We start from the raw sequence: 71,801 nt of genomic DNA, 5'->3' as shown, positions 1-71,801 counted from the left end.
CCAGTCACGTCTCCTGTCTATAAATTAAAATCAAGTCATGAGAGTGGCCAACCGTGACCATGAACTATCCCACAGAGACGTTTCAGGGCTCTCCACCTGACCCAGCAGCAGAGCTAGCCTGGGACAAAAGGAGGGTGAATTTGGGCATGTGTTCATCACACCTTTCCCTTCTCTCTGGAGTATTTGGCACCCATAAGCACAGCTTTGGAGAGTGATGAAGCAGCCAGGGGGAGAAGATAGCCTGAGGAGCCATCTTGCTCTTCTTATGGTGCCTCGTGCATGGTGGGCACTCAATAAACATTTGTTGAACTGAGTTTCATATAGTTCTAAGGGGAAGTATTCATTGCAGTGTGGATGAGGATGTGTGTGGGACCGTGCATTGAAAACACCCACAACAGCACATTCAAAATGAGGAGGGGAATCAAATGTCAGCCAGATGTTGAGGGAAGACACATTCATGCCTAGACTCCCGGAGAAAGGGATGAGCACAGTTCATTCTGATGTCAAGATTCCTCCACAGTACTGCCAAGGCCAATGAAAGCATAGGTTGTCTGAAACATAAGCACTAATCACTTTCATGGGGATTGTTGGACTTTTGGTTTTGTTTGGGTGGGTTTTGTATAGGCCTTTTTTTTTTTTTTAACCCAGTAGTCTCATCATCAGAGAAAACAGCCCTCCACCGACTTACCTTTACCTCATCCCTGGGGTTTCTGAGTTTTAGCAAAGGACAATTTAGGTAACATAAACGCAATTGCGGAGTATTAATAGTCATACCAACTCTTATGAGCAATAAGTGAAGGAGATTAAGACGTACAGTCTTCCAATTATAAAATAAACAAGTCATGGAGATGAAAACTGCAGTACAGGGAATATAGTCAATAATATTGTGGTAATGTGCTATGGTGACTGTGGGGACTACACTAGCGTGGTGAGCATGTAGTAACGTATAGAATTGTGGAATCACTATGTCATACACCAGAAACTAATATAACACTGTATGTCAACTCTACTTCAGTAATACATTTTTAAAAATTGCAATGTGTCGGTGAAAATGCAGGTACCCCTCAGTGTGTAAACATATTTGTGGGTTTCACATGAGACATGAATGCAGAAATCTACTTGATCATTTTCTTAAATAACAGCTTTATTGAGATGGAATTCACAAACCATAAAGTTCATTCCTTTGAAGTGTATCATTCAGTGGTGTTTTAGAATATTCACAGAGTTATTCGGCTAGCAGCACTATCTAATTCTGGAACATTCCATCACTCCAGAGGGAAATCCTGTACCCGTAGCAGTCACCCTTCCCTTTCTCCTCCTCCCCTCCCCACCCCGCCCCTGGCAACCACTAATCTGCTTTCCATTTCTATGGACTTGACTATTCTGGACATTTCATATGAATGGAATCAGACAGTACATGGCCCCTCTGATTTCTATGTCATACCCCAGTAATGAACCCTTTATATTAGCCTCTGAGCACTTTTGTCTACATCATCTCAGCAACAAGCACAGGCTAAGATGCTACTCGGGTCATGACAGGGGAGTTAGGAATGTACCCAGAGTAATGAAGACCTGAAAAGTTGTTATCCTGAGGGTCATCTCTCCCCCAGTCCAGGGAGACATGGGATGGTGGAATCCTGGTATTGACCCCAGAGCAGGTGCTTACTGGGCAGTATGGTGTAGCCGAGACCTTCCAAATCTAACCCCACAGCCCCTCAGGGTGCAGCCCTGAGTCTGTCCCTCACCTGGCTCACTCTATTAGGCAAATTGAGCTGCCCAGAACCTCTGTTACGGGGCAGTACAAAGGAACACAACCCCAAGATACAGGTCGATGGCCAAAGCATCCCGTCCATCCTCATTGGCATAACAATCCAGACAGTCCCTAATCTCAAGTCAAGATCTAAAGCCACATTCTGCTTCTCCCTCTCTCCTTTTAGGTAGATTTTTTGGTCGTTGTTGAAAACATGGGAGGCTCAGAAAACCAGGGAACTGGCCCCTTGCGATCTGCCCTATCTCAGTATTCCCTAGGGGTAAGAATGCAACCTTTTCAGTGGCGTTTGTTCCATTTATAGGAAGCAGAATCAAGCTCCCTACTTGAGTAGGCTGTTTGGCTTCCCTTAGGTGTCTTGCTGTCCCAAGGACACAGCTGACATGCGCCACTATTTCCCCTCTGAGCTGAGCCCCACTTGCTCGTTCTCTTATAGGCAGCGTCATAGCCCCAGTTCCCCTGGCTAGAAGCCCAATGGTCACCTGAAGCTCATCCCTTTCCTCTGCACCCACCAAGGCACCCGTTCTCAGAACCTGGTCCCTCGATGCTGTCCTTGCTGTTCTCTGTGTCTCTAGTCTTGTCTCTTTCCACATCAGCCTCCACACCTCTGCTCCTGTATGAATCCTGTCAAACATTACATTCAGCATGTCATGATCATGCCCACAAACTGTCAAAGATCCCCCTTCCTGCCCCCCCCATTTCCTACCCTAGCGGTCAACTGGGAAGCTCAACCCCATGGATTCAGTATCAGCCTCCACGAGTGGGTAATGCCCCCGTCTGGTCTCTCTCTCCGCCTCCTCCCTGCTCACACTTCTTAGAGCTCATGAACTTGCCACTACTACTAGCTTCCACCATACACGCACCTACACATCCCCCCACCCCTCCACCCCAATACACTCACTCCCCAACACTCCCCACCCCACTCACACACACTCACACAATCTCACAATAGCCCCACTCACACACACACCACCACTCACACACACACTCTCACAGCACCCCCTCACACACCCCCCCACACACTCCCTCCCCACTCACTCACACAGATACACTCACTCACATACACACACACACCTACACACACTCACCCCCCACCATAAGCCCAAGTTTTATGTAGTTTCCCCTACGAGAAAGTATGACCAACCACTTCCGGGTATCCATTGTACGCCGGGTGCCGCCTCTTCACCATCTTGCTTATTCCCAGCACAGGCCTCTGGTAGCAGATGCTTATCTTCCTATTACAGAGGAAGCGACCGGCCTTGGAGGGGTGGAGGAAACTGATGGGGCACCACAGCTGGCATTGGAGCCTAGATCTACGGACTCCGGTGACATTTAATCACCAGCTCACTGAAGACTGACAGTACTGAGGCCACACGTCCCCCAGCATTCGAGGCCTTCCATAAGCCAGCCCCTGAATCCCCAGGGCAACCGCATCTGCTCTAGCCATTTATTTCGGATGGGTAGTCTCGGGTCCCCAGCTAACAAAGAAGTTCCCTCAGGGCAGTGACAAAGGCTCTACTCATCTTGGGGTCCCTCACCGGGCCCAGAGCAGGGTGCAAAGTATTAGCTCTTGTGGAATACTATCCAATTGCTTAAAATGCAGTCCAGGCAATGTTAAGTCTCATAGAGCAACTCTTCGAGAAGACTCGTTCCATGATTTCTGATTACAAGCGAAGATCAAGCACTTCTGTGGAAACACTGAAAGAAAAAAAAAAGCCCCAATTAAAACTTGGAGAGGAAGTAATAAAGAATGAAACCAAGTGTCAGTGGAAGGGCAGAGAAGAAACTGCTTCTTAGTGCCTGTCTCCAGTGAGAGAGCCTGAGGGGGACCAGAGGTGGGAAGGAGGCTTTTCCCTAACTGCCTTTTTGTACACGGGGAGTTTTGAGCCATGGAAATACCCGGGCAATTTCAAAAGTAAATGAAGAGGAAACATTTTTTAAAACAAAACCCTGCTCAGCTGAGTGAGATGGAGGACGGTATGGTTTTCAGCTCTTGTCCTGAGATGGCTTCATTGACTGCTCTGCGAAATGGAGCCCATTGAGCCTCATCTGGCTCCAGGGTCTGAGGCCAGTACCCTAAGGTGCAAGGTGTGCATCCCTAACTTTGCAGGGCACCACAGTATCCAACTGCTCATCCTTCGGAGCCATCGGAGCACGGAAGTCAGCATGTGGTAGAAATACACATACATGGGCAGGAATCAGATTCATAGCCGGTGAATCTGCAGGAAGATGGATTCCTCTCTTACCTCCAGGGGTCATTACTAGCCCCGGGAGCTAGAGCTGCCTGGGTACAACTGTTAAAATTTGTCTGGGCTGGAGCAGGAGAAGCCTCATGTCTGGGACAGTAGTTACGGGTGATGTGGACACAGTAAAGGGAAGAGATCAATGCAGACGAGGCTCTCTGTGTCACTTAGCTACTGTCCTGGGAATGTTCCAGAGAAAATACTCATCAGGCTGGCAGAGGAGGTAGAGCAGGAGAGCCAAGTCAAATTTTGTATTCCCCTGGCCTGATGAAGCAATCAAAGGATGTTCTCGGTTGAGAAAGACTGAGATAGATCAGTTAACGACTATAAAGTAAGTGACATCATAAAATGATGCAACATGCATTTTGATCTCAGGGCCCACTCTGTGGCACCCACGGGGTAAATAGAAGCTACTTGAACAGGGATTCATCAAACCCTCTTTTTCTCCCCTTGCCCCCCAAGCCCTATATACTTGTACATTTTCTAAGTTCCCACAGTGTTGCAACCAAGTTCAAGTCTGCAACACCCTTTCACCTTCGTACTTACTCCTTATATCTGATTTTGCACAAATCTGAAGTCAGAAAAGAGAGCCTGGTCATCACAGTCTGTCTCTGGACATCGTGATACCCAGAAGATGAGTGATGTTCGTGTCCTGGAAACAGCCCAACTGCCTAGGGACTGGAAGCATGAAGCAATGAGATCCAGTGTGGGCTGAAGGACATGAGACTAAGGGACAGTCATCTTTGGGGATCAAGGTCTAGGTGAGTAGCTAGTGCTATGGCTTTACTGTCTCTGCCTGTTGTCTTTTTAAAAAAAATTGTGGCACCTGGGTGGCTAAGCTTCCAAGTCTTGATTTTGGCTCAGGTCATGATCTTGGGGTCATGGGATCCAGCCCCACATCCGGCTCTATGCTGGGTGTGAAGTCTGCTTGAGATTCTCTCTCTCCCTTTCCCCCCTCGCCCTTGCTCTCTCTCTCCCTCTCTAAATAAATAAAATCTTTCAAAAATTGTGCTTAAATACATTTACCATAAAATGTATCACCTTAACTATTTTAAAGTTCAGTGGTGTTAAATACATTGACATCGTTGCGCGATCATCCCCACCATCCACCCACAGAACCCTTTTCATCTCTTAAAACTGAAACTCCATACCCATTCAACAATTACTTCCCGTTCTCCCCTCCCCGCAGGCCCTGGCCACCACCATTCTACTTTCTGACTTTATGAATGTGATTACTCTAAGTACCTCATATAAATGGAATCATGAAGTCTTTGTCTTTTTTATGACTGGCTTATTTCACTTAGCATGATGTCCTTCGTCCATGTCGTAGCATAGCGCAGAATTTCTTTTTCAGTCTGAATAACATTCCATTGTGTGGACACACTGCATTTTTCTTATTCACTCACCCATCAATGGTCACTTGGGGTGCTTTCACATTTTAGTTATTATGAGAAATGCTCCTATGAACATGGGTGTACAAATATCTCTTCAAGACCCTGCTTTTGATTCGTTTGGGTCTATACTAGAAGTAGAATTGCTGGATCTTATGGTAGTTCTATTTTTAATTTTGGGGGGGCACTGCCATACTGTTGGCCACCGCGGCCACACCATTTCATGTTCCCACCAACCATGCACAAGGGTTGCAGTTTCTCCACATCCTTGCCAAAATTTGTTTTCTGGCTTTTGTTTTGTTTTTTGGTAGTAGTTATCCTAATGGATGTGAGGTGGTACCTCATTGTGGTTTTGATTTTCATTTTTCTCATGATGCGTGATGTTGAGCATCTTTTCATGTACTTTTTGGTCATTTGTATGTCTTCTTTGGAGAAATGGCTAGTCAAGTCCTTTGCCCCCTTTTTAAAGTAGGCTCCTTAACCCATGGGGGGGCTCAAACTCACAACCCCGAGATCCAGAGTTGCGCATTCCACCAACTGAGCCAGGCAGGTGCCCCTTGCCATTTTTGAATGGCTTTGCTGCTTTTGAGTTTTAGGAGTTCTCTATATATTCTGGATATTAATCTCTTACCAGATACATGATTTGCAAATATTTTCTCCCATTTTGGGGGCTTCCTTTTTACTCTGCTGATCATGTCTTTTGATGTACAATATTTTAAAATTTTCATGAAATCCAATTTACTCATTTTTTGTTGTTGTTACTACTGTGTTTGGTGTCATATCCAAGAAGTCATTGCCAAATCCAATGTCATAAAGCTTTTGTCCTGTGTTTTCTTCTAAGAGTTTTATTTTAGGTCTTACATTTAGGTCCTTGATCTGTTTTGAATTAATTTTTGTATATGCTATTAGGTAAGGGTCCAACCTCATTCTTTTGCATGTGGGTAACCAGTTTCCCAGCACCATTTGTTGAAAAAGTCAATTCTTTCCCCTATTGAATGGTTTTGGCACCCTTACCAAAAATAATTTGACCTCGTATGTAAGGGTTTATTTCTGAACTTTCTCTTCTATTCCATTGGTTTACATATCTGTCTTTAGGCCAGTGCCATGCTGTTTTAATGACCATAGCTTTGTAATAAGTTTTGAAATCAAGAACTGTGTCTTCCAGTTTTTGTTTTTCTTTTCCAAGATTGTTTTGGCTATTCGGGGTCCCTTAAGATTCTGCTTATTGTCTTTTGCCATTGGATATAACAATAAGAAATCTTGGCCACTCAAGAAGATGGAAGGGATGCTTTGGGGGGACAAAGGAGGCTTTCTGCCATCTGAAGGGGAAGAAGGACATATAGGTTGCCACTTTCTTTAAAACAGAATTTCTTAGGATAGGGCACAAGGAATACTCCTCAGGGAGTTGCAAACACCCCAAAACTGAGGGCATAACTGTGACCCCATCCTAAGGGCATTTTTTAAAAACTGGGATAAAGTCCAAAACTTTATCAAATTCTCAAAAGACTCTGGGACCCCTTGATAGTTAAGAACCACTACCTTTGACTGCTTTCTCTTCTGGTGTCCCCCTCCTCTTCCTGTACTTGGCCCCTTTGGGAGTCCAAATCTGTGCTCCAGTCGTTCTTTGGGAGTATGGGAGAGGAGGACTGGGGAAATCTGGCTAAAACTTGGGGTTCTCCACGTACCTCCCAATTCCTTACACCTTCATCCACACCTCACTGTTCCTGGAGAAAACTGCAACAGGGAGTGTGGGACTGGGGGCTGTGGGGCTCATGCTTGGACAAGAGGTAAGGGCAGTGTGCTCCTTGGGGCTGGAGCAAAGAAAATGCTAGGACAAAATTGTAGCCCTTACCAGTGCAGTCCCAATCAAAATTCTCTTGCAGGCCAGCCAATCTCAACATCCCGCTCTGAGGGCGGAAAATAATTAATCAGCTAAATGTATCTGATCTCTAGTGCTTTGTCCCAGGGAACATGGAACTTTAGGTCAGTGAAAACCCTCATATTCTGCACCTGAGTGGGAAAGACTTGGGTCAGGGAGTCCTTTTGTCTGGTGCCTTTTATTTATTTTATTTTATTTTTAAAAAATTTTTTAAAAGATTTATTTATTTATTTGCGAGAGAGAGAGAGCAAGTGCACGTGCAAGGGCGGGGAGGAGCAGAGGGAGAAAATCTTCAAGCAGGCTCCCCACTGAACGTGGAGCCCCACACGGGGATCTATGTCATGACCCATGAGATCATGACCTGAGTCAAAACCATGAGTGGGATGCTTAACCAACTGAACCACCCAGGCATCCCACCTGTTGCCCTTTAAATCAGGTTTTCACCATTCCCTTTTTAGTCCCCAGAGCAGTGGGTTTCATGTGAGGGCTGCACTTATTTTCCCCAAATCTGGTTAAAAATGTGGGTGTCTGAGACAAAATCAGCAAGGGTGGAGAAGAACTCAATAACATTACCCACCAACTAGATCTAACTGACAATTTCTAGAACACTCCATCCACTCCAGCCAAATACACATTTTTTTCAAGTGTACAAAGAACATTCACCAAAAGGGGCCATATCCTGGGTTATAAAACAAACCTCAATAAATTTAAAAGCATTGAAATCATACAGAATATGTTCTCTGACTACAATGGAATCAAACTAGAAATCAATAACAGAAGGATATGAGGGAAATCTCTAAATACTTGGAAACTCAACAACAGATTTCTAAACAATCCACGAGTCAAAGAGGAAGATTCAAGGGAAGTGAGAAAATATGTTGAACTGAATGAAAATGAAGGTACAACATATCAAAATTTGTGGGGTGCAGCTGAAGCAGTGCTGAGTGGGAAACTGAGAGCATTAAATGCTTATGTAAGAAAAGAAGGAAGGTCTCAAATCAATAATCTCATCTTTCACCTCAAGAAACTACAAAAAGAAGAGCAAAATAAACCTAAAGCAAGCAGAAACCAGGAAATACTAAAGACCAGAAATCAATGCAATTGAAAACAGAAAAAGAAAAGAAAAAGAAAAAAGGCAATGAAATCCAAAATCTTGGGGCTCCTGGGTGGCGCAGTCGTTAAGCGTCTGCCTTCGGCTCAGGGCGTGATCCCGGCATTCTGGGATCGAGCCCCACATCAGGCTTCTGCGCTAGGAGCCTGCTTCTTCCTCTCCCACTCCCCCTGCTTGTGTTCCCTCTCTCGCTGGCTGTCTCCCTCTGTCACATAAATAAATAAATAAAATCTTTAAAAAAAATGAAATCCAAAATCAGTTTCTTTGAAAAGATCAATGAAAATGATAGACCTCTAGGAAGATTGACAAAGAAAAAGAAAGAAGACACAAATTACTAATATCTGGAATGAAATCAGGGATATCAATACAGACACTGCAGACATCAAAGGAAAAATTAGGGAACACGTCCAGCAACTCTGCACAGAAATTTGACAATTCAGATGAAATGTTCCTTGAAATTCCTTGAAAATCACAGACTATTAAAACTCAGCCAAGAAGAACTGGATAACCTGAATAGTTCTATAATTATAAAGAGATTGAATGAGTAATTCAAAACACTCTCCGAGGAAAAGAACAGGTCCAGATGGCTTCATTGGTGAATTCTAGCGAACATTCAAAAGAATAACACCAGTTCTACATAATTTCTTTCAGAAAATAGAAGAGGAAGGAGTGCTTCTCAACTTATTGTATGAGGCCAACATCAGCCTGACACCAAAACCAGACAAAGATGGTCCAAACATCAGTAAGTACAGACCAATATCCCTCATGAATATAGATTCAGAAATCCTCGACAATGTATTGGCAAATAGAATTCAGCAACATATAAAAAGAATAATATGCCACAACCAAGTGGGGTTATCCTATAATTTAATGTCAGGCAGTTTCTATCTTTGAACATCAGGGGCGTCTGGGTGGCTCAGTCATTAAGCATCTGACTCTTGGTTTCAGCTCAGGTCATAATCTCAGGGTCATGAGATTGAGCCCTGTGTAGGGCTCCGTACTGAGCATGGAGCCTGCTTGAGTTTCTCTCTCTCCCTCTGCCCCTTCCCCAACTCACACACACTCTCTCTCTCTAAAAAAAAAAAAAAAAAAAAAAAGAAAGAAAGAAAGAAAAAGAAAGACAATCAATGTAATCCACCATATTAAAAGTCTAAAGAAGAAAATAGAGATGGCTGGGCCCCAAGTGAATCAGCATCTTTGGGAACAGAAGCAGGAAATCATCCTTCCCTGCCCTCCAGTGTTTCTGGGGATGTTTCAAGATCTACAACCCTTCAGGATAAAGAATGCCTTTCTTAGCTTGGCATGCAGGGCCCTTCATTAGTAGGTCCTTGCTTACCACTCTGTTCTCATCTTTTCTCTCTTCACTGTTAAAGCTGGGGAAATGGTCAACAACTTGGAGTTACCACTATCTTCCAAATGCAGACCATGCTACCCCATCCCTCTGTTCCGGTCTCCTCTCTGGCCTTAGCCTAGCCCAGCCTAGCCTAGCCTAGCCTTTGCCTTGCAAATTCCCATTCTTTTTTCATAACTTATCTCACATGTCACCTTCTCTGGGACCCCTTCTCTGACCTCCCAGGCTGGGGCAGGTGCCCTTCTTGGGGATCCCACGGTCTCCTTGGGCTTTCCTCTCTCAGACCCTTGGTCAAACTGCTTTGGGATTGTCTGTTACTTGTCCACCTTAACTATCTCTCTCTCTTTTTAAAGAAGTTTTTATTAATTTATTTGAGAGAGAGCACACATGAGAGAGCACCAGCAGGGGGAGTGGAAGAGGTAGAGGTAGAGGGAGAAGCAGACCCCCCGCTGAGCAGGGAGCCCAATGTGGGGCTTGATCCCAGAACCCCAGGATCATGACCTGAGCCGAAGGTAGATGCTTCACCTACAGAGCCACCCAGTGCCCGTTAGCCATCTCTTTAACCCAGGGTAGGGCCAGCACAGAGTAGGTGCCCAGCACTTAGCACTTAGCGGGGAGGCAAGAGGTCCCTCAGACAACTGTCGGGCAAAGGGAACTAAGCAATGGGAACCTCTGGAAATTCCTCCAAGGCCAAGGGCCTAATGACAGATAGACACCTGGAAACCCTCCTCCATTTCAGGGGGCTGGCTGATTACGAGTTTGTTCTGAGCCTCATCCCAGTTGTGCCTTAGTTTTGTGTGGTCCTTTCGCCTGGGTGGAGGCAGCAATAAGCCTCGGGCAAGGCTCCAGATGACCGTCCACTATCTGTTTTAAGTGAATGGGGAGGTGAGGCTAAAGAGGTAAGTGCAAGCCGGGTAGCAAAACTGTGATCTTAGAACAGTGATTCTCAACCAGAGGATTTCGCAGCTCGGGGCCATTCGCCAAAGTCTGGGATCATTTCGATCTTTACATGGGGCTTGTGGGGAGGTGTGCTACTGGCCGCTGGTGGGAAGGGGGCAAGGATATGGGGAACCATCCTGTAATGCACAGGACAGTCTCCCTCCACCCCCAGACAACTATCCAGCCCCCATGTCAATAATTCTAGGTTGAGAAACCCCGGATTAGAGAGGCATGAGACATGGGGCTCAGAACTGCCCAGAATGTGAAAGAGATATCAAATTACTTGTCTGCCAAAATGGCCTGAATAACCAAATGGACTCATGTGCCTTTGCCCCAGGAAGGAACTGGACAACCCTGAGGGTATGCAATGGGTAGTTGGTCTCAGAGTTTCTGAATAATTAGTAGGTAAAGGCCCCCTAGGAGAGTCCCATTCACAGACTCTTTACAAAGAAGGTCTTTTCAAGTAAAACAGTAACTCCAACTAAGGCAGAACAGGATAAAACTAAGTGGAGGTTCCCTTGACTTTTTAAAAATACTTTTAATTTAAAAATTTTTTAAGTAATCTTTCCACCCAACATGGGGCTCAATTTCATGAACCCAAGATCAAGAGTCACCTGCTCTGTCGAATGAGCCAGGTACCCCTGCCCTTGACTTTTGTTAATGAATAGATAAGGTAAAGTAATTAGCACATAATTAACATGCAAATGATGCTGCTTCTGAAGCCATTTTTATTCCGATGATTAATTTTCATAGCTTACTCCTTTTTTTATAGTTAGGGCAAGGGTAAAGTTCTGCGACCTATACTCCTAATGTGAATTATGGCTCTTTCAATTAATGAGATTTTGTTTGGTTTTTCAGATGTCCAACCAAGATCCCATTTTAATGTTAAGTGAAGAGTTTAAAACTAAGGCCAGATCATGTAGGCAAAAATTATATGTCTATGAGATATATTTACATCTACATTGGCGCATATACATATGTATATATATATAATTTAAATATATATATTTAAATATTTTATTTATTAGGGAGAGAGAGCACAAGTGGGGTGAGGGGCAGAGGGAGAAACAGAGTTCCTGCTGAGCAGGGAGCCGGATGCGGGGCTCCATCCCAGGACCCTGGGATCATGGCCCGAGTCGAAGGCAGACGCTTAACAGACTGAGCCACCCAGGCGCACCTCCACTGATATATTTTTAATTAGTGAGTGCATGTGCACTGACACACACACACACACACACACACACACACACACACACCCCACACATACTCTCAATGCTCTCCAGCAGTGGGGGATAATGCACACTACGGGAACCTTGGCCATCTCAAGAAGAGGGTGCTAGAAAGCACTCATAGGAGTCGGGCTTGGGTTCTGTGACTTCGGGAGGGTCTAAGGAAGCCACGGCTTGCTCTAGATCGAATCCTACTAGGAAGCAGGGCCATGCTGTAACTGGCTATTTCAAAAAAATCTCATCTTGAAGAAGGGCAGACAAGAGCTAGAACAGGTAAAGGAGCAGCGGCCCCCGTATCTGCCAGGAGAGGGGGATGTTTGGTCATTTCTGTGGTTTGGACACCAGTCATGTTTTGTCTGCGTTCAGACATGATTAAGGAGTGGTCTCGCTTTGGCCGTGGTCCATCACACGGTGGCCTTGTTTGATGTTGCTGTTTGTGGAATTGTTTCTGTTGGACAGGACACCGAGGCCTTGCTGTGAGTGCAGGGCCAGCGGCCCGCCATGCCAGGGCCTAACTGACACGGCCAGGCCAGCTCCTGGATGGCAGGAGATGCTCTTCTCTTTCTCAGTATATTACAGCGTATTCTAGTCTATATATTACATTAATCATATATCACACACACACATATATACGTATACTTATCCACAGTCCCTTACCGGACTCAACTACGACTAACTTAGTGTTCTTCCCAGCAGTCATTTCGTCAGGGCCCTGCTTTTCATTTATTGGTTTTCTTTGCATAAAGACCTTAAGCCTCCTATCTGGTTACTTCAGAGAACACTGAGCTTGCCCTCTGGAACATTCACAAAGTCAGGGCCTTCAGGAGCACACCACCAGCATCCTTCTTAGCTCTGCCCGCATCCCATGGGCTTCTTTCTCCCTCCCAACTTGCCCACTTGGCTTTAGCTCACGTGCATCAAGAGTTGCTTCCTACTTGAGATTCACTGTGAGAACACCACAGCATGTGGTCCTTCTGGGGTGAGGGGCAGGGGGCGGGGGGGGGGTGGATTGCGTTTTGGCCGCTGAGGGGACCCAGCTGGTCCCTACCCCACACAGGAGAAAGGAAGCCCTACCCTAAAGGAAGGATGGCAGTTCCCGTTTAGCAAATGAGGGGAGGGGTAGGCACCCTGAAATGGTACCATTCAGATTTTAGGCCACTTAGGTTTCTGGTTGAACGTTGGGGGATACCCAGGTTGATGGAGCAGGACATGTCAAACCAAACTTGTGACCAAATTGGGGTCCCCATCATCCCCTGACTCATTAGTGGGTCTCCATCTTACAGACTGTCACCAGGGAAATGGAGGCCAACAGCTACGGGTCAGTGTGTGCTGATTGGCTCCCGAGGGTGGAGGCAGCGTCTGGAGAACAGTCCTTTGGACAATTCCTCTAGAAGCCTTCCCTGACCTCTCCATTGGAGGAGGTCTGCCCCATTACAGTCTCTTTCAAGGCAGTCCTTTAGGGCCAGACAAGACCTGGGTTCCTAACCTGGTTGTACCAAGCCTCTTGGCCTCACTGAAGCTGTTTCTACGCCTTTAAAGAGAGGTTAAAAATAGCACCCTTTTCGTGAGATTTGTTGTGAAAGTGAGAGAAAATGTATGGATGGCTGCTGGCACATAGTAGGTACTTAAAACTTGGTAGCTCCCCTTGTCGTCACCATCGTCATCATCAGCAACAGCCTGCTTGCTCCGCTCTGCTCAACTGAGCTGTCAGCACCGAATAAGAGGGGCGAGGAGTGTGCCCTGAACCAGATGAGTTGTCCACAAAGGCCCTGAAAGGAGGACTTCTCTCCCTTCTTACCCATATGCTCTGTTCCCTTCCTCCCTCAGCCGAGAGCTGCCCTAGTCTCCTCTCATCAAAATCCACTCTGAGCCACAATTAAGGTTGTAACAGGGAGTCTGGTCTAAAGCTGAAAGAATGAAACTCTAAGGGGGAAGTAAGTACCAACCAGTGGATGGGAAAGATCTGGATGGGAAAGACTCATGTTAGTGCCCCCCGGATCCCAGCCTACTCTACACACACACACAAAAGTGAGTTTTGGTCAGGAAGAGTTCTTCAAGAAGAAACTTGGCAATGGGACTTCCAAGATTCCCTGCTAAGATTTCCCTGACCTTCGCTCCTCAGACTTTCCTTAAAGAGTTAACAACCCGTAAATAAATTCATAAATGCAGGCTAGTCTTTCAAAGACCTTTAGGGGGATCCCTTCTGTAATCTCAACTTCTAATTCACCTAATTTGTATTTTTGATTTAAAAAAAAAAAAAGCCCTTGTGGATTCCTTTATCTGCTCTGTCCTGCTTCTGTCCCCTCTATTCAACACAGCGTAAGTCTCCCCGCCCACCCCGACTCAGAATGTCACCATAGCCACAGGCCTTGTTGTTTCCCCCACAGGCCTGAGCTAGAGTTCCTTGAAAACCGTGGGGGGGGGGCAACATCTGGTTTTAATAGTAGCTACGTTTCATCAAATGTTTTCTACACGCCACACACTGTGTTTTGTCTCTTTTTTCCCGCCTAGTTTAAAAACATTTTTGAAAAAGTCTGGACAGGAAGTTGAGAAGATAGCATAGAAAGCGCTCACGTATTCTTTGCCTAGTTTGCCCCAGTGGCTAGATCTTACGTTACTGTAATACAGTATCAAACCGGGAGATCGGCCCCGGGACGCTGTGTGTTTGTAGTTCTATGTCATTTTACCGCGTGTGTAACCACCACCACCGCGACCAAGATGCAGACTTTCTGTGGTCACACTCGCCCGCCATCCCTCACCCCTGGAAACTACGAAATCTGTTCTCCATTCTCTGTCGTTCTGTCACTTCCACAATGTTATATAAATGGAATCGTACAGTAGGTAGGCTTTAGAGGTTGGCTTTCCCCCCACAGCATGATGCCCTTGATGGCCACCCAAGTCATTGCGTGTATTCATAATTTGATTTGTTTTCTCATTTATGAGTGGTCCTTTGGTATCTTGTTTGAGAACTCTCTCAAGCCCTTGGTTCTGGAGATTTTCTCTTATGTGTTCTCACTTGCCACTCTGGACAATGGGAACAAACCCTCCCTTCCCCGAAGCTCCGCAGCCAATCCACCAAAATGTCCTATTGATCCCACTTCCTAAATGTGTCCAGACTCTTCCACTGGCCTCCATCTGCCCCCCTCCACACAGATCAAGGTTTCTGTCTTCATCTCCCATGTGAATGACTGTCTCCCCATTTGCACGCTTGCCTGCCCCCCCAAAGCCAGTGCCAACCTGATTCTGTCCCCGGCGGAAGCCCTTCGGTGGCTCCTCAAAGTTCTTAGGCTGCAACCTGTATGCCTCCCGGGGCCATGAGGTCCCGCCTGTCTGGTCCCTCCTTGCTTATCTCCCAGAACTCACACAAATTCTTTAAAGAGAGAGTGGGAGACAGCAGGAGTGGTCTGGAGGGGCAGAGGGAGAGGGAGAAGCAGACTCCCCGCTGAGCAGGGAGCCTGAGGCGGGGCTTGATCCCAGGACCCTGAGATCATGACTTGAGCCGAAGGCAGACCCTTCACCGAATGAGCCACCCAGGCGCCCCCCAGAACTCATATGGAGCCTCTCTCTCCTGACTTCGCTCAGCCTCCAGCCCTGGCCTGCTTTGTGTTCATTGAAAGGACCCCGCCACGTGGCCTCCGGGCTCCCCCTTGCCATGTCCTCTGTAAGACAGCTCTTCCTCCTCTCCTGCCTCTCGGCCCGGCCAAATCCTGTTCATCCTTGGAGTTGCACCTCCTCAGGAAAGTCTTCCCTGAGCCCTGCCTTGAACGAGGGACTTCCTCTTGGTCTCTTTCACAGTATTTAGCAGAACTGTAATTGATGCATTATTCATGAAATGAATTCATCCCTGTCGCATCCATTGGTCGGACTGGAAGCTCCCCGAGAGCCCGGGGCTGTCTGGTTGACCCTTGGATCGCCAGCCTCCAGAGGAGTGTACGATCTCCATGGCCATGGCCATGGCCGTGGCCATGGCCGTGGCTGAGCAACGGCTCCTTGTTGAGTCCGTGAATGCGGGGAAGTAGAACCGACCGGCCCTGAGTTGCTGTGACTTTAAAAGACAGGGAGGGCCTTTCAGAGCTCTTTGGGGGAGGAGATTACTGAGGGACACTCGGCTCCACGCCCCTGGCCGGCTGTTCAAGGGACCCCACCGCAGCCTCGCCTGCCTCTTTCCTCCCTCTTCAAACCTTCCTCTACGGGTGAGAGGCCCTGCGAAGGGAGAAGGTTTTTATGAGGTGCTAGGGACCCATTTTTGAGTCTTATATGTCTGCAAACTGTTGGCAGTTTCTACAGGACACTGCGATTTCAGGTTTGGCAGCCCTGACTGGAAAGCATCTGCAGATCTTGAAGAAGGAGGGTGTGGCCTCATGATAATGAGAGGCCTCTTTCAACTACCCTATCTGAAGGGGTCTCCCACCCCCTCGGACCCCCTCAGGCTGTAAGCTCCAGAAGGCACAGAGCCTGCCCTGCCCACCACTGTCCCTCCAGTGCCCAACGCAGAACGGGTACTTCATGAATATTATGAAGTGAGGGAATGGTTAATGAGTGAATGAATGAATGAACAAATGAATGGTTAGGCAGGCTGCCAGAAACATCCCTCGAGTTGCCCGGAAGCCAAGACTGGCTGGCCTGAGCATGCATACCTCCTGTCTCGAGCCTTCCCTGGGAGCTCTGGCCCCTGGTCCCAGACGGAGAGCAACCTGAGGGCAGGAGCAGGGCCACCCCCCTCCCCGGGGACCCTGCTTGCTCCCACATCCTCCCTGCAGCCCCACCCCTGCGACTCCCCAATTCAAACCTTCCCAGCCGCCTCTCTGCTTTCCAAGTTGGCAACCTGCGAATGGGTGAATGAATCCAAGCCCATGGCTTCCGGTGCTCCCCTCCCGGGGCAGCTTGTCCGTTTTCCCATTTCAGTCTTCTCAGAGACCTGGTGGTGGTGGCCATGGGGAGAAGGGACCCTTGGGGAAAGCATCCAGATTGCGGGTGTGTGTGTGTGTGTGTGTGTGTGCACGGGACGGCTATCCCTCCCTCAGCCTGCCTTCCAGAAAGGCCCTGGCTTGTTCTCTTCAGTCTCTGAGTGAGTTTCTAAGGACACTCTGGGATTTCAGGGCCAGGTAAGAAGAAAAGTGCCCTCCCTACCCCACCCTCAGCGGTCACCACTGAGGAGAAGCAGTGAGAGGTGCCTAGGAAGGCCCTGGGGAGCTCCCTGTGAGTGGCACCCGGAGAGTCCCAAACCCCAAACTGGTTTCTCTGTCTTTAAATAGGTCACTGAAAGCTCAGAGCCTCAAGGGAGGGAAGCCATCTCCCAGGACAGCACCCCGCCAGGCCTGCTGTGACAGCAGCTCCCTCAGAAAGCAAGTTGGGTGGAAAGACATGGCGACGCCTGGCCGAAATTCCCTCAGGAGAGGCTCCAGGTTGGGGCAGGGAAGAGCTGCATTTTCTTTGTCTTAGTTTTTCTATTTGGACACCATCCCTGCTGTGGAAAATCTCTGGCTCGGGAGTCTGGCCCCAGCTGTGCCCCTGACTCATCATCGTGTGAACCTTGGGCAGGCCTCAGCCCTGTCTCCCTTCAGGGTTTGCGCGTGAAGAGCAGGGTTGCTCCCTGCTCTGCCTGCCTCAAAAGCGTGGGGAGGAGTAAAGGTGGTAAGGAATAGCAAAGTTCTTGATCCAAGGGAGAAGCTTCTCTTCTCTCCAGTCCTCTCTGCACCCCCCCCCCCCAAACTGGCAGCTGGGCTGCCTCTCTGTCCCATGATGTCTCTGAGTGAAAGTATTCCCGGGGCAGGGAGCTGTTGACATGGGACGCTACCAAGCGCTCTTCAAAGTCTCAGCTGAAGACACAGCCAAGGCCTGTGTCCCACTGGGGGGCTGAACCTTCCTTCTCCCCCATTGGAGCTAACCCCTGGCTTTAAACACTCTGCCATTAGCAGCATGAGCAAGCAATTTCCAAGCACCTCCTGGGGCAGGGACTTGGGCTAAGCCCTGGGAATACAGGAAAACATAAGACTTCCTCTAGATGTAGTCCTTTCCTCTAACTGGAAGGAATAAGGACAGGGAAGGAGGAAGACCAGGAAAAAGACCTTCTTTTGTGTACTGCTTTACAATTTACCACGTGTTCTCATTTTTTCATTTACTCTATAAAATTTGTTTACAGGGTATGAGATGGAATCTCAGAGAGGCCAAGCAATTTGTCTGAGGTCACAAAGCCTGTGAAGACCAGGCCTCAAGGGAACCTGATTTTAAATTCAAGGCAATTTCTTCTACAAAACGTGGCCCTTCTATGATCACAGAAAACCCCCGTTGAAGTAGGTAAGAAGTGGGGATAACATCAGTGTCTTTACTATCCACCAGCACCCCTGCATGGATTACTGTAGTGGGGCCCAAGAGAAGGGGATAAACAGATAAACAGAAAGGTCTTTTCTTTTTCTTTTTAATAAGTTTTGGAGATTTTAAAAAAGATTTTATTTATTGATTTGAGAGAGACAGGGAGAGCACAAGCAGGGGGAGGAGCGGAGGGAGAGGGAGAAGCGGCAGGCTGAGCAGGGAGCAGGACAGAGGCTCCATCCCAGGACCCAGAGATCATGACCCGAGCTGAAGTCAGATGCCCAACCGACTGAGACACCCAGGTGCCCCAGGTCTTTTCTTTTGCAATTAAACTTTTTATCTTGCCCTAGGTTCTTATGCAATTGTAAGAAACAGTACACAGAGAGAGCAAGTACCCTTTATCCAGGTTTTCCCAATGGTGGCCTCTTGCAAAACTATAGCCCGCAATCACAACCAGGTGTGGACATAGCGTGATCAAGGTACAGAACATTTCCATTGCCACATGGATCAGTCCTGTTGCCTTTTTACAGCCATAGCCACCTCCTTCCACCTCACCCCTCCTCCTCAACTCTGGCGACCATTAATCTGTTCTCCATTCTTCTAATTTAAGAAGGTTATCTGAATAAAATCAGAGTATGTAACCTTTGCTTTTTTTGATTCAACAGAGTTCTCCGGAAGTTCATCCAGGCTGTTGAATGTGTCAAGACTTGATTTCTTTTTGTTGCTGAGTGGTTTTCTACGGTAAGGATGTATCACACTGTTTGCTTAACCTGCGGGAGGACATCTGGGCCCATTCTGGCTTTTGGTTATTATGAATAAAGCTGCTGTGAACGTTTGTGGACAGGTGTTTGTGTGGACGTAAGTTTTCATTTCTCTGGGATGTGTGCCCAAGAATATAATTGCTGGATCATATGGTAGTTGCATGGTTACTTTTTTTGTTAGAGAGAGAGAGAGTATGCATGCATGTGTGGGGGGGGGGGAGATGGAGGGGCAGAGGGAGAGGGAGAGAGAGAATTCCATTCAGGCTCCAGGCCCAGCAAGGAGCCCCCAAGGAGCCCGACGTAGGGTTCCCTCCCATGACCCTGAGATCATCACCTGAGCTGAAATCAAGCATCAGACACTTAACCGACTGTGCCACCCAGGTGCCCACACGTTTACTTTTTTTTTTTTTAAAGATTTTATTTATTTATTTGACAGAGAGAGAGAGACAGCCAGCGAGAGAGGGAGCACAAGTAGGGGGAGTGGGAGAGGAAGAAGCAGGCTCATAGTGGAGGAGCCTGATGTGGGGCTCGATCCCAGAACGCTGGGATCACGCCCTGAGCCGAAGGCAGACGCTTAACCGCTGTGCCACCCAGGCGCCCCCCACACATTTACTTTTTTAAGAAGCTGCCAAACTTCTTTCCAGAGCGGCCATGCCACTTTACAACCCTACCAGCAACATAGGAATGGCCTGGTTTCTCTAAATCCTCACCAGCATTTGGTGTTGTTGCTGTTTTTTTAAAAAGTAAACTCTACCCCCAACCTGGGGCTCGAACTTATGACCCCAAGAACAAGAGTTGCATGCTCTATGGACTGAGCCAGCCAGGTGCCCCATTTTGTTGTTTACTTTACCCTGATAGATATCATGTTGTGCTTTTAATGTTCATTTCCCTAATGACCAATGATATCGAACATGTTTTTAAGTACTTATGGACCGTCTTTATATTCTCTTGGCTGAAATGTCTGTTCGTGTTATTTGGCTGTTTCCTAATTGGATTTCTTGTTTTCCTGCAGCTGGGGTTGAGAGTTCTTTATATATTCTAGCTACTTGTCCTGTGTTGGATATGTGGTTTGTAAATATGTTCTTCCACTCAGTAGCTTGTCTCTTGATCCTCTTTACGGGGCCTTTCAGAGAGGGAAGGGAGGAGTGGAGAAAAGGACATCGACTCCATCTTCCCGGAAGTAGAAGTCTCCACAGGAAGGTGTTGTTTGGCAAAGGAGGCAGGAGGGAGAGGAAGAGATCTGGGATTCAGATTCACAACCCCACCTGCGTATGGCGGGCCTGTGTCTGGGCCAGCTGCCATCATGAGTCCAGCTTAAGTGATCCCAACGGTCCCAGATGCCTGAGGTAAGAGGTGCTGAGAGGGATGCGTAAAGGGGCAGGTGGGAGGCCCCCACACATGGCCTTGACCCTACATCCCCAACTGTCCCCAACCGGATCATGCTGAGGCTTCCCACGGCTTGGGGAGGCCCCCACAGCAGCCCCAGCCCTGGCTCCCGAGGGAATCCGCCACACTCCCGGCAGCCTGTAGGTGGCAGCTGGCATCAAGGAATTCACATGCCCGCCTTCCTCATAGCCCCGTGGCTGAGGCCCTGGCTGGTTGGTTCCAAGTGTGAGCTTAGCCCCTTCAACCAGTCCTTTCTCTAAGCCCCCAGAGCCCCCGTGGTGAGACAGAGCCCCTACCTCAAAATGTAGAGATTATACTGGACGTGGCTGCTCGGAAAGTGGGGGTATCTCACAAAGCATTCTTCAGTAACTAGGGGGCAGGAGAAAGCCGCTTTTTAATTCGGCGTTTATGAAATTTTTGTTTGAGTAAAACTCAGGTTCACTGAAAATGAGTTCTCAGAGCACCAGGAGCTGTGGTGGCCAGCCACCCCTCGTTCGTTTCATTCACCAGATATCAGTGTGTACCTGGCACGGTTCTAGGCACCATGGCTATGAAATGGACAGACGCTGTCTTTCTCCCAAGGAACTTTCCAGTGGAATTACTTTGGGGAATCTTTCCCTTCTTAGTGAACAATGATTAGCACAAGCCTGCTAAATTGAGGCGACGTTGCAGGCCTTGGGGTCAGGCTTCTGAGTGACAGTGTAGTCTGGGGTTTCTCAACTGGGCCTACAGCTCAGAATCACCTGGGGTGGGCTGGGAGCTTTGGTTGAAAATGAAGCTTCTTGGCCCTTTTCTAAGATCCACTGACAATGACTCTTGAGGCCTTCTGTCTGTCTGTCCTTCTGCCCCTGAGTGAATCAAGCCCTGTCTCATTCGCTTAGGGTCTCTGCTCTTGCCCTTCCTTCTGCTATAATGCCTTTCCCATGGCTGCCTCCTTCTGTTCACTCAGGCCTCAGTCAAATGTCACCTTTTCAGAGAGGCCTGCTCTGGTCACACTCTTTAAAATCGCAACCCCACCCTGGTCTCTCCATGTCACATCCATATGGTGTGTACCTCATGGCACTCCTGGATATTTGCAATTAACTTCTTTATTTCTTTTTTTTTATAGATTTTTATTTATTTATTTGACAGAGATAGAGACAGCCAGCGAGAGAGGGAACACAGGCAGGGGGAGTGGGAGAGGAAGAAGCAGGCTCCCAGTGGAGGAGCCTGATGTGGGGCTCGATCCCAGAACGCCGGGATCACGCCCTGAGCCGAAGGCAGACGCCTAATGACTGAGCCACCCAGGCGCCCCTTAACTTCTTTATTTCTTGTCTATGCCATCCATGATGGGATATTAGATTGTAAGCTTCTTGGTGCGCCTGGGGGGCTCAGTTGGTGAAGCGTCTGCCTTTGGCTCAGGTCATGATCCCAGGGTCCTGGGATTGAGCCCCATGTTGGGCTCCCTGCTCAGCGGGGAGCCTGCTTCTCCATCTCCCTCTCCCTCTGCCCCTCCCTCCTGCTTGTGCTCCCTCACTCGCGCTTTCTCAAATAAATAAATAAATAAATAAGTAAATAAAGTCTTAAAAAAAAAAAGATTGTAAGCTTCCCATGGACGGGGACTCCCTGTGGGATCTCTAGTGCCTACAGTAGTGCCTGGCACATAGCAGATGTTCCCTGAATATTAGCTAACTACCCAGTCAAGTGACCGGAGGCGACCTTGAGACTTCAGCTGTTAAACAGGCACCCAGGTGACTTCAGTGCCCTCTAGAGTTTGACGACCATGGCCAAGAACCAGAGGTAGAGCGGGAGGAGACTGGGCTGAATACGGATGTGCTCCAAGCATTCCCCACTATAAAATGTTCCCCACCATCTGGGGATTTGGCTCATTTCTCTCTAAGGGGCTGGGGACAAGCCAGGACAAAATTGCTGGTTATTTGAAGTTGCTGGCCAAGACGGTTTCCATTCATTGAGTCAGGTCTAGCAATGGAAATATTTTTATATTTCAGTCTCCGAGTTGATTACAGCATACTATGCCTTTGCAATCCACTCCTGACTTACACTCGTAGCAAAAACCAGCACGATCTCCTCGTGTGCACCGCAGTTAGCAACAGAGATTTGGGGATCGGAGTGAAGCCAGTCTAGAATAGTTGCTTTGAAAGTCATCGCAGTGACTCGCGAAGCGTGAGGATCTCACGTGCCTAAGAAAAGGTGGACTTGGCTACATCTCTTGCCCAGCTCTGTGCCCTCCCTCATGACCCCCCACATTTGCAGCTGGCTCCAGATTGCCCAGAGGAACGGGCTGCCCTGCTAGCACATGGGTTCCTGGTTTTGCCCCACGGTGTGTCTGTTGCTTTGGCATCTGGCATCAGGCTGGGGTAGAGAGACAGGGATATAAGAGGAGATCCAGAGGCATTGGTCTGTGGGGCGGGCAGTAAGTTGGTGGCGGGCGGCTCCTTGGGCTCACTGCTCTGCTCCTGCAGCGGTCAGATGGCAGAGGCGTCAAGTGCCCCTCTGAAAGTACGGCCCAGAGTGTGTATGCCACCATTTCCCATTTGTGGCCTTTCACAAGCAAGCCTTGCATCCAAGACAGCCAGAGCCTGCCCCTGAAACCCTGGGTCCCGGGCAGAACAAGGCCACCAGGAGAACAATGAGGCCAGTGTCACCCAGAAGGGTTATTGCTGGAGAGATGCTAACAGGCTCTTCAGACTCTGGGCCACACACAATTTGTCATCTGTTGACCTCTGCTCACCAGGCCCCAAAAGCCTGTGGCTCTTTGCAGGGTCCCGGAGGAGTGTGGCAGTGACCAATGGCAGTAGGGTCTGTGTTTTTGTGTAGCTAGACTCACTTTGAGCTGGCTGGTTACTCCCTCCTTACGGTTTTTGTTACATCCACTCAAGAAAGGTTTGTTTTTATTTTTAAAAATCCATCCAAGAGCGCGGCTCCTGGGTGGCTCATTCGGTTGGGTGTCTGACTCTTGATTTTGGCTCAGGTCCTGATCTCAGGGTTGTGGGATCAAACCCCGCGTCAGGCTCGCTGAGCGCGAGGAGTCTGCCTCTCCCTCTCCTTCTGCACCTCCCCCAGCTCGTGCGTGCGCTCTCTCTCTTTAAAATGAATGAATAAATAAAATCTTAAAAAATGCATCTAAGAGGCACTCAAGATTCTATTTAGGGAAAAATCAAATGCTACATGGTGCTTATTTCCCAGAAGCTGTGGAGGTTTCTTACGGTCTTGTTTGTTAAAGGGTTACCCTTATTAAGTACCACGCACCGGAAATCAAACTAAGAAGCAGGGTGTGTGTTTAAGAGCAGGTTGCAGGGCTTCCCTTCCAGTGGTGAAGTCCAGCTGGACTGTAGAGGGCACCCTTAGGGGGTCGGGTTGGTTAAAAATGCCTTCATGTCCTGCTGGATAGAGAAACTGTTTAAAGACATAATCAAAGTTATTAAAAACAAAACTAAAGCAAAAGAATTGAAAAGGAGTAGGGTTCAGGAGAGGGAGGAAACAAGAGTTCAGGTCGCCATACTTGTAGTGTTGGCCAACGAATGGCCGGCCCCGGGCGAAGACTCGGGGTGGGGCGAGTGACCTTCTGGTTGTTTCCCTTCTGGCCTAGTGCACATCCAGATGGAATTTGAGGAAAATGTATTTCAGGGGGATGATCGCTCTGCTATATCCAAGGAATGGCTCTGCTGGTGTTGCAGCCATCCAAAGCAAACACCATTAATGAGAAGTACTACCATTTGCCGAGGGCTCGAGGGCTCGAGGGCTCATTCTGTGCCCAGGCCCCACTCCGAGGGCTTTACCTAGATAATCTCAGTGAAGCCTCACGTCCACCCCCTGAGGTAGAGACCACGGTCATCTCTATTTTACAAAGAAGTTCCAGAGGCAGAGGGACACATGCTGTAAAAAGGGAAGGTGTGGTTAGGCCAAGTCTGTGATTGCTGGGGAGGGGGGGGTTGGTCACTTCCCGAGCAGGAGCTACAGTATTCTGGGGGTGCATGGGAGAAGGCCTCTTTAGGCTTACCCACGAAGGGGAATGAGGGGACTCTGCAGGTGATTGTCTCTAAGCACTGACGTCACTCCTTACCCTCCACCCCCATAGCGTCCTCTCTAGAACACCTGTTGGTGTTTATTCTGGTGCCCGTCTTGTTAACAAAACTCATCACCGATGGCTAGCTTTAAGAACTGTTCCTCTTAAAATCCATTCTGGAAACTTCTTTCTTATTCCAGGCTTTACACAGCAGGGAAGTAGACCTGTTAGTGGGATGTCTGCTACATTTTTTGGCCTCTCGAGAGAGGGTATTGGTTATTCTCAGTGAAGTTTCTCTTTGTAAAGTGCTCTGAGCGTGGATGGTAAGTGATAATTATCATCATTGGGCTCATTATCAGCAGAGTAATGCCTATTATTAGAGGTGATTAGGCCTCTTGCCTGTGGTCCTTCATATACAGCAACTAATCTTCTCAACCCTCCGGTGAGGCCTGCTTGGAGTGGTTCCTGCCACCTTAGCAAGACCAAGCGGTTTTGATTGTTGCTGTGACTTTAAAGAACAGCAATCAGGAAAGTAAGTGATTCTTTCTGGGCCTTGGGTGTGTCCATTGGCAGATTTACACAGGTCCAGAACAGGAAGTTAATTAAAAAACAAAAAACAAGAAAAACAGCTCCAGGGGTGCCTGGATGTCTCAGTTGGTTTGGCTCAGGTCATGATCTCAGGGTGCTGGGATCGAGCCCCACGTTGGGCTCCCTGCTCAGTGGGGAGTCTGCTTCTCCCTCTCCCTCTGCTCCTCACCTCTGATCATCTCTCTCTCAAATAAAAAAAATCTTTAAAAAACCTCCAGCTTTATTGAGATATAACTCATATAACATGTAATTCAACCTAATTGCTGATAGCTTTTTATAATGGACATTTTTAAACATATACAAAAGTAGAGAGGACAGTGGAATGAATCCCCATGTGCCCATCTCTCAGCTTCAACAATGAACAGCTCATGGCCCATCTTGTAGCTGTCCTGCCGCTCCCTGTACTCCTCACCCCCATGTAACTGGCAGTATTTTAGAACAAATTGCAGACAACATATCATTTTACCTATAACACTCTGGTGTGTATCTCTAACACAGGGGATTAGAAGAAAACACAACCACAGTGCCTAGTCTGTATCTAGATTTCTATATCAGAAGTTTCTATGATGTGGGGTTCTTGGGTTGAGGAGACAGGCCGTTCATAAAGGAGCTTAGGTGATCTGTGTATTCCCTGAAAATTGCAAAGGGGTGGGTGTGTGTGTGTGAGCATTTTGTGAGGGGGCCACCAAAGAAAGTGCAGGCCCCTGTGTGTATGTTTCTTAGGGTGGAGGTGGGGGGGAGGGAGAGGAGGGGAAGATTCAGAGTTTTCGACAAGTTCTCAGAGGGGTATATGATCCCATAAAGGCCTGGAGTCTGTGATCCAGGTGAAGGGTCCGACTGAAAGAGCCCCGGTGTTCAGTGACCAGGACCAGGCGGCAGACATGCAGGGAAGATCGCTGAGTATCATCGGGTCTGACACGGAGCCTTGAGCATTCTCGTCTGTCCCCTGTGCCAAACTCAGGAGGCAGCAGAGTGTCAACCGGGGCCGAAAGCTTCCCTGTGCCTAAGAACACTGCCCACCCTCCCCCTCCACAGAGCCGGTGTGTGGTGTTAAGTACTGGGATTCCTGGGCCCACCCTTGAGGATCCTGAGTCAATGGGGCTGAGGGTGAGGCCTAAGGGTCTGCTCCTGGGTCTGAGCTCCCGCTTTGAGAAATGCAGGCCCAGCTGCTAAAAGCCTGGGTCTCTGAGTTCCGCAGCCCTGGCTCTGAATCTTGGCTCTGCCTCCTATTAGCTGTGTGGCCTTGGGCAAGTCATCCAACCTCTCTGTGAAGTGGGCCTACTTATATATAACACCTCTGCCCTAGGGCTGTTGTAAGAATTAGGGGAGATAATATGTGTAAAGCACACACATAGCACTTTGCGTGAAGAACAATGCTCAGTGGGATGCCGGCCTTGTTAAAAAAAAAAAAAAAGACCTTGGAAGGGCTCCCTTTCTCTCCCTCAGGATTGTAAGGGTTTATTGTCTTTTTCATACAACGGAAGAGATTTTAAAAGTATCAGAAATCTTATCTGATTCATGGGTCCTCTGGGCTCTTCTGACTCCTGCTGACAGGAATGACGCACAGGAAACTGATGGGCTCAGGTCGTATTGTCAAGCTCCGTGGGCCAGGGTGAAACTGGAATGTTTCTTCCCCTAAGTGCCTTCTGGGCACTGGTGGTCTTATTATCTCAGTTGTTGGGAACACGGTGCCTCTGTCGGTAGACTTTCGAGAGCAAAGCCAGCCCGACTTGGCAAGTATGTTTCCTTAGCCGCTGTGAAGACTCCATGAGAGAATGTGGACGAATCTCCCTTGTGAGGACAATGACTTGAAGCTCACGTGCAGCTAACTCTCGGGGGAGCGGGGAGCAGTGACACTAGCTAGCATCCCTCACACGCCCCAGGGCTCCCTGTAACCCACTGACCTTTTCTAGCAAAACTGTCGTGGTCTTTGGGGACCCAGGGCTGGGAGGCACCCGGGCTAGGTCTGGATTTCTTTATATGAGGGACAGGCCCTGCTAGACTTCAAACTCCCCAAGGACAAGGCCCTGTCTAGCTAGGCCCCACCAGAAAACTGTAGCTTCCATCCAGGTCCCCATGGCTTTAACCCACCATGATCTGCCCATGAACCCTGAGGCCTATGGTTACAACTTCCCTACCCCAGCCCTTTTCAAGGTAATAGGACGTTCTCACTTTGCTGCCACCCCTGCTTTTCAGTCCTACCTCCATCCTAGTGTCTACCTGGTATCTGACTTTTCAGGTCTTACCTCTAGTTGCTTGCCCTGCACTAGGCCTTGGAAGTTAACAACCAAACATGGCCTCCCACACCCACCCCCACCCCTCAGACCCTCTGGTCTCCCAGGAGACAGCTTATACATTTGGGGGGACTTCAGGTAATTGTCTCACCTCAGGGCCTCCTGACAGGACAAGCTGTAGTTGCAAATGAGTAGTCACGGGCTTCAGAGAGCACTTGCTGTTCAGGTCACTGCCAATGAATGACCAGCGAAATGAGTGAGTGAGCAACTCTTCCTTCTTCTAGCCAGTGCGCCTCCCTGTCCAACTGTGCTCAAAGATCCAGAAACAGGGCAGTGGCCTTTTGGCCATGGAAGGAACGTTGAGGCTGGGCTGGGGCTGGTCTTATGTCTGTTCTCTGATGGTTGACAAGCATGGAGGTCCCTTTTCTGGCTGCAGGGTCATTGGAGCCAGTGGGGAGGTGGGCCTGAGGTATCTCGGGCCTTCTTAGCACAGGGAAACTTTGAGCGGTCTGAATCTCGGGGAAGGGGATTAGTGGGAATTTCTGGGAAACTGAGGCTCAAGCAGAAAGCATATTTTGTCATCTGTCTTGTCAGAAAAGTTACCAAAGGGTCTGAGGCCACCTTCCTGCCTTCCTGAGCTCAGCCTGTGACTGTCATGGGCCTTTGTGTGGTGAATAAGGTTCCTGACCATCTGGGATCATGCCTAGGCTGGGGATACACACCAATAGAGTATGAGATTGTGACCACAGTAGATGTCCAGGTAATCGTGCATTTGTGTGTGTGTGTGTGTGTGTGTGTGTGTGTGTGTGTGCATGCTTTGGAATGTCGATTTTTCTCCCAAAAGGAGAGTTAAGAAAAATGTTTGAAGGGCTCTAAGTCATTGAATCTTTATTTGCCTAGGAAATAGAGTCTTCCAGCCTGAAACCATTTTGCTCAGGGACGACCTTGGCCCTGGGAAAATCAGTCAGAAAGCAGCCTTTGGGGAGTACTGCTAAAGCTACCTCTTCCTGGGTGCCCTCAGATAGACTAACTTCAAGTTGGGTTTCTTCATTCATTTGAGTTTTCTCATGTGGAAGCAGTCCAGAGGCTACTGATTGAAGAGAACTGGATCGGGCACCCCTGTCCCGGATGCTAGGGGAGACACAGAAAGTAAGGAGAAAGCCTCTGCCATCCGAGAGCCTCTGGTGAGCCCGCTGAGACACAGCACAGAGGTAGCACAAGGCAACTCAGGCTCCACAACTGATACCCTACAGACCCTTATTCTGATTTCACAGGCCAAGGGGCAGGGGGTCCAGGAATCTATTTGATCACACTCCCCGGGAGACTTGCCATCCATGAATTCCCTGGGAAGTCAACTAAACTAAGCCAACAAGCTTGTCTATGGTGGGTACTGGACTTGTGTGGGCAAACAGCTTTCCAGAAGTTCAAAGGTGGAGAAACCCCTTGCTGGGCTGGGGTGAGAATGCTCTTTTTTCCCCCATGGATAAGTTCCAAACTAGGCCTCCAGGGATGGAGGGAGGATCTGGAGAAAGAGGAGGAATTCTATGGCCAAAGACTCAAGGCCATGTGATTGCTTCTCTAGTTCTCTTTGTGCTCCTTATCTGGGGTGTGGAACGGAGAAGTTGAATTGAGGATAAGGAGTCACGCGGAGTACCAGCCAAGGCCTGAGCTCAAGTCTCCTGGTATTTGTTAGATCCTGTCCCTGCCAAAGCCAAGGAACCCTCACTAGGCACTGACCTACTGTTATTGCAAATAGAGACTTAGTGGGGCCATTAATTCATTCCACAAATCTTTATCAAATGCCTACTTTGGGCTAGGTCTTGTGTCGAAAGCTAAAGATACAAAGATGAATAAGATACTGTCCCTGTCCCGAGAGGCCTCAGTTTGCACAGACAATCTCGTTGTGACAGGAGTGTTCAAGGCCTTATAGGAAGCATCGGTGTGCAAAAGAGAGGCTGTAGTCGTGGGGAGGGGACAGGTTAGACTCACCAGTTTGGGGGAGGAAGAGAAGAGCACTTTCTAGGTAGTGCTGGAATAGAAGTGTAAGATAGTACGGCACACCAATAATACGTTAGGACAGTTCGGAGGCCTCTAATCTGTCCCTTGAGGCCCCCAGGGGAAGAGGAAATGATGGGTACCATGGAGCTGGGATCATTGCTTGTGTCTTATCAAATGTTTACACTTCACCCTGAGGGCCCTGGAGAGACAGCGAGGGGCTTTGAAAACAGGAATTGACTTGGGCATATGGGAGTTGTAGAATGTTCCCTCTGGTGGTTTTGAGGATGGTGGGGATGGGCTTGGGTTGAATAATAGCAACAGCACCATTCAGAAGACTATTTCTCTGGTCTATGGAGAGTTGGTGAATTAGAGCAGCGCAATGGAGAGGGTGAGCTATGGGTGGATTCGAGAGCTCTTCAGGAGTTCAGATCCACACGGTTTGTGGATTAGTTGACAGTGGAAAGTTGAGGGAGAAGGTAGAGCTGAGGATGACTTCCCAGTTCTTGCCTTGGAACATTGGGTGGGAGGGAGAGGTTTAGGAGATTGTGGATTAAGGAGAGAAAGTGGGTTCAGTATTGGACAAGTTGTTTGAAGCTCCCATGGGACATCTGGGCAGAGATATCCAGTGGGAGGCTGGATAACAAGGGAGGTCCGGTGTAGAGGTGCTCCTGAGGAGGGGTTTCTGGATCCTGTGTGAATTCTATTCTTAGGTATTCCTTTGTACCCTTTAAAAAAATTAATTCCAGTATAATTAACATACAGTATTAGTTTCAGGTGTACAATATAGTGATTCAACAGTTCCATAGATTACTCAGTGCTCATCGTGGTAAGTGTATACTTAATCCCCTTCACCTATTTCACCCATTCCCCCACTCACCTCCCCTCTGGTAAATTTGTTTTCTCTAGTTAAGAATCTGTTGGGGCTTTTTTTGGGAGGGGTTGTTTCTTTTTTTCTTTGTTCATTTGTTTTGTTTCTTAAATTCCACATGGGTGAAATCATACGGTATTTGTCTTTCTCTGACTGACTTATTTCACTTAGCATAATACTCCCTAGCTCCAATCATATTGTTGCAAATGGCAAGATTCATTCTTTTTTTATGTCTGAGTAATAATCCATTACATATATGTACCACATCTTTTTTTTTAAGAGAGGGAAGGAGAGAGAGAGAGAGAAAGAGAGAGAGAGAGAGAGAGGAAGGAAGGGAGGAGCAGAGGGAGAGGGAGAGAGAATCTTTTTTTTAAAAAGGATTTATTTACTTATTTATTTTAGAGAAAGAGAAAGAGAGAGGAGTGCGTGCCTAAAAGTGAGGGGGAGGGGCAGAGGGAGGGAGAGAGAGAAAGAATCTCCAGCAGACTCCCCACTGAACGCAGAGCCCAATGGGGGCTCCATCTCACAAACCTGAGATCATGACCTGAGTTTAAACCAAGAGTCAGATGCTTAACTGACTGAGCCACCCAGGCACCCCTGTACCACATCTTTATCCATTCATCTATCAGTGCACACTTGGGCTGCTTCCACAATTTGGCTAATGTAAATAATCCTGGTATAAACATAGGGGTGCATATATCTTTTTGAATTAGTGTTTTTGTATTCTTTGGGTAAATACCCAGTAGTGGAATTACTGGATCATATGATAATTCTATTTTGAATTTTTTGAGGAACCTCCATACTCTCTTGCACAGTGGCTGCACCAGTTTGCATTCCCACCAACAGTGGATGAGCGTTTCTTTTTCTCCACATTGTCGCCAACACTTGTTTCCTGTGTTTTTGATTTTAGCCATGCTGACAGGTGTGAGGTGATATCTCATTGTGGTTTTGATTTGCATTTCCCTGATGGTGGGTGATGGTGAGCATCTTTTCACGTATCTGTTGGCCATCTGGATGTCTTCTTTGGAGAAATGTCTGCTCAGGTTTCTGCCTATTTTTAATCGGATTGTTTTTTTTTGTGTTGAATTGTATAAGTTCTTTACATATTTTGGATACTAACCATTTATTGGATATGTCATTTGCAAATATCTTCTCCCATTCAGTAGGCCATCTTTTAATTTTGTTGATTATTTCCATTGCTGTGCAGAAGCTTTTTATTTTGATGTAGTCCCAATAGTTTTGCTTTTGTTTCCCTTGCCTCAGGAGACATGACATATCTAGAAAGATGTTGTTATGGCTGATGTCAGAGAAATTACTGCTTGTGCTCTCTTCTAGGATTTTTATGGTTTCAGGTCCTTAATCTATTTCAAGTTTATTTTTGTATATGGTGAAAGAAAGTGGTCCAGTTTCATTCTTTTGTATGTAGCTGTCCAATTTTCCCAGCACCATTTGTTGAAGAGACTTTTACCCTTTGCCTATTCTTGTCTTCTTTGTCAAAGACTAATTGACCATATAATCATGAATTTATTTCTGGGCTCTCTATTCTGTTCCATTGATCTATGTGTCTATTTTCATCCTTTTCACTCTTAATACACTTCTAAGAACAGATTTTGGTGATATCCAAGGTTGTATACTTTCTTCTTTCCAACACCCCCATATCTGCCCTTCATAATACATCACATATCCATCGAATTCCCGTTATTTATAAAGACATTTCCTTAAATCACGTGGGTGATTAGAAGGGGATTTCAGAACATCACTTGCTGACTCCTCGTGTTCAAATGTGGATATTCCAGAAGGCAACAAGACATTTATTAAAGATTCTAGAAGTCACTTGAACATTTTTTGAGAGGGAGAGAGAGAGAGCGTGAGTGCGTGGTGGTGGGGAGGGACAAAGGGAGAGGGAAAGGGAGAATCTTAAGCAGGCTCTATGCCCAGTGTGGAGCCCAATGCGGGGCTCAATCTCACAACCCTGAGACCATGACCTGAGTGGAAATACAGAGTAGGATGCTTAACCAACTGGGCCACTCAGGTGCCCCTCAATTGTCCTTTTTTTAGGAATGGGAATGAAGTAACAGTGGACCAAGCCTATGGACATTCTGTTGTGAGGCCTGGCCTCCTGGGATGAGTTGACATCATCGCCATCATCATCATCATCATTATCATCACTAAAGAACTAACAGCTTGAAGAATTTCCTGTTAACTTGACCCTGTGCTGAAGACTTCTCATGCATGATCTCACTGAAACGTGGTCACCATCCCAAGGTAGTACTATTCCTATATTTACTTTTACAGATGAGAAAACTGTGAGGCTCAGGGAGTATGAGTGGCTTGCTCAGGAACCCCGTTAGCACTCAGTCGAGCTGGTTCTCAAACTTGCATCTATCTGACTCCAGAATCCTTATTCTTAACTCTACTTGGCCTGCTTTCTTTCATCTTCAGTATATAAACACCTGATTAGTCAGCTAGTCAACCAACAGCCGAGATTGCATACCAGTTTTAAAGGAAAACAATGCTACATGTTGAGGGTGGGGTGTGAGACGAAAGAATAGAAAGCGCAGTTCCTGTACTCAAGGATGTACTTAGCCATAGCCACCCAGGAGACGAATGAGACTATGCACTCTGGGGCTACGATTGGGTGGAACTCATAATAAGGCAAGGCTTCCTGGAGGAGATGAGTGCTAGCTCTTTCCCCATCTAGAAGGAAGGGACAGACAGATGGGGAGAGGCATGCTAGACTCCAATCGGGAGAACTCAGAAGTCATCAGAGGTTGAAGGGACCTCAGAAAACATCTGGTTATTAGATTCTGGCCCAAACTTCTCATTTCCGAGATGAAGAAACATAGCAAGAGAAAAGTGGGTCACTTCTTGGGTTAGGGCTCATGACATGCCAGCCAGTGTTCTCTCTCTGGCATAGGGGAATTGGGAGACCAGCACGAGCAAAGTCCCAGAGGTGCTAAGAGGTCTCATGCAGGGAAGAATCAGACCAGGACAGCCATAAAACCAATTGTTCAGAACGCCCTTCAGCAGAGTCTAGGAAGTTTTGTTTTGATTTCCACCAAGTCCATGGGCTTCCGTCAACTCTCTTGACATTGCACGGCTTGCTTGTCACATGCTTCCGAGGACCAGGCTGATAGTGAACGTATCATTGGCCTGCCCACGCTGAAGCCATACTGTCAGGGGAACATGTTTATGCGTTCTATTTACCCAGCATAGAATATTTCCGGTAAGGAACTAAACTTCTTTATTCCAACAACAACTTACATATTTTCAAACAAAGGAACCATAGAGTCTTCATTTATAAACTTCTAGCTGCCCTGGTATTTGGTCAGGAAATACCAGTTTTTTACATGGTGTCAAAAATTAATTGACTTCCCATCTCCTCCCACAAAAATGTTGCTTCACAGACATCGAGATGTGGGGTTGGAATCCCAGCGCGCTTGGTTTCCAGACTACCTTGTCATGGAGTCCTCATAAATTAGAAGGCAACCCTCTCTGCTAGGTTTGTATTTATCTTTGCAGATGAACAAGGATGTCAAGTGGTGGAAGAAAAAATCTCTTTCTCAGGCTCCCATTTGGAATCTGCCAGCAGTTCCCACCTGTCTTCAGTTAGGCAAGGCTTAGGGGCTGTGTGGATAGCAGGAGAGAATGTGTATTCCTTGACTCCAGAGTGGGTATTCTGGGTGCTTTTTTCCTTCCATCCATCCTTGGTCTTTAGCTCTCAGCTCTCCGTGGGCAGCTCAAAGGGACTGACGTCTTCCTGCCATGGCTACACTGATTCTGGTTGCTGCTTTCTGCTTACTGGGCTAACGGGTTGCCTCACTCTGGATGGACATGAGCAGAATGCACCCCTGATGTATGGGGAGGTGATACGTGAGGGCCACAGGATGGGGTGGGGCAAGTTGGGATGTGGAGTGAGGGAAGTGGATTTAGTTTCCACGAACCTGTCCTATCTAATCAGAATGTAGTCGTTTTAAGAGAGAGGGTTTTGAGGAGCTTTAAGACCCAGGGAAACACCCCACTGCTCTTATTTGGGATTCATAAGATCAAAAATCTATGTTTTGGAAACATGACTTTATACTACTTTAATTTTTGTAACTATTTCATTCTGTTCTTTCATTTATGCAACAAGTATTTGTTCAGCTGTCTGCTATGGCCAGGCACTGTGCTGGTCATAGTGAGTAGCAAAACCACACATGGTCCCGGCCCTCATGCAACTTACAGTCTAGTTGACAAGCCAGGTCTTCAGCACATAATCACAGGAATGAATGTTAAAACGCACTTGCAGAAAGTTCTAGAAGGGGTAGGGTATATGCTTTTGAGGTTACCTCCCAATAAACCCAACGTAAGTTGAAAGTACATTGAACACCCCTAACCTACAGAACATCAGGGCTTTGCCTAGCCTACCTTAAATGGGCTTAGAACACCTACATTAGCCTATAGGTGGGCAAAGCCTTCCAACAGAAAGCCTACTTTATGATAAAGTGTTGAGTATCTCATGTAATTTATTGGCTACTGTACTGAAAGTGAAAATAGGATGGTTGTGTGGGTACAGAATGGATGTTAGTGTATTGGTTCTTGACCCTCGCAATTGCACGGCTGACTGCTTGCTGTGGCTCCCTTCCCTGCCCAGCACCATGAAAGAGTATCATACCACATTATCACCAGTCCAGGAAAAGATCAAATTCAAAATTCGAAATAAGGTTTCTACTGCGTGTGTATTGCTTTCACACCATCATAAAGTCAAAAAATCGTAAGTTGAACCATCCTAGGTCAGAGACCACCTGTATATGCAAAGGCCCTGTGGTAGGTCTGCAAGAAGGCCAGTCTGGTGGAGCAGGGAGAGGATCAAGGGGAAGCACTGTGGGAGCTGAAGCTGCAGTCAGTAGCCCCCCAAGGCCAAGCAGCGCAGGGCCTTGAAGACCTTGCTAAGGAATTTAATCTTTATATTAAGAACCACAGGAAGTTCTTGGTCAAATTCTTTTTGAAAATGTCAGCCTGTTGGAAGGATAGTTTACTAGTTAAGAAAGAAAAGGGTTATTTTCTTACTCTGAGCATACGTAGGTCTATTCATATGTAAATAAATCTCATTTCCTACTTTCTTGGATTCCAAGGGGGAAAGTTCTCCTGAAATGGAGCAGAAATCTTCAGCCTGGGAAGAGCCTAACAAGATGGCAGACGATATCTATGGTGTTCTAGGAACTGTGGATCTGGCAGTCTTCCTTTAACAGCACTTGCCCAATTGGCACCTCCCTTTTATAATCTGGCCTGGGTCTCTATCTCCCCTCCAGCCACTGCACTCATTTAAATATTTTTTTATTTTTAAAAATTGTGGTAAAATATATATATAACATAAAGTCTACCACCTTAACCATTTTTTAAAAGATTTTGTTCTTAAGTAATCTCTACTCCCAATGTGGGGCTCGAACTTGCAACCCTGAGATCACCTACTGCTCCACTGACTAAGGCGGCCAGGCGTCCCTTCACCTTAACCATTTTTTTTTAAGAGAGAGAGAGCGCATGCCTGTGAGGGGCTGGGGGGGACAGGGGGAGAGGAGGAGAGAGAATCTTTTTTTTTTTTAAATAATGATTTTTTATTATATTATGTTAGTCACCATACAGTACATCCCCGGTTTCCGATGTAAGGCTCGATGATTCATTAGTTGTGTATAACACCCAGTGCACCATGCAATACGTGCCCTCCTTACTACCCATCACCGGTCTATCCCATTTCCCCACCCCCCTCCCCTCTGTGGCCCTCAGTTTGTTTCTCATAGTCCATAGTCTCTCAAGTTTCATTCCCCCTTCTGATTACCCCCCCTTTCTTTATCCCTTTCTTCCCCTACTGATCATCCTAGTTCTTATGTTCCATAGAAGAGAGAAATCATATGATAGTTGTCTTTCTCTGCTTGACTTATTTCACTTAGCATTATTTCCTCCAGTGCCATCCATGTTGTAGCAAATGTTGAGAACTCGTTCTTAGGAGAGAGAATCTTAAGCAGGCTCCAAGCCCAGAGTGGAGCCCAACGTAGGGCTCAATCCCACAACCCTGAGATCATGACCTGAGCTGAAATCAAGAGTTGTACACTTAACTGACTGAGCCACCCAGGCACCCCCACCTTAACCATTTTTAAGTGTGGAGTTTAGTGGCGTTAAAAATTCACATTGTTGGGGGCACCTGGGTGGCTCAGTCGTTAAGCGTTTGCCTGCGGCTCAGGGCGTGATCCCGGGGTCCTGGGATCGAGCCCTGCATCAGGCTCCTCCTCTGGAAGCCTGCTTCTTCCTCTCCCACTCCCCCCGCTTGTGTTCCCTCTCTCGCTGGCTGTCTCTCTCTCTGTCAAATAAATAAATAAAATCTTTAAAAAAAATTCACATTGTTGGACTACATCACCACTGTCCATCCAGACAACCTTCATCTTACAAAATGGTAACTTCCCATTAAAAAACATTAAACTCCCCTTTCTCCCATCCCCCAGCCTCTGGTAACCACCATTCTAATTTCTCTCTCTATGTTTGATTGCTCCAGGTATCCTACATGAGTGGCATCTCACTGTATTTGTCTTTTTGTGACTGGCTTATTTCACTCAGCATAATGTCTGGAAGGTTCATCCGTGCTGTAGTATGTGTCAGAATTTCCTTCCTTTTTACAGCTAATATTCTATTATATGTATACACCATGTTTTGTTTATCCATTATGTCAATGGACATTTGGGTTGTTTCTACCTGTTGACTGTTGCAAATAATGTTACTATCAACATGGGTATACAAATCTCTTTTCAAGTCCCTGCTTTCGAGTCTTTTGAATACATATCCAGAAGAGGGATTGCTGGATCATGCGGTGGGTCTATTTTTATTTTTTTTTTTTTGAGGACCCTCTGTACTGTTTTCCATAGCAGTCACACCATTTTACATTCCTACCCATGGTGCACAAGGCTTCCAATTGCTCCACATCCTTGCCAACACTTACTGCTTCCTGTGTTTTCCCCCCCAAAGATTTATTTATTTATTTTAGGTGGGGGAGGGGCAGAGGGAGAGGAAGAGAGAACTTCTTCCAGCAAACTCTGTGCTGAGTGTGGAGCTTGACCCAGGGCTCGATCTCATAACCTTGAGATCATGACCTGAGCTGAAGCCAAGGGTTGGATGCTTAACAGACTGTGTCCCCCCACCCTGTGCCCTCGTTTTTTTTTTTTTTTAATAGTAGTCATCCTAATGGGTGGTGGTGAGGTGGTATCTCCTTGCTGTTTTGATTAACATTTCCTTAATGACAAATGATCTTGAACATCTTCTTGGGTGCGTGTTGTCCATTTATACATCTTTGGAGAAATGTCTATTCAGGACCTTTGCCCTTTCTAAAAATTGGGTTGTTTGGTTTTTGTTGTTGAGTTGTAGGAGTTCTTTATATATTCTAGATAGTAATTCCTTAGCAAATACATGGTTTACAAATACTTTCTTCCATTCCACGGGTGCGCTCATTTTCATAGGATGACTTTTCTTAGAACAAGGGTCCCAGTTACGGTCCTAGCTCTACAATGGGCTAAGATAAGGGTAACACACCCCACGCTGCACAATGATAACAATAACAAACATTTATCAAGCACTTGCTAAGCACTGGGCACGTTAGAAGTGTATACTCATATTGACTTAATTAATCGTCCCACCAATACTGTGAAGTAGGTGCTATTTTATTTGCATCCTTATTTTACAAATGAGGAAACTGGGTCAGGGGAGCATGTGACTTGCCCAAGGCTACACAGACAGTAGGTGCCAGGGCTGCAATGTACCAAGGAGCCTGGTTTTACAACCCACGCGCTCACCCATTCCCCTGGGCTGCCTCCCGTACTCTGCTCTGGGCGTGAGCCACGGTGTGAGGCAGGCCTGTAAACTGTGAAGTGCACAGAGAGACAAGAGATAGTTTGCATTGCTGGGCATATTCAGAGAACAGTGATGCTTCACTGACGTGGATAAGCCACTTCTTGGCACACAAGGATCACGAGGATTCAGAGGGAGGCTTTTTCAAGGGACAGAGAGCCCTTGGTGTGGACTGTGGGCTTTGGAGCCCAGCCGCAAGACACGAAGAACATGAGAAGACATGCGCCGTCTCGTGTGGCCTCCCTCTGCCAGGCCCCCGTTGTAAGTGTTTGTCCCCTACGAAGACTTCCTTGCATCTCTTTAACACTTAGAAAATTAAATATAGTCACACACACGTTATTCTCTCAGATCTTCACAGTGATCCAGTTAGCCAGGAATGGTGGGGGGTATTGCTACTATTTTACAGATGTGAAAACTGAGACCCAGGAACCTTAAGGGCCTTGCCAAAAGCCCCAATGGTGGGCCAAGTCAGAAAAAAACCCCTAAAACAAAGATCCTTGAATCTTTTCCTTCACTCTTTAATAAATCTTTTGTACACTCATCAAAGGAGCCTATCCCTTCTCCAGCCAGCAGGCTAAATGGGCAGGACAAGCCAGGTGTGTTAACCTCTCCATGACCTGGACCAGAGCCTGACTCACAGTGCCCACACAAAAGCATTGCAGGTTATTGTTTGCTTTTGAGCCCACTGGTCAGCAGTGAGTGCTTGGCTTCGACCATTGCTCTGAGGGGCAGGGACCCCAGCATTTAGATCCCTTTCTAAGCCAACACTGTCTCTCTCTGGAGATTCAAGCACTCTATGAAGGCCGTCCCAAGGACGTTACTGCCTCCACCTAAGAGATGTGGAAACTGAGGCCCAGGGAGGAAAAGTCACATGCCTGAGGTCATGTAGCTATTAAGTGCTACTGTATGTGGTTTCAATATCAATATTTTTTATCACTACATCAAGCTACCAAGCTGCCCAAAGGCCCTCCTGGGGTGTGTGTGTGTGTGTGCAACTTAACTATCAGAGTGAGTGGCTAGGGACAGTTCTGGTGTGCCAGTATAGACATTTTGGGCAGCCCTGGCCCATGACAGGGAGCACACTGGAGTAGGCAGCCCGCTATGGGCTATGACATTGAGGGAACAGATGAAGACGACTCAAACAAGAACCAGGAGAGGCTATTGACCCCCGAGCTTTCTAGACAAGAGAGGCAGCCACCATCACTCAGCTTTGGCAGAGACTCAGAGGCACGCAGGGGAGTGGGAAAGCTTCACAGTGAAAGGAGGAAAGGTTTCGGGTATGACCGGGTTGGAGGCTGTTGGCATGGGGAAGCTGGAGGCGGGCTAACTAGAAGCAGGCAACCTGTGTGATTGGTTGGTGAAGATTATTTGCCTTCCTTTGGCTCTTCCTGAATTGCGAGAGTGGGGACAGTGGCAAAAACGGGGAATCTGGGAGTGATTACTGAGAGGTTGTACTTGGACTTCCCTGCTGGTTGCTGTAGAGGCATGGGTCAGAGTTCTATTGTCATATACGGTCTGGCTATTATCTGTTTGTATATTCACTTTCTCAACATAAGGGAGTGGAAAAATCGCCCCCAAATGAAAAATCTATCGCAGTGGTTACAATGTCCGTTATCAGAATTAAAAAGGGTGAAAAAATGTCCTAAGGTTCTTCAAAATATATGTCATTTCCCGCAGGCTTCAGGTACTGTGATGCTGGAGATTTTTTGCACCAACCCTAACAGAGTTTGCATTTTGGGGATTGATTTTGATGGGCCCCTACGTGCCTGTCACTGTCCTGCCCCACACAGTAGTCTCCTGTGAATGAGAGAAGAGATCAGATAAAAGCTTGTGTTTGGTGTTGGGAAGTGGGGGTAGTATCTGGGTTCCTGGAGCTCTACCCAGTCTAATGAGACTAGGCTGGGGATTGGAGGAGGGCACTCAGGAGTGAGCACCCCGAAATTAAGTGGGTGGGCCTGAAGGGGCCTCCAAGACATTTTCCGGCTGGGGCCCCCCATTCAGAACACCTTTGCAGCAAATCAGTTGTTTTCATTTCCCCCATGCCATGCCTCACTGTGCCTCCCCCCCTTATTTAAATTAATTAACTTTTGTAAAGACTTCATTTTTTTTAGAGCAGTTGTGGGCTCACAGCAAGATGAGGAGGAAGGTACCGAGATTTCCCATATACCCCCTGCCTCCACACCCGCATAGCTTCCCTCACTCCCAACATCCCCCACCAGAGTGGCCCATTTGTCCCAACTGACGAACCTACACTGACCAGTCGTCATTGCCCAAGTCCATGGTTTACGTTCGGGCTCACTCTTGGTGTTGGACAGTCTATGAGTTTGGACAAACGTATAATGACACGTATCCATCATTACACTACCATCTAGAGGATTTTCATTGTCTTAAAAATTCTCTGGGCTCTGCCTTTTCATCCCTCCCCCACCCAAATCCTCACAACCACTGATCTTTTTACTGTCTCCACACTTTTGCCTTTTTCCAGAATGTCATATAGGTGGTGTGGTATGTGGTATGTCGCCTTTTTCAGATTGGCTTCTGTCTTAGTTTGTTTGGGCTGCTAAAACAACACGTCATATCATGAGTGACTGATACACAACAAACATTTCTCACAGTCCCGGAGGCTGAAACTCCAAGATCAGGGTGCCAGGATGGTCAGGGGAAGGCCCTCTTCTGGGTTCTGGGTGCAGACTGTTGAGTTCTCAGTGCGTCATCACATGGTGGGAGGACTGGGCTAGCCCTGGGGCCTCTTTTCGAAGGGCCCTAACCCCATTCATGAGGGATCTGCGCTCAGGACCTAATCACCTCCCAAATGCCCCACCTCCTAGTACCATCACCTTGAGCATTTAGGTGTTAAACATACAGATTTTAGGCAGATACAAACATTCAGACCACAGCGGCTTCTTTGATTTAGCAATGTGAATTCGAGGATCTTCTATTCTTTTCATATCGTAGTAGTTCCTTTCATTTTAGTGCTGAATAATATCCCAGTGTCTGGATCTACCAGTTTATTTATCCATTCACTTATTGAAGGACATCTTGGTCACTTCCAAGTTTTGACAAATATGAATAAAGTGGCTATAAACATCTGCACGTATATTTTTGTGTGGGCATGAACATCTTTTCATATGTTTCTTGTTATCTGTATGTCTCCTCTGGTGAGTTGTCTCTGAAGGTCTTGGGCCCATTTTTGAATCAGGTTGTTTGTTTTCTTATTGCTGAGTTTTCAGAGTTCTTTGTATAATTTGGATAACAGTCCTCATCAGATGTGTCTTCTGCAAATATTTTCTCCCAGTCTGTGGCTTGTCTTCTTGTTCTCTTGACATTGTCTTTCACCAAGCAGAAATTTTTAATTTTAATGAAGTCTAGTGTATTGATTATTTCTTTCATAGATTGCGTCTTTGGTGCTGTATCTAAAAAGTCATTGAGAGGAGGAAGGAAAAAGATGGCAGAGGAGTAGGGGTCCCCTTTTTCAGCTGGTCCCCTGAGTCGAGCTGGATAGGTACCAGACCATCCTGAACACCCACAGAATCAGCCTGAGATGCAGGAAGATACACCTGGATCTCTACAAACGAACATCTCCAGTGCTGAGTATTCAGGTACGAAGCAGGGAGCCATGAATCCGTGCACAGATATCGGAAGATAAACGGAAGGGGGAGGGAGCCTCCGTGCTTTGGTGCCAGGAAGCAGTAGCCACTTGCACTGGGGAGCGGGCCGGACTCGAGGACCGGCACCTGTAAGAGAGCAGACTGAGACCATGAGCCAGGAGCGCGCATGTGACCAGACTGAAAACCGGAGCTCCGGAGCGTGCGTGAACCACACTGAAACAGGGAGCTCGGGAGCACGCGTGGGAACCGGGGGCGGCTGGCGGTGTTAGAAACACAAAGGACAGAGATGTTCTGGCCCTGGAAGTGAGGGCTGGGACGCCGGGTGTGGGGTGCACAACCTGGGGCACTGCAGGGTTGTTAGCAGCACCAACAGAAACAGAGTTAAAGTAGCCAAGAGAGCTCAGTGGAGAGCGGTCTGCGATCCCTCTGTTCTGAGACAGAGGCTGGGATTCGGCTACTGCTGCTCTGACTCTCAGAAGAGCCACAGAAAACCGCCAGGGAAAGCCGCCAGAGAACAAAAGCCTGGAAATACCAGCTCACTCTGTGCCCATCTCCATCCCCCCTCGCAGGGGACAGGGAGACTCTACCCAAACAGGGTTGCCTGAGTATCAGCACAGCAGGCCCCTCCCCCAGAAGGCAGCCTGAAAAATCAAGAAGCCCACATCCCTAAGGACCCTATAAAACAAGTGCACACTGCATGGGTCCTGGTCAATAATTTGGGTTCTGGGCATCCCCCCAACCTCTCCTCATCAGAATGACAAGGAGGAGGAACCCCCAACAAAGGAAAGAAACAGAGACTGTGCCCTCTGCCACGGAACTAATGGATATGGATATAACCAAATTGTAGAAATAGGGTTCAGAGTAACAATGGTCAAGATGATGTGTAGGCTTGAAAAAAATATTAATGAAAATATTAACGAGAATATAGAATCTCTAAGGGCTGAAATGAGAGTGAATCTGGCAGAAATTAAAAATGCCATGAATCAAATGCAGTCTAAACTGGATGCTCTGATGGCCAGGGTAAATGAGGCAGAAGAACAAATTAGTGAATTGGAAGATGGGATGATAGAAAAGAAGGAAAAAATGAGAACTTGGCTCAAAAAAATCCAATCTCAAGAATGTAGATTATGGGAGATTACTGACTTAGTGAAATGTTCCAATGTCAGAATCATCGGCATCCCGAAGGGGGTGGAGAAAGAGAGAAGTCTAGAAGAGATATTTGAACAAATTGTAGCTGAAAACTTCCCTAATTTGGCTAAGGAAACAAGCATTCATGTCCAAGAGGCAGAGAGGACCCCTCCCAAGGTCAATGAGAACAGACCTACACCACGTCACATAATAGTACAATTCGCAAATATTAGATCCAAGGATACAATCTTAAAAGCAGCCAGGGGAAGAGAATCCTCACCTACAGAGGGAGGAACATCAGAATAACATCAGACCTGTCTACGGAGACCTGTGAAGCCAGAAAAAGCTGGCAAGACATATTCAGAGCACTAAGTGAGAAGAACATGCAGCCAAGGAGCCTTTATCCAGCAAGGCTGTCATTCAGAATTGATGGAGAGACAAGGACCTTCCAAGACCGGCAGAAACCGAAAGAATATGTGACCACCAAGCCAGCCCTACAAGAAATATTAAGGGGGGGGTTCTATAAAAGTAAAAATACCCCAAGAGTGATACAGAACAGAAATTTACAATCTATAGAAACAAAGACTTCATAGGCAACATGACATCATTAAAATCATATCTCTCAATAATCACTCTCAATGTGAATGGCCTAAATGCTCCCATAAAACACCGCAGGGTTGCAGATTGGATAAAAAGACATGACCCATCCATATGCTGTCTACAAGAGACTCATTTTGAATGTAAAGATACATCCAGTCTGAAAGTGAAGGGATGGAGAACCATTTTTCATGCCAACGGACCTCAAAAGAAAGCTGGGGTAGCAATTCTCATATCAGACAGATTAGATTTTAAACTAAAGACTGCAGTGAGAGATACAGAAGGACACTATATTATTCTTAAAGGATGTATCCAGCAAGTGGATATGACAATTATAAATATCTATGCACCCAACAGGGGAGCAGCTAGATACAAAAGCCAACTCTTAACCAGAATAAAGAGACATATAGATAATAATATGTTAATAGTAGGGGACCTCAACAATCCACTCTCAGCAATAGACAGATCAACTAAGCAGAAAATCAACAAAGAAACAAGAGCAGCTTTGAATGACATACTGGACCAGATGGACCCCATAGATATATATAGAACACTACACCCCAGAACAACAGAATACTCATTCTTTTCGAATGCACATGGAACTTTCTCCAGAATAGACCATATACAGGGTCACGAAATGGGTCTCAACCGATACCAAAAGACTGAGATTATTCCCTGTGTATTCTCAGACCACAGTGCTTTGAAACTGGAACTCAATCACAAGGAAAAACTTGGAAGAAATTCAAACACTTGGAAACTAAGAACCACCCTGCTTAAGAATGATTGGGTAAACCAGGGAATTAAAGAAGAGCTTAAACAATTTATGGAAACCAATGAGAAAGAAAACACATCGGTCCAAAACCTATGGGACACTGCAAAGGCGGTCCTAAGGGGAAAATACATAGCCATCCAAGCCTCACTCAAAAGAATAGAAAAATCTAAAATGCAGTTTTTATATTCTCACCTCAAGAAGCTGGAGCTGGGACAGAAGAACAGGCCTAACCCATGCATGAGAAGGCAGTTGATCAAGATTAGAGCAGAGATCAATGAATTAGAAACCAGGAGCACAGTAGAGCAGATAAACAGAATTATAAGTTGGTTCTTTGAAAGAATAAATAAGATCAATAAGCCACTGGCAAGACTTATTCAAAAGAATAGAGAAAGGACCCAAATTAATAAAATTATGAATGAAAGGGGAGAGATCATGACCAACACCAAAGAAATAGAAAGAATCACTAGAAACTATTATCAACAACTATATGCCAATAATTTAAACAACCTGGAAGAAATGGATGCCTTCCTGGAAACCTATAAACTACCAAGACTGAAACAGGAAGAAATTGATTTTTTAAACAGACCAATTAATTATGAAGAGATTGAAGCAGTGATCAAAAACCTCCTCAAAAACAAGACTCCAGGGCCTGATGGATTCCCCGGGGAATTCTACCAAACATTCAAAGAAGAAATAATACCTTTTCTCCTGAAGCTGTTTCAAAAAAACAGAAACAGAAGGAAAACTACCAAACTCATTCTATGAAGCCAGTATTACCTTGATCCCCAAACCAGCCAAAGACCCCATCAAAAAGGAGAATTACAGACTGATATCCCTGATGAATATGGACACCAAAATTCTCAACAAGATCCTAGCTAAAAGGATCCAACAGTACATTAAAAGGATTATCCATCCTGACCAAGTGGGATTCATCCCTGGGATGCAAGGGTGGTTCAACATTCGCAAATCGATCCGTGTGATAGATCATTTCAACAAGAAGAGAGTCAAGAACCATAGGAGCCTCTCAATTGATGCGGAAAAAGCATTTGACAAAATACAGCATCCTTTCCTGATTAAAACCCTTCAGAGTGTAGGGATAGAGGGTACATTCTTCAATTTCATAAAAACCATCTATGAAAAACCTACAGCAAATATCATTCTCAATGGGGAAAAGCTGAAAGCCTTTCCCTTAAGATCAGGAACACGACAAGGATGCCCACTCTCGCCATTATTGTTCAACATAGTACTAGAGGTCCTTGCAACAGCAATCAGACAACAAAAAGGAATAAAAGGTATTCAAATCAGCAAAGAAGAAGTCAAACTGTCTCTCTTCGCAGGTGACATGATACTCTATATGGAAAACCCAAAAGACTCCATTCCCAAATTACTAGAACTCATAGAACAATTCAGTAATGTGGCAGGATACAAAATCAATGCTCAGAAATCAGTTACATTTCTATACACGAACAATGACACTGAAGAAAGAAGAATTAGGGAATCAATTCCATGTACAATAGCACCAAAAATCATATGATATCTCAGAATTAACTTAACCAGAGACGTAAAGGATCTATATTCTAGAAACTACAGATCACTGTTAAAAGACATTGAAGAAGACACAAAAAGATGGAAAAACATTCCATGCTCATGGATTGGAAGAATAAACATAGTTAAAATGTCTATGCTACCCAGAGCAATCTACGCTTTCAACACCATCCCGATCAAAATACCAATGACATTTTTCAAAGAGCTGGAAAAAACAGCCCTTAAATTTGTGTGGAACCAGAAAAGGCCCCAAATCACCAAGGAAATGTTGAAAAGGAAAAACAAAGCTGGGGGCATCACAATGCCGGATTTCAAGCTATACTACAAAGCTGTGATCACCAAGACAGCATGGTACTGACACAAAAACAGCCACATAGACCAATGGAACAGAATAGAGAACCCAGAAATGGACCCTCGGCTCTATGGTCAACTAATCTTTGACAAAGCAGGAAAAAACATCCAGTGGAAAAATGACAGTCTCTTCAATAAATGGTGCTGGGAAAATTGGACAGCTACATGCAAAAGAATGAAACTTGACCACTCTCTCACACCATACGCAAAGATGAACTCCAAATGGATGAAAGACCTCCATGTGAGACAGGAATCCATCAAAATCATAGAGGAGAACATAGGCTGTCACCTCTTTGACATTGGCCACAGCAACTTCTTTCATGACACATCTCCAAAGGCAAGAGAAACAAAAGAAAAAATGAACTTGTGGGACTTCATCAAGATAAAAAGTTTCTGCACAGCAAAGGAAACAGTCATCAAAACAAAGAGGCAACCCACAGAATGGGAGAAGATATTTGCAAATGACACTACAGATAAAAGGCTGGTATCCAAGATCTATAAAGAATTTCTCAAACTCAATACACGAGAAACAAATAATCAAATCAAAAAATGGGTAGAAGATATGAACAGACACTTTTCCAATGAAGGCATACAAATGGCTAACAGACACATGAAAAAATGTTCAAAATCATTAGCCATCAGGGAAATTCAAATCAAAACCACACTAAGATACCACTTTACACCAGTTAGAATGGCAAAAATGGACAAGGAGAGAAACAACAAATGTTGGAGAGGATGTGGAGAAAGGGGATCCCTCTAACACTGTTGGTGGGAATGCAAGCTGGTACAGCCACTTTGGAAAACAGTGTGGAGGTCCCTCAAAAAGTTAAAAATAGAGCTACCCTATGACCCAGCAATTGCACTACTGGGTATTTACCCCAAAGATACAGACATAGTGAAGAGACGGGCCATATGCACCCCAAATGTTCATAGCAGCATTGTCCACAATAGTTAAATTGTGGAAGGAGCTGAGATGCCCTTCAACAGACAAATGGATAAAGAAGATGTGGTCCATATATACAATGGAATATTACTCAGCCATCAGAAAGAACGATTACCCAACATTTGCAGCAACATGGACGGGACTGGAGGAGATTATGCTAAGTGAAATAAGTCAAGCAGAGAAAGACAATTATCATATGGTTTCACTCATTTATGGAACATAAGAAATAGCAGGGAGATCAGTAGGAGAAGGAAGGGAAGAATGAAGGGGGAGGTAAACAGAAGGGGGAATGAACCGCGAGAGACTATGGACTCTGGGAAAAAAACTGAGGGCTTCAGAGGGGAGGGGGGTGGGGGATTGGGATAGGCCAGTGATGGGTATTAAGGAGGGGACATATTGCATGGAGCACTGGGTATTATACACAAACAATGAATCATGGAACACTCCATCAAAAACTAATGATGTACTGTATGGTGACTAGCATAACATAATAAAATTTTAAAAATAAAAATAAAAAGTCATTGACATACCTATGTCATACCATTGTCATCTAGGTTCTTTCCCGTGTTATCTTCCCAGAGTTTTACAGTTTTGTGTATTATATTTAGGCCTATGATTCATTGTGAGTTAATTTTTATGAAGGGTGTAAAATCTATGTCTAGATTTACCTTTTCTTTTTAAAGATTTTTATTTATTTATTTATTTATTTGAGGGTGGGGGGCAGTGAAGCAGACTCCCTGCTCAGCAGGGAGCCCAGCACAGGGCTCAATCCCAGGACCCTGAGATCATGACTTGAGCTGAAGGCAGACTCTTAACCAACTGAGCCACCCAGATGTCCCTCTAGATTTATGTTTTCATATGTGGCTGTCCAGTGGTTCCTGTACCATTTGTTAAAAAGACCATCTTTGCCCATTGTATTGCCTTTGTTCCTTTGTCAAAGATCACTTGAGTATATTTATGTGAATCTATTTCTAGGCTTCCCATTCTGTTCCATTGATCTATGTCTATTCTTTACCAATATCATACTGTCTTGGTTACTGTAGCTTTATAGTAAGTCTTAAAGTCAGGTAGTGTCAGTTCTTCAACTTTGTTCTTAAATATTGTGTTGGCTATTCTGGGTCTTTTGCCTCTCAATATCAACTTTAGAATCACTTTGTCAATAGCCACAAAATAACTTGCTGGAATTTTTATTGGGATTGCATTGACTCTATAGATCAAGGTGGGAAGAACTGACATTTTGACAATATTGAGTCTTCCTATCCTTGAACATGGGATAGGTCTTTATTTATTCAGATCTTCTTTGATTTCATTCATCAGAGTTTTGTAGTTTTCCTCATAGGAAATTTGAAAATCTTGTACACATTTTTTTAGATTTATAGGTAAGATTTCATTTGTGGGGGTGTGAATATAAATGGTATTATGTTTTTAATTTCAGGTTACACTTGGTCATTGCTGACATATAGGAAAGCAATTAACATTTGTATATTAAGTTTGTATCCTGCAACCTTGCTATAATGGCTTATTAGTTTTAGTAGTGTTTTTGTTGATTCTTTCAGATTTCCTACGTAGACAATTTTATTATCTGTGAACAAAGACAGTTTTGTTTTTTCCTTTCCATTCTGTATACATTTACTTCCTATTTTGTCTTATTGCATTAGCCACGATTTCCAGTATGATTTTGAAAAAAAGTGGTGAGAGGGGACATCCTTGACTTGCTTCTGATCTTAGTGGGAAGTCTTTGAGTTTCTCATCAAGAATGATGTAAACTGTGAGTTTTTTGAACATATTCTTTTTTTTTTAAAGATTTTATTTATTTATTTGACAGAGATAGAGACAGCCAGCGAGAGAGGGAACACAAGCAGGGGGAGTGGGAGAGGAAGAAACAGGCTCCTAGCGGAAGAGCCTGACGTGGGGCTCGATCCCATAACGCCGGGACCACGCCCTGAGCCGAAGGCAGACGCTTAACCGCTGTGCCACCCAGGCGCCCCTTTTGAACATATTCTTTATCAAGTTAGGGAAGTTCTTTTTATTCCTAGTTTATTGAGAGGTTTTTTTTTTTTAATCATAAATGGGTGTTGGCTTTTGTGAAATGCTTTTTCTGTATCTATTGATATTCATATGATTTTTCTTTTTTAGCCTATTTAATTGATTTTTGAATGTTGAACTGTCCTGTATACCTGGAATACCTACCATTTGTTGTGGAATAAATACTATTTGTTTATACGTTGTTGGATTCAATTTGATAATATTTTGTTGAGGATTTTTGCATCTATGTTCTTGAGAGATATTGTTCTGTAGTTTTCTTATAATTTCTTTATCTGGTTTTGGTTTTAGGGTAATGCTGGCCTCATGGATGAGTTAAGAAATAGTTCCTCTGTTTTCATCTTCTGATAGAGATTGTAGAGAATTAGTATAATTTCTTACTTAAATGATTGGTAGAATTTGCCAGCGAACACATCTGGGCCTGTTGCTTTCTGTTTTGGAAGGTTATTCGGTCAATAAGTAATTTAAATAGCTTCTGTAATAGACGTAGGCCTATTTAAATTGTCTATTTCTTGCGTGAATTTGGCAAATTGTGTCTTTCAAGGAACTGGTCCATTTCATCTAGGTTATCAAATTTGTGGGCTTAGAGTTGTCCATAGTATTCCTTTATTACTCTTTGAATGTCCGTAGGATTGGTAGTGATGTCCCTTCTTCCATTTCTAATATTAGTTATTGTATCCTGTTATTAGTATTTGTATCCTATTAGTATTTGTATCCTGTCTCTTTTTTTCTTAGTTAGCCTGGCTAGTTTTAAACTCTGGGCCTCCATCAACTTGTTAGTTACAGTTCAGATTTGTTTTTTTTTTAAACCCAGGCACCAGTTCCTGCGGCAGTTTCTGTTAGTGAATCTTGGCTTTGGGAAGTCGTGTCTCCCTGTATTTGCTTGTCTGTCTCTTCAATCTTGGGGACAACAGTTTGCCTAAGTCCTTCCCTCTCTTATAGATCCAAGAGGAGTTGCTGATTTTTCAGTCTGTTCAGCTTTTTATTTGTCATGAGGACAGAGTGGTGACTTCCAAAATTTTACATGCAGACCTGGAAACTAGAAGTTCTACTGTGTGATTTTTTTTCCAGCTTTATTGAGCTATAACTGCCATATAAGTCTAAGGTGTACAACATGATGATTTGATATACATATATCTTGTGAAATGCTTCCCACAATAAAGTTAGTTAACACATTCATCATGTCACATAATTATATTTTTTTGGGTGAGAACATGTAAAATCTACTCTCTTAGCAACTTTCAAGTATAGAATAGTCCTGTTAACTACAGTCACCATGCCGTACATTACATCCCCAGAACTTGTTCATCTGAAGTGCTGAGTAAACAAGACGGAGACTCTGGCGGTGAGTAAGAGAGAGAGGCCAGTGCAGCAGTTCTCCAATTTTCATTCCCAAGGATCATTTGAGAGTCTGTTGGTGTGCAGTTAGCAAAGGATGAGGGGCACTTTTTTGGCCTGGGAGGAAGAGATTGTCAAGATAGCTTACTAGGTAGATCAAAAGCAAATGCAGGAGCAGTGTAGAGCATGATTTGGTTGTTTCACTTTTGTTTTTGAAAGTAAATTACCCAAATATATATTTGTGTGTGTGTGTGTGTGTGTGTATATATATATACACACACACACATACAACTTTTTTCTTTCCTGGAAGGAACCTGAGAAGTAGGGTATGAACTTTGGGAGATGAAAGGTAGAGAGGGGTCTTTCATGTTTCATTATTTTATACCTTTGGGTGCCATTAGAATTTTTAACCATTTTTTTTTCTTTCTTTTTTGGGAGATTCTTAGAGGCCAGCTGCCCTGGCTACATGCCTTTCCTTGTCCTACTGACCAGTCATTCAACTCAGGATGCTGAAGACTTGGGAGGAAGGATGAGGAACTCCTTCTCCAGGATGTTAAGCAATGCGGGAAATAAAATGACAGCAGGAGGCAGTTTGGGTAGGCTGGTGTGAATCACTGATTCCAGACCCGGGGGGGGGGGGGGGTCGCTTCCCTCTCGGCTGCCTGTGCGAGGAAGCCAGAGCAGTTCTGGGCCTGACTAGGTGGTAAAAACCCCATTTACCGTGCCAAGCAAATCTTCCCCCTCCAGTGGGGGTGGCATTCCTGGCTGGGCCTTTGCCCCCTGGGCTGATGGTTGGATGGAGGGAGACATGCAGGCTTTGGACCGTGCTGCTTATAGGGGAAGTGACGCTTGGCAGGGTCTCTGACCGTGGAGGTGGCAGCTGTGGGGCCCCAGCTGCCTCACACCTCCAAGCTTTGGGCTAAGTGAAGTGTGAGTGATAAATGTGTGTGCTTTCTCTTTCCCGGTGATTTGCAGGTTGGAGATCATTAGTTTGGCCATGGCTGGAGGTGAGGGAAAAGAACGTTGATTCCTGCTTCCTGAGCACTGTTCCACCCCCAGGCTTTTGAGGGCCAGGCAGAGGGCAGAGTGGAGGGGATCGTTTTGGAGTTTTCGCCTGGCCAGAGGAAAGGAAATGAAGGCACTCAGCAAGGAGCTGGCAAGGACCTTCCGCCATCCTTGCACCTTCTCTCCCAACATCTTTGGCCCCATCTGAGCTCCAGTTTCCACTTGAGAAAACGGCCGGCGGCTGGATGGGTGCGTGTTCAGACACATTCCACGATGCCTCTTGCAAACTCTTCTCTGTCTGTTCAGTCAGGCCCACACCTGGGACCAAGTTTGTGTTATTGGATATATAGCCTGAGAGTAATAAAACCACATTCTAAACATTCTATATAACCCAGACTTCCTCCAAAACTGGTTGCACTTCTCCACCACAAGGACAAGCCTGGAGCGTGGCAAGGGATGGTAATTTCCTGGTTGTCCCCTCCAATCCCCGATCTAAGGTGTCTAGGTGGAAGGAGATACTCAATGACTCTGAAAGGCAGGAAGAGGAGGAGGAGGAGGAGGAGGAGGAGGAGGAGGAAGTAGGCAGGACTGGGAACTACTCTTAGCAAATGCCTGCTATGTAAGCATTCCGCCTTTAATCCCTCCAACCCCAGGGAGGCGTCCCTCCCCTCCCCAGTTACTGGGTTCCCCCTCCCCATTTCTACCTCCTCCACCCTGAAGGCCAATCTACATCAGACTTGACCTATTTATAAATGTTGGGGATGGGGGACGTCCCTGCCCCACAGAGTATAGTTTTCCCCGGTCCTGCTCCCTTAGAGATGTTCCTGGCTCTTTCGGTCTTTAATTTCTGAATCCCACTGGCCTGCAGACCCCCCCAGGGCGTTGTGAGGGCAGATACTCTGTAGGCGTGCTGAGATGTCTGGATGAATGGCTCCATAGAAGCCATAAACCAGCTCTCTAGCTTGGCCTCCCAGGCTTCATGAGATGTCACTCTATCTGGGATGCTGCGATTGGCAGGGTCACCCGGATACAGACACTAAATGGCTTTGTCTCTCTCATTTCTAACCCCTAAATCCACTGCTTCTTTGCCAGCCTTTAGTAGGAAGAGAACTCATTCAGTGAGCCTCAGGAGGTAGAACCGAGGGGAGAAGAAAAGAGGAAGGAAGGAGACAGAAGCCAAAAGGAAAGGGAAGAGAGACACGGACTGAGAGGAACCTTCTGGAATGGTTTGCATGTGCTCAGAAGTGAGGGAGTCTCACTATTCTCCATCTTAGGCTCTAGTGCTCACAGAGAGCCAGATGTTTAAAGGTCCTGGCAGGGTTTTTGAAGTCAGTCCTGAAGGTTTCAGTTGAATTTATCCTGCCTGTTTTAGACTCACTGGAATCAATGGTTGGAGCCGGGAAGATCAGATTCCCTCCAAAAGCAATGGAGGCATTCATCCAAGAACTGGGGGGAGGGGTCGCTCGCAGTATTTGTGCTCTCCCCTTTGTTGAGGGAGCAGCTGTATCCCGCTACCCCTGGAAATCTGCTTTGTTGGCCTGGCATCCTAAGGATGTGCCTAACTTTCTTAGTAGAGGTCCTCCTCATCTGGCAAGCCAAGCAGCGGAATGTAAGCCCTCCTGGGATTTAAAAAAAGGTGAACACTCTTTCCAAAAATCTGGCGGTGCATGAATGTATCTACCTTCAATCTGAAGAATTTACGAAACCTATTCTGCAGTACTTGTCTTGGTAGCCTGCCTTCTTACCCAGCGCCCACTGTGCAATGCTGACACTCTCTTCTATGGGTCTGTCCTCAGGAATGGCTGGCCCTTGGACATGCGACCATTTTCCAGGCAATGTTATATCACCACAGATTTCACGGACCGGTACCTAACATCCGAGTTAACGCAAGAAGGTATTCCATTCACTAGCTCCGGGTTACACAGGGCCATGCCAGCTACTACAGTAGATACAAGAAAAAGTTTGAGAAATGCGTTTTGCCCTCTGGAGGCTTAAAATTGGAGTGAAGGATATAGGATTCTGCATGTGAACACGCCAGGACAATGAGACAGTATATAACCACATGTGAAATGACGATGGCATGATAATAGTAACTGCTCCCAGTTCTAGAGGCCTTCCTAAGGGACAGGTACCATGTGAAGGGCATGACATTAGTTCTCTCAATTGAATTCCCATCAACAACCCTATGCGGGGAGGTTCTATTAATATGTCCATTTTCGAGCCGAGGGAACTCAGATTTGCAAGGAGTAAATAATTTGCTGCTGCCACAGTTGATCAGGGCAGGAAGAACTAAGACTTTATCCCCACCTTTTAATTTTGAAAACACTTGCAAACTACAGGGAAGTTGTAAGACTGGTATAATGAAGACCCATATAGGCTCACCTACGGTCACCAAATGTCAACGTCTTACTACATGCGCTCTCACATTCCGTTCCCTGTCTCTCTCTCTACACACACACACACACACACACACACACCCCAAGCCATTTTTCCCCCTGACCTACTTGAGCGTGAATTGCAGACATCATTACACTTCACCTCTAAATACTTCAGCACGGACCTCTTAAGAACCTTTTTGCTCACAAAATCCCGATCCAGCTATCACACGTCAGAAACTTCAGCAGGATTTGAACCCAGCTCTGGCTCCAGAGCCCTGACCACAAGTGATGTGAGAATTCAGGAGAAGGAGCCATAAGTGCAGTCTGGGAATTCCAGGAGAGACTTTCTGTGGACCCTCCGCTCCTGATTATTCCTAGCAATGGAAGAAAGGAGTTGGCCCAATGATCACAAAGCACGTGTAGTCGAAAAACAAAAGTCTGTGAGGGACGCCAGGGTGGCTCAGTCAGTTGGGTGTCTGCCTTTGGCTCAGGTTGTGATCCCAGGGTCCGGGGATTGAGCCCCACGTCAGGCTCCTTGCTCAGCAGGGAGCCTGCTTCTCCCGCTCCCCCTGCTCGTGCACTCTCTCTCTCTCTGACAAATAAATAAATAAAATCTTTTAAAAAAATTCTGTGGTTTTTGGAGTGTGTTCTCTTTGAGTGGGAGGGGAATGACACAGATTTGCCTCCCTAATTAGCTTCTTCTCTGGCCAGTATTAAAACTGGTCCTTCCTAATAATAATAATAATAATAATAATAATAAAATTGGTCTTTTCTAACCACCCACTGACATGACAACTGGGGGTAGACAGAAGTTATGCGTTGATTAAACCATAATTCCAGAAACTCCATTAAGTGGGCAAGCCACATATGAATCATGGAGAACTGACCATAAACTCTAGCTAGAAAGAAATTCTTGCTAGAAATCTTAGCCACAGGTAAGGATTCAGCATGCACCGTGTAAATCTGGTCCTTGGGCAGTTATGCTCCACCCCCCCACTACCAAGTTAAGAAGAGAGGGGCCCACACACTGCCCTGCTCCCGAGAGTCCAGTCTAGACACCCAATGAAATTTCAGAAGCAGGGTGTTGCCTATCACAGATGGAAGGGAAAAGAAGTCCCCCTGCGACAGACTGGCTAAGACCCCAGGGGGCCAGGACCTGGTTTTCTTCTTTCTTCTAATCCAGAGAAGGCAGATTGAGAAAGGCAGTCAGATTAGGCCCAGTCCTGCAGTGTTTAATGATTCCCCCCCGAGCGCACACACAGGAGAGATCTTGACCTTTAAAAAAACCCTTGATTTCTCACAGTAATTTTTGAAAAGCTCAAAGCCCGCACCTACGTTTGCTTTGCTTTTCATGCTGTCATCAGACACTTCAAAAATCAAAATATTGCAAAATATTGCAAAATCAAATATTGCCTCCAGATCTCAGATGCCAGGGCAAGGATGCCTTTTTATTGAACTGGGGTTGGGAAAGAGGCCCCTCCTGGGTCTTTCAGGCCACAAGCCTTAGGTGGCACTTTTGCTCTTTCTCTAGTTCTCTCGGTTTTCTGCAGACACAACCAGAGCAGCCGGATCTCTGAATCCATAAACTGTGTGATAATGGGGATCTACTGTGCATACACAGCATGTCTTTGCTGGGGACTTCCATCTGAAGGGCACTGAGACAGGACATTCATGCTCTCTTCTCTCTCTCTCTCTCTCTGCTTTGTGACTCCAGCCTTGCTTAGGGTGTAAATCGTTCTCCTTAAGATTGAACGAGAAGAGCTCAGAAGGGTCAAAAGTAGTGTTCAGATTGGGGGGGGGATGTTTGCAACCTTGCTTTTTAAAATCTGCCTGGCCTCTCTCTTCTCCCCTCTGCCCCCCTCCCACCCCCCCAGCCTGCAGCATCTAAAATGCCAGAAAGTGAATTATTCACATTGCCTTCCCAAAGCTGGTGAGTGTCCGTCTCTTTCCCCGGGGGCAAAGGTCTCGGCTAAGTCCCTAGAGAGCTTCCCCTCCTAAAGACCCCGCACCCTCGTGAGCCCTGCGGGGACACAGACGGCCTAAGACCGAGCATCTGGTATTTTGCACCGAGGATGCTGTGGTCGCGGCAAGTCGGAGGCAGAGGAGAAAGGGGAGTTAACAGTTCCCAGCCTCGTAAGGAACAAGCCCGGCCCTTTTTGGACCTCGTTCAGAAGACAGCGAGAGGCCTCAGAGCAGAAACTCCGTCTGGTTAGTGCACCGGCCCTCGGGTGTGGGCCGTGCGCGCGGACCCCTGGCTGCCGAGCTGTCCCACCGGCATGCCCGCCCCTGGGCAGCGCGGCAGCTGCGGAGCACCATGGCTGGCTTCTACGCCTGCCTCAAGACCCAAGAGTAAGTGGCGGGCGCGCGCAGGGCTCCGACTGAGCTCCCGGCAGCCCAGGGTGGCGGAGCGCTCGGCCGCCGCCGCGGGGGTCTCTCCCCGCCCAAGGGGGGCGCTCGCCGCCCGCGGGGCCAGCCGGGAAGGAGCTGGGGGCCCGGGCTCGAACCCGCCGCCTAGGGGCAGCACGCGCGGGGAGCGGGGCGCAGGTGGGCGTGAGCCGGCCGGGGCGGGAGCGGGTATGGGGGTCCGCGCACTCTCTGCACTCCACCCCTCCCCGGCCGCACCTGGCTCACCTGAATCCCCCGGGGTCGGGGGCGAAGGGTGGCGCGGCGGGGCCGGGCCGCGGAGGCGGGGCGTCTCGCCGGAGCCGCTGTGGTTGTTGATTGGCCGCCCAGCGGAGGGAAGGAGGGCCGCCGGGTAGGGGCGCGGTGGCCAAGCGGCAGAGGTGGACCGGGGAGTACCATTATTACCGGGGTCCCCCTCCCCGCGCCGCGCGATGCCCCTCTTCTCACCCCGGGGCGAGGGTCGTCCGCGGGCCCCGGTGCAGCCTCGCCCGAGCGCGTGACAAATGGCTCGAGGGTCTGAGAGGGGACAGCTGCACCACGAGGGTGTTTCTGTCCCAGGCGGGCTGGCAGCCAGAGAGATGAGGGCAAAGCTACAGGTTTCAAGGCGCACGTGTCAATAAAGCTAGCCCGCGTCCTCTTAAAATAACGCGCCCCACGGACCTGGATTGGACGAGGTTCATTTCATCGACTAGGAACACCGGTAAATAACCTTCCAGTAATCATTCAGTGAAATCATGGGTTTCAGTGACCCCGAAGCGTTTGGTTCTGGCCCTAGTCAGCAGCCGGAGGGGCTGAAAATACACATATGGGGGGTGGGGAGACGCGGGGGCAAAAAGTGACAGAGACAAAGACAGAGAGGGACAGAGACAGAGAGACAGAAGAAGAAGAAGAAGAAGAAGAAGAAGAAGAAGAAGAAGAAGAAGGACGAGGAGGACGAGAAGGAGGAGAGAAAGCAAGGACAAAAGAGGGAAAGACGGATGGAAAGAGCAGAATTTGGATGAGTGGAGAAAATCACTTTAACCTTTCTGAGTTGTCTTAATTTGCTAAATGTGGTATTAGTTGTACAACTGTAGTCTCCCCGTTACTGGGCGGGCGCCCACACCAAGCGGTTTATTCTCACCTTGCACCCACAGAGGTGTTTTGGGGTGTCGCGTGTGCCTATTGGGGCCGTGACAACAGGAAGAAGATATTAAGCAAAATGGAGCCACTCGTATGGCTCATGGGTGGGGGTGCGAGCGTCCGTGATTATTCTCCAGTTTCATTCATGAAGCCGTGGGCATCTGGAGTGACGGCCGGAAACTCACCTCGCTCACCGCAGGTCCGCAACAGCACCCGGCCGGCTGCTCTGTCCTCTCGTGGAAAAGCACCGGATAGAGTGGGATGGGCAGCCTCCGGCCGGCAAGGCCCAGAGTGGTGCTCCACGTGGTCTTCCGTGGCACCCCCCTCGAGTGCTGAGGGAGGTGGTTCAGGCAGGGAGGTGCGGGGACCTCACCTCCCCCTTCGGCTGTTGTTTCAAAACGGCCCCGCAGCGCGCTCCTGCTCTTGATGGGTCTGGAGTCCTGACCTGTGAAAAGTGTCCTTGCCGCTCTTTGGAAAACCCCACCTCCCGGGCTCACCAGACTGTTGTGCCCTTGACCTCTGGCCTTGGATGCATGCGGTGGAAATGACGGCGCTTTCTCTGCGGGTTCGCTGTCTGTCGCACCAGATGACAGAGAGGTTGGCGGTGGAGGCTGTGGGAGGCGAGGGAGAGGGAGCCACTGCCGTGAGAGGCGACAACGCCAAGGTTACTGCTCAAAGGTGAGCGTCTAGCCCTTGGCGCTCGGTGTCTGGGTCTGTTAGATTCTCCTACTCGAACCAGGGGCCTTCCTCAGGGCCCCTTCATCCTGATGTCTGCCTTTCGTGGAGAGGCTCGGGGGGGGGGCAGCCTGAGGCCTTTGGGGTGGAAAAGAGACACTCATGGACCAGTGGTTACTCCTGCAGCCCCCGCTGAAGGCCTGAGCTCCTTTGATCATTTCCTGAATTGAGGCTGAAGAACAGGAGAAATGATCAGAAGACATTGGAGGAGGTTAAGGAGACACGGCCTCTGTAAGTAAGTGGCTTGAGTCCTTCGGAGCACCTCACGGGTATAGAGAGAGACTCGCTAGACGTTCGAAAGCATGGTGCACCTGCCGTGTAGGAAGCTGCGTGCTCAACGCTGTGCGGGGAACGCATGCTTTCCTCTCCCTGAGCCAAACGGGCAAGGGGCCTGCCTCCAGCATTTGTTGAAGGCGTGCTGTCGACTGAACCAAGACACCCTCGAGCGGCTTGCCTTCCTGGGGACAGCTGGCCCAGGAAGCAGCAGTCTGCGACAGGCGGGGTGGGAGGTATAAGCTTAGTCGGGGGAGAGCTGAGGGCAAGGAGAAAGGGAGGGAAAGGGAGAGTGAAGAGAGCACCTTACATATTCTGCGTCGTTTTAGGGTTCTCAGTTTCTTCCAAACTGGACAAGACGCAGTCTCCCAGTTACCAGATGTGGCCTAAGGGTCCTCTTCTGCGAGCTTTTCCCAGGCCTGCCGGAGGTCAGGGAAATCGTGCTGCTCGCTCACTGCTCCCCCTGCCCCCGCCTGCCCATCAGCCCTTGGTTCTCTCCCACCCCCCATCGCCCCAACACCCCCAACAAGAGAGTTTCCTAGAATCACAGCTTGGCCATATCAGGAGGCTGGCGCCCTTTCAAGGAACCCCAGTAGGCAGGCCTTGGAAGTTGAAGCGCAGGGTGGAAACCCAGGCGTGGCTCCGTTTCCTCTCCGGATCACACCTGCAGTCTAGATGGTAGAGGTGCGTACGTTTATGTGATGAGTTGGAGATATTTGCGGTGTTTGGCCAGTGGAGGAAATGGGTGTCTATTCGGAGCCAAGCATATCCTTGGAGGTCTTGACTCCATGCCACCCGCCTCATTGATGCCTTGCTCTACTCCAGTTGCTAGGGGACCAGTTTCGGTGTTTCAATTCTGAACTGGTTCTCGTGAATATAGTTCTTGCTTGAGGTAAATTGCTAGTAAGTCCTGTTATTTTCATAGACATGGTGAGACAGCAGGGGGACAGGAATTTATCAAGGGATCAGTGAATATGCTTATTGGCAGAAGGGAGAAAATACTAGTCTTGAATTATGTGCCACCATAATTAGGTGCCAGTATATGAGGAGATGAAGGAAAAGCAAAAGAACTTTCTTAACCAGACAAGATCCTATCATGGTGGCACAGGTAAAAATGTCTATATTTTAAGGGTGAGGAAATTGAGCCCCAAAGATGTTAAGCGATTCTCCTTGGGCCACACAGTCGATGACAATTCCGAGATCAGAATCCTGAGTACCCTGACTTCCAGTATAGCCTGGGCTAGAGGAAGGATCGTCCTTTGAGCAGAGAACCAGAAGCACGCTCCCCCTCCCCCGCCCCTGGGACCCTAGCTGGAGCTGCTGGAGAGGCCGGTTCAGCCCAAGGCAAAAGAGTGAGCTAGGGCAATTTTGTTCTTGGCCACCCCAATCTCTCCAGGTACAGCCCCTTTCCCACTTTAGCCCCTTCCCACCCCAGGTGTTCTGGGCCTAAACCTCGCCCTTCCCTCCAAGCCTGTCTTCCCCTGTCTGCCGTCCTAGGCTGTGGACTTCCCCTAGGCTGACACCTTGCCATCCTTGGTCCAGGGGCTGGCTCTCGGTCAAACCGACCCGTGATGTTGGATTTCTCCCGACAATGCGCGTTTCCATAGGACTTCAATGCTTTCGCGTCACTCCGATGCTTGGTGGCCATCTCAGGGAGCTTGCCAGGTCAGTGGGCCCCTTACACCATGCCAGTGGGCTTCTCCTACTCCAAGAACAGGATTCGGGAAGGTGAGGCTTAGCGCTTTGGCAACAGGCACCTGCCACCCATCCAGGGTGTGGCTGCTGTAATGGGTGTGCCAGCCTGCTCCCCTTGGCTGCAGGCCTTCCCTGATGCCCCCCACCCCCCAGGCAGTATCGACTGCTAGTGGAGACCAGAGGCCACGAATATTGACGTTTTATGAGTTCTTGATGCAGGTGTCCAGGGGACCAACGCATTCCTTCTTTGCCCTGCGGAGGCCCCTGGCACCCAGATGCTGGAAGAGGTCTCACCCCACAGATCCTTCCAGTAGCTGGCGGTCTTGGACTGGCTCCCCATTGCACCTGCATCCTGTTCTCCTGAACGCAAAGCCCGGCCCCGTGCGAGCTTCCAGCTGGGAGGGCGCGCTAAGCTAGCAGGAAGCAGCAGCAACGGTCAGCTGCTGTCACTAATCTCCCAGCTTCCACGCCTCGCCATAACCGCCATAACCGTTCCATGTGGTCGTTAGAGATCCCTGTGGCACTTCGCTTCCTTCTCTTTTTTTTTCTTCTTCCCGGTGTTTCTTCTGCCTCCTCTTCCCCTTCTTCCCCTTTTCCTTCCTCCTTTTCCTCTTCCCCTTCTCCTCCTCCTTCTTCCTTCTTCTCCTCCTTCCTCCTCCTTCCCCTCCTTCTTCTTCTCCTTCCTCCTCCTCCTACCCCTCCCCCTTCTTCTTCTTCTTCTCCTTTCTCTTCCTCCTCCTTCTTCTTCTCCTTCCTCCTCCTCCCCTCCTCCTCCTCCTTCTTCTCCTTTCTCCTCCTCCCTCTTCTTCTTCTTCTTCTCCTTCCTCCTCCTCCCCCTTCTTCTTCTTCTCCTTCCTCCTACCCGTCCCTCTTCTTCTTCTCCTTCTCCTTCCTCCTCCTCGTACCCCTCCGCCTTCTTCTTCTCCTTCTCCTTCCTCCTCCTCCTCCTCCTCTTCTCCTCCCCCTTCTTCTTCTCTTTCCTCCTACCCGTCCCTTTTCTTCTTCTCCTTCCTCCTCCTCCCCTCCTCCTCCTCCTTCTTTCTTCTTCTTCTTCTTCTCCTTCCTCCTCCTCCTCCCACTCCCCCTTCTTCTTCTCCTTCCTCCTCCTCCCCTCCTCCTCCTCCCCCTTCTTCTTCTCCTTCCTCCTCCTCCCCTCCTCCTCCTCCTCCTTCTCCTTCCTCCTCGTTCCCCTCCTTCTTCTTCTCCTTCTCCTTCCTCCTCCTCCTCCTCCTTCTTCTTCTCCTCGTTTTAGAAGAAAAGCTGTTAAGTCCAGTTCCCTGGCAAAGGGCCCAGACTGGGTATTGGCATCTGCCCAAGGCACTTTCCACTCACCAGAGCCATAGGAGAGCCAGTGGAGTGGCAGGTGCCTACCCTGGGAAGGCACCGTCCCAGGCCCCCAGCCTCACCAGGGGCAAGTTCTTGAATAAACTACCTGCCATATCTACTAGTTTACCAAAAGTTGGCCTTTTTGGACTATTTATAATATAGGTAAACTTTTTAACTTGTAAAAATTCATTAGGAGGAAATGATTTTAAAGCTTTTTTTAAAAGCTTTTGGAGATTTCTCCGAAGATGCAGTTGGCAGGTTTCATTTGGTCGTAAGCAGCATCCCGAATGTCCCATTTGCCGTAGGGAGGTTGCGTTTCCTTGGGAATATATTTAAAATGTGGAAACATATATTATTTCATCAGTAACCAAAATTTCAGCATTTGATATAAGAATGTTTATACCAGTTTCATTTGAAGCTTTTGAAAGCCCATTTTCTGTTGGGTCAACTTTAGCATTTGGGGGATTCTTTCACTAACTTCTCAAGGGGCACAATTTTTGTTGTTTGTTATTTCTGGAAATCAGTGGCCAAAAGGTAGTATGCGATGTGGTTGCTCCTGTCATTTCCTAATTGATTTTCTCCTTTAATGCTCTTCTAGCTTTTTAAAGCAATCCATTTTGTATCTTTCCTTTACAAATTCGTAGTTATGGTTGGTGGCTGGGAAGTTTGAGGACCTGATCGTACAGGACATTACAGTAATCCCCTCTTGGCATCTTCCCTCATGTTCTGCTGCTTTAAATGCCTTTACTCTTTCCATGAAATCTCCCATTCAATGCCAATTGCTGTAAACCATGATTCAGTAGGAGAAATGAGTATGGGTGAAATAGCTTGTTTTCAGAAGGCCAAGGTAAGGTAGTGAAAGATTGGCCATTTGATTACTTCAAATACATTGCTAACCTTAACCCAGAGGTTCTCAGTAGGAACATGGGGACTGATTTTGCTCCCCCTGGGGGGGGGGGACGACACTGTTAGCTGTCACAACCAGGGGACAGGTGTGCTACTGACATCTAGTGGGTAGAGGCTAGGAACGCCGCTGAACATCTGCAGGGCTCAGGAAGCCCTCCCCCCCCCCAAGAATTTTTCAGCCCCAAATGTCAGTAGTGTCAAGATTGAGAAGCCCGGCCTTAAACTAATAACATTTTACCAAAATGGAACTCCGAAGAGGAGCACCCTAAGTGTTTAGACCAGCATTACCCAATAGAAGCTTCTATTGGTGATGGAAGTTTCTGGGGTGTTCTCTATCAGTTCTGTCCAATAATGAGAACCACTAGCCACATGTGGCTACTGAGCGTTTGCCATGTGGCTAGTGTGACCAGGGAACTGAGTTTTTATTTTATTTCACTTAAATGCATTTAAAATGAAAGAGCCACACGCGCCAAGTGGCTGCCATATTAGACTCAGCTTGAGCAGCACGATAGCCCCCGTGGCACGTGGCTCCAGGACCAGACAGTGCTAAATCCGTGTTCCCGGAACGCCACTTTCTAGCTTGACAGCCTTGAGTCATCTAAGCCGCCTGAGCCTCAGTTTCCTCATCTGTAAAGTGGGGGGTAATAATGGGACCTGCTCCTTAGAAGAAGATGAGTATCCAGTGCAATAATGCGTGAGCAAGACAGCACGTAGCACGGTGCCTAGCGCGGAAAGCATCTGCAAGACGTCAATCATTGTCAGAGATCTGTGGTCAGTAAAGTAATTGTCGTTCCGCAAGTGGGACTTCTGCGGGGCTTCTAAACAAGACCTCCCCTGCAATATTCTTGAGAGACCGCTGAGGCAGAGCCCTAAATCTCGGCCCTCACCGCATGACCATAGACGTGCCTCTTTGGGCCTTGCTCTTCTCATCTGTAAAATGGGAATAAGAAAAATGGTCATCACAGTCATGCTACTTCCCTCGCTGTTGATATCACAGGATTGCTGGGAGGGCCAAAGGGCTCTGGACGTGGTTTGAAGAGAACAAAGCCCTCTGTAAGCATGAGGCTTATGTTCTGAGTTTGCACACAAGACTGCTTTTGTTTCGAGTGGGCCCAGAAGTTCTGCCTTGGGAGAATTGTCATAGGTCCGAAACGAGAGTGCCTGAACCGGGGAGGTTGTCCTGGAGAGCAGCGGGAAACCAGGAGCTCTTCACAATGTTGGGCCCTCCTCCCTCCATCGCCCAGCCAAGCATGAGGCGGGAGAGTCCAGGCACCACTTTAAGGGGGCATGGAAGCGTGGCGTTTGGAGTTGGGGGGACAGGAGCAGTGTATGGACCCACCTGGCTCCCAGGCTGCTAATGGAGGAGCAAGGCATCCGGCCCAAGGGGAGAGGGGAGGGTCTCCCAGCAGCTCACAGCGGGCCATTAAAGCCATGCCCTCCGAGGGCTCGGCCACCCAGCACAGCGTCTGGCCTGAGAGCTACACACGCTGAAAGTCATGGGCACCACATAGTGGAAAGCGCATGACGCTTTGGAGCCAGACGTGGGTTTGAATCCTCGCAGCGTTACTTACTAGCTGTATGGCCACGGGTGAATGAAGGCCTTAGCCTGCCTGAGCCTCAGTTGTCTCCTCTGTAAAATGGACATAATGATTCCTCCTTCCCAGGGTTGTCACAAGGATTAAATCAGGTAACCGATGGGCCCATAGGTTGCCCTCAGGACACATGAGTTCCCTTGCCACCTGAGAGCGACCTTAGCCACTTAATTAGTCGGAATCCCGTTTTTGTTCCTCCGGGATGGAAAAGGAAATGAAAGTGTTGGCTGGGGGCATCGGAAAGCTGTTTAGGCCTTTCTTGGAGGCGGGGAGGGGGCAGGAGACTCCTTGCTGTGCCACGCACCTGCCCAGAAGAGCAGTCTGAACCGTCTGGGGACAGGTGAGGACAAAGGAGAGGGCACAGGGCTCTGAGGGAGTCACAGACGCGTTAATGAGGGGCCTAAGCAGCCTCGCCTGAACTTGGGAGCACCCTGAAAGAAGTCACCATGCTCTGTGCGCCCAGGGAGAGGCTTTCTGGGGACAGGGGGTGTCCCAGGCATTGGGAATTTCATCTCAAGCCGTATCCGTGGCCGGTGGATCCAGTGGCGGCTCAAGGGGAAAGGGCACAGATTGGACCCCGCTGGCTTTGCGCTCACGCAGCCGTGCCCCCGCCCCCCCGCCCCCCCGCCCCGCCCTCAATGCAGATGGCCATTTACAAAGCCGGCCACCAGGGGGCCACCGGAGAGGGTAGAGCTAACCGCAGGAAGTCTCATCCCTTGCTTTCTGGGAGAGTGATGGGGGCACGGGTCATCAACACCATGGGATGAGAATGAGGATAAGAATAGCTGACATGTCCTGAGGGCTTACCGTGTGTGACGCCCCATGCCGAGAGCTTTCTATGAGTTACCAAACCGCCTGTGAGAGCAGGACCCTTCTCTTTCTTGAGCACTGTTCTGGTCTCTTAGCACACAGCAGGTGCCCCACAAACAGTTATTAAATGAATGAGTCCTCGCAGGTGGCATATGATGAAGGCACTACTCTTAGCCCCACTTCACGGATAAGGAGGTTTAGATTTTGAAAAGCTCAGTGACTTGCAAGTAATTGACAAGAGCCAGGATTCAAACCTCGATTTGTTCAGCTCCATAGCTTAACCCTTTTGCAACAATGCTATGCTTCCTCTTCAGAAAGTCAAGGTGCCAGAATTCTCTTTCTGCAATAAAGGAATGTCTGCTCAGACTCTATTGGATCACTGAATCAAGAACATTGCAGAAAGCCATGATATTGTGACCGCCGCACCTCCATCCTACCTACTCCCTCCATCTCCCAAATTCTGTCCCCAGACAGATTCGTTTCATGGATAAGGAAACTGAGGCATGGAGAAATTTTATGACTTGTTCCGGGTTACACAGCTTGTGAGGATCTTTATTAGTTTGCGTTTCTGTCCTTGAAAGGCTCAGAGCCTGATAGGGAGAGGAAGAGTTTCATCTATTGGGGCCAAGGCTAAATGGGAAAAAAATTAACAAAGGGCTCCATCCTGTTAAAGCAACTTACTTGAATTTTTTTTTGAAAGTAGAAACATAAAACATTTTCCTCATCTGATTTGAACATTTGAAGCTGCATTCCTTGTTACAAACACAACAAGATTATAACAATATAATTCATTTATCCTCTCTAGCATATAAGGGAGATGTTCAAAATGAGGAATGGAAACAAGAGGGGAGAAAAAGAAGAGATACAGGGCATGGGAATGTCTAGATACAGATAAGGAAAGAGCAACAAACTGGCAGGCACTGTATCTCACAAAAGATTATTACTAAAGATTGCTAAAGTCCTGTTGCGTTTTTCCATCAATAAGGTCATTATCTCTTATTTTCTGTCCTGTGGACCTCAGAGGCCAAGGACCAGCCCATCCTGTAAGCTATGGGTCATGTTAGTTCCTTACCCTGCATCAGATCTCGCTGCTTCAGATCTCCCCTTTCCCTAAGCTCAAGCGTTCTGGAAGAACGGAGAGAAAAGTAAGTCAAAGGGAGACTCCTCTGATGTCCGTGGGGGCGGGGGAAAGGAGAGGGTCCTGGGAGCTAGGGTGCATCTGCCTACCCACATGTGAAGCAGAGCCCAGAAGAGAAGGCAGAGAGTCTGCTTGCCTGAGTTTGCATAAAGCACATGGACCGAGTTTCCTGTGTTAGTTCACTATTCACGCTTGCTACTTACGGGGCGTCTCCAGAAGCGCTCTAAGGGGATAAAGTGGGGGGAAATCCCCACTAAACCTCCATCACTTGTTTTTGAAGGAGATAGTTTTACTTTGACATGTGAGGAATGTTTGTTTCTTCTGTGCCTGTGGCTCCAGAAGCCAAATGTCAAAGATGCAAAACCTTATGTCATGCGGAGCCGGCCTATGTTCGCTCTTTCAGACTCAGAGGAAGCAGGAAACTCTCTGGGATGAGGAAGTTAGCTCCCTGATAGGGATGGGTTCCTGATTTGAAAAGAATGTTAAAAAATATATCTTTTGAAGGGGCAGAAAGAATGAGTGGGGAAGTTTAAGTCCAATCTCCTGCAACCCTGTGCAATTATTTTATTGTTTTTTAAAATTAAGTGTAATTAACATACAGCGTTTTGTTAGTTTCAGGTGTACAATCTAGTGATTCAGCAATTGTGTCCATTACTCAGGGCTCCTGGTGATAGGTGTACTCTGAATCCCCTTTACTTCCCTACTCACCTGCCCTCTGGCAACCAACAGATTGTTCTCTGTACTTAAGAGCCTGATTTTTTTTGGTCTCGTTTTTTTCTTTGTTTATTTGTTTGCTTTGTTCCTTAAATTCCACATACGAGTGAAGTCATACGGCATTTGTCTCTGTCTGACTGACTTAGTTCACTCGGCATTTTACACTCTAGGTCCATCTGTGTTGTTGCAAATGGCAAGATTTCATTCTTTTATGGCTGAGTAGTATTTCCTTGTGTGTGTGTGTGTGTGTGTGTGTGTGTGTGTGTCACATCTTCTTTATCCATTCATCTATCGATGGACACTGGGGCTGTTTCTATATCTTGGCTATTGGAAATAATACTGCAGTAAACATAGGGGTGCAGCTATCTTTTCGAATTAGCGTTTTCATTTTATTTGGGTAAATACCCAGTAGTGGAATTACTAGATCATATGGTCATTCTATTTTGATTTTTTAAAGGAAACTCCATACTGTTTTCCACAGTCTCTGCATTTTTAAAATGGAAAAAAATAGCTTAGGGATGGCTCTTGGATGGCTCAGTCGGTGAAGCGTCTGCCTTTGGCTCAGGTCATGATCCCAGGGTCCTGGGATCGAGCCCCACGTTGGGCTCCCTGCTCAGCGGGGTGCCTGCTTCTCCCTCTCCCTCTATGCGCACTCTCTCTCTCTCTTGCTTCACCCCCCACCTTGCTTGCTCTCTCTCAAATAATCTTTAAAAAAAAAAGAAAAAAAATTCGTTTTCTAAAAATTGTTTCTAAACCATCTGAAAGTAGGAGAGATTTCTGAAAACACTGACAGGCTTCTGAAGGGTCTGCTCTGAAGGCTGGTCTCCTCCTGGCCAACTCAAGCAGGGCTTATAGTGGGCCTCTCTGGCCTCTCCGGGGATGAACTGGCAATTTTGATAATGAATAATCAAATCCTAGAAGGTCCGGGCTAAAAGGAATCCTGGACTCCAATTCTAGTAAAATTCCTTAGTTCTCAGGTGAGGAAACAGGCCCAGAGAAAGGACTTGGTATGCCAAGGCCTCATGGCTAACTAATAGCAGAGCTGGGACGTCAACTCTCCAAAAGTTACTATGGGCCTCGTTGGAGGGTCCAGTTTTAGAGATGTTTATTAGAAAAACAAAATACCTTCCTTTGTGGTCACAGCCCTGTCTAGATATCATTCAAGTTGCTTTTTCTTCGCCATCCTGGCCCTGCTGTCCATGTCTTATGGCTTCCCACTTTAGCTTTTCTGTCCCAGTCATGCCCAGTATCCAATGTGATTCTCAGTAGGGTTTCCTTCAAGGGGGGCACCTGGACCCCCTACCTCAGGATTGCCTGGGAGCTTATAAAGCGAGCAGATCTCTGGGCCTGCTGCCAATGAGGAATCGGAATCCCTAGGGCTGAGGGCCCAGGCATCCATGTTCCTCAGACAGGATGTTGACTGGAGCCCGTTTCTCACACCCAAGTCCCTGTCTGTGGTAGTTGTTTAAAAACCCCTACTGTTCAGTGAGCACTTCCTTTGTACCCGACATGGTGCTCTTTTTCACGCACCATCTCCCTTACTCCTCAGATGCTGGCTAGGTCCTTCCCTGTCGCTCTCAAGTGGGCAACAGAGCGATGTCCGTGGGGGGGAGGGGCCAGCCACCTCCTGCCCCCTCTGAAGCGCTCCTCCCGGGTGCTCCCCCCAGTGCGCCTTCTTCTCCTAGGCCGTTCGGACCCAAGATCCTTCGAGCTGAAGGAAGCTCGGGAGATTTCTTCTCTCCAGGTTCTCCCTGCCGCTGTCCTTTCCGCTGAGGTGGTGACCGTACTGGGAAGAGCTCTGCGCACCTCACTGACTTCTTCCAAGTGGCAATCCTGTTCCTTTCCCGGCCAGGGAATGGCCCAGGCGGAGTGAGGGATGAGCGGGCGTGAGAATGCCTTGTCAAAACTCTGTGCATTGGGTTCCTCTCTGCTTCTGCGGCCGGAAGTGAACGCAGGAGAAGTGAACCAGGAATCTTCATTCTGCACTTGGCCATCTGGGCCTTTCTCTCCTCCCCCACTCATGCCCTTCTAACCTGGCTTGGTTCCAGGCCCTCCTTCAGGGGACCCCTCCTTCTCTGCCCTCCTGGCGTCTGGCCTAGCACGAGGCTCTGGGACGCTCCATTTTCCAGTCGGTTGCCATCTGGTGTCCCCTGTCCTAGAGCCTCCTTCCTGTGGCCTGTCGGTATTGGGCCAGGAGCTTCTGGCTTCTTTTCCAGGCACTGGACCGAAGAGGTTCGAGAGTCAGATGTGAGAGCAGACTTGACCCCGGGGCAAAAGGGATGTAAGGGAGGCAGGCGTCACCCGTGCCTCATTGTCCCGAGCACATTGTTGTGGGCCAGGTTCTCCGGCCCTTCCCGGTGGCCCAGGGTCTGTGGCTGTCATCTGCCTCCTCTGCCCCCATCCCCACCCCCACCCCGACTCACCTACATTGACTTTCCAGGAAGCTGACAAGAAACTTTCCTGCCCAGCGGATGGCCCATCCTAAGGTGGCTCTCATCTCTCAGGCTTTTCATGATTCCTCTAGCCTCGTACTGCTCTAAATGGAGCCGCCCACGAAAGCACCTTCTAGAACTTCCTGTGGCTACACACCGTCCATTCCCCGGTTCTTCCATCTGCTCTTTCCCTTCCCTCTCACCTTCCCTTGTTCTTTGACTTTGAGATCTTAGCTCTCTGGCTTGTCTTTGCTGCTCCCTGCCTGCCTTGGCAATGCACATTCCAGCTTCCTGTTCCCGGACTCTTGGGGCCTACGGACCCCTCCTCTACACAGTCAGTACCCTAGAGTTAGGCTTTGAGTCCTTGTCATACAATGTCATCAGAGAGCACGTGCTCATTTAGTCTCACCTCCTCACATTACAAATGCGGGAACTGAGGCCCAGGATGGAGGAGGTGTGGCTTTGTGGCCAGGCCACAGGAATAATCTGTTGGAAGGGCAGAATCAGGACACAGGCCTTCTGATTCCTACTCGAATACGGTTCGCAATCTTTCCTGTGTGCTTGTTTCTTGTCAGCAGGGAGTGGGTCATTTTATGAAGCATGTGAGGACTCCGGAGTCAGATGGCCTCGCCTCACCCGCGGACTTGCCCATGACTCTGGGCAGTTACTTAGCCTTTCGGGTTCCCTCATCTACAGAATGGGGAGGATGGAGAATAAATAGTACTTACCTCATAGGATCGTTCCGAGGATCGAATGAGATGATGCGTGCCCCTGTTAACTGTCCAGTAAGTGTAACCGCTGTATTTCGTCATTGCAGCTCTGAGCGCGTGGTAGGTCTGATGAAGACTTTGAGGTAGCAAAGAGAGGGGCCTTGGGAAAGGCTGTTATGACTCTGTGGCCTGGCTCAGAGGGAGTGATTCCAATGGTGGGGACCCGAGGCCATGTGGAAAGAGAGGGCAATGCCATGGCTAGGGGAAAGGGAGAGATTTGGGGATCAGGGAACCTTTGGGTAACCCTTCCTGGGGCTCCAAATCCACAGCTACCTCAGCCTGGCTGCAGGGCCGTCCGTGGGCTTAAGGGCTAAGGAAATCTGGGGCCTCGGGCTCTCAGATATCACCTTGACCGGGAATGGCCAGGGCTCTCAGATTCTTGAGTGCGCCTTGATTTCCGGGGGCATGTGCCCTTTGTGGACGGCGGCCTCCCCCTCCCGGGACCCACCGCCTCCCCCTAAGGCATGGTGCGTTCTGAGACCTCTGTCCCTTGCCTTTCAGAGCGGGGAGGCCAAGGGCTAGTTATCATAACCACGAGGCAAAGCTGAGATTACCTCCCCCGGCCCCCACCCTGTGGGCTTAAAGGGCCTTAAGATTAAACCAAAAAGCTACAAGTTGCCTTCATAAAAGGTACAGATTGTGCAGCTTGGCATGGGGGCACATTCCTGGGGCCTGGTTTTCTCCCTCCTTTATCTCCCCTACCTCCTCCCCCACCCCTGGAGGAAAATGACTGCCCGTGTCTCATCTTCTAGGTGCCTTTCGAATTCAAAGGCCAGGAAGCATCCGGGCCATAGCCCACAGACTCCAACCAGCCATGTAGAGCTCAGGCCCCCCCGCCAGCACCGCCACCCCCTTTCTCCTTTTGCCTTTCTACCCCCCCCTTGGAGATTTTTCACCCCCCCCAAACTGATGGATTATTGACTGCTAGCAACTGTAATAACAGCAAGCACAACAAATACCTCATAAAATAAAAAGCCACAGACACACTCCGCTTGGGATGGGCTTGAGGGCTGGCAGAGTTTGCGTGCAGAGCTCTTGGCACCCGACACACACTTCAAGCTGTGAAATCCATCCTCAGGGCCCCTTGATTCAATTCTGGCTCTCCCTTGAGTCCCCCAGGGCCCCTATACTCCCTGCTCCCCTGGCTGGTACCCTTCTTCAGCCTGGCCACCCAAGGAGCCCATGGGACAGATGTGTCCCCTTTAACACTGTGTGATGGTTCATGGCGATATGTGTTTCTAGAGAGCCATTTGGGGCAGGATTCTTCATTGTTAAACTGGCCAATGAATCTTGGCAAAGATGTTAGGGGCTGAGAGTGACCTGGCTAGTTGTCCTATTTTCGGGTCCTATCATAGGCCAGCATGTGAGATTCTCTGGGGGCAGGAGTGGGTGGGCATTTAATGCTTACCAGATTTTGCCGAGTCAGGAGGAAGGAGAGTGTGGTGGTCGAATCATGGGCTCTGAAACCTTCCAGAGCTGGATTTGAGTCTTAAGTCTATTACTCCTCTTGCGACCTTGCACAGATTACCTCATGTCAGTGAGCCTCAGTTTCTTCATCTGGGAAATGGGGATAAACATAAGAATGCCCACCCGCAGGGCTTTTGTGAGGCCTCAGTAAAGAATGCATGTAAAACCAGGTTCCGCAGTGCTTGCCTGGCACAGAGCAGGGCTCCCCAACTTCGTTCGTTGTGTTAATTGTGTAAAATTCATTGCCCCTGACTGCAAGAACAGAGGCTTTAATCGTGGGATATGTGGGCTGACAGAATGGGACTCCCCATCAGCTAGGCTTTGAGGCCACTGGAAAGGCGGCAGAAAGAATGTTTCAGCCAAGTTCTTTGCATTTTCGACCTCCTGAGGATCTAAGGTGTTAGGCGTGGCCTGAGTTGGGTCTTTCTGAGCCTCTACTGGTTTACTCTGGGGGGGCGTGAGGCGCAATGGGGAGGAAGGAAAGGCAGACCTGGAGGCAAGCTAAAGACCTTTGAAATGGAAGGGAGGAGGAAAAGGCACAAAGAAGCAAGAAGAAGGAAGAAGAGGAAGAGGAGGAGGAGAAGTTGCAGCCAGTGTGGCTGCTGTAGCTGCCCCCCTAAGATAAGCGGGGGATCTTTCCTCTTGCTCTCTTCTGGTGGTGGGACGTGTCTCCACAGAAATGCTGAGCGGTCTTCCCACCGAGACACCTGTTCTTTTGAGGCCACTTCCGGTCTCCAGGACAAGCCTCCACGCTCCTGGCTGATGATCAAGGTGCCAAGG

General features: G+C 47.7%; 1 long non-coding RNA gene across 1 annotated transcript; it reads left to right on the top strand.

Moving 5' to 3' along the window:
- Positions 1-18,579: 18,579 nt before the first annotated feature.
- On the top strand, positions 18,580-51,754 carry LOC123002244 (uncharacterized). The gene is made up of 6 exons (XR_006411963.2): positions 18,580-18,702; positions 18,889-18,964; positions 20,115-20,330; positions 32,123-32,329; positions 50,697-50,854; positions 51,234-51,754. It is a non-coding gene; the product is annotated as an uncharacterized LOC123002244 (long non-coding RNA).
- The last annotated feature ends 20,047 nt before the right edge of the window (positions 51,755-71,801 follow it).

This window comes from Ursus arctos, chromosome X, assembly GCF_023065955.2.
Source record: "Ursus arctos isolate Adak ecotype North America chromosome X, UrsArc2.0, whole genome shotgun sequence".
Taxonomy (NCBI): domain Eukaryota; kingdom Metazoa; phylum Chordata; class Mammalia; order Carnivora; family Ursidae; genus Ursus; species Ursus arctos.
The sequence above is the reverse complement of the archived record's forward strand: the minus strand, read 5'-3'. Positions and strand labels throughout refer to the sequence as shown.